This window comes from Quercus robur, chromosome 9 (assembly GCF_932294415.1).
Source record: "Quercus robur chromosome 9, dhQueRobu3.1, whole genome shotgun sequence".
Lineage (NCBI taxonomy): Eukaryota > Viridiplantae > Streptophyta > Magnoliopsida > Fagales > Fagaceae > Quercus > Quercus robur.
Genome location: NC_065542.1, coordinates 12,788,914 through 12,861,002, shown reverse-complemented (window position 1 = coordinate 12,861,002; position 72,089 = coordinate 12,788,914). Strand labels below are relative to the sequence as shown.

At 33.7% G+C, this 72,089-nt stretch overlaps 3 protein-coding genes and 1 long non-coding RNA gene across 6 annotated transcripts in view; 3 read left to right on the top strand and 1 right to left on the bottom strand.

The window, feature by feature from the left end:
• The window catches only part of LOC126700329 (uncharacterized), an 8,326-nt gene extending 1,090 nt beyond the window's left edge, over positions 1–7,236 (bottom strand). The window contains exons 1-3 of one of the 2 annotated variants that reach the window (XR_007647116.1): positions 4,066–7,236; positions 3,893–3,963; positions 2,002–2,078 (exon numbers count right to left, since the gene is read on the bottom strand). This is a non-coding gene — a long non-coding RNA (uncharacterized LOC126700329). Of the gene's footprint in view, positions 1–2,001; positions 2,079–3,892 lie in introns of both variants that reach the window. The other variant, XR_007647115.1, reaches the window with a different exon arrangement.
• A 22,791-nt stretch (positions 7,237–30,027) lies between these two features.
• LOC126700729 (anthocyanidin 5,3-O-glucosyltransferase-like) lies at positions 30,028–31,876 on the top strand (the record flags this gene model as incomplete). The annotated part of the gene is made up of 1 exon (XM_050398923.1): positions 30,028–31,876. A coding segment is annotated over one exon (1,527 nt), but the record flags the coding sequence as incomplete, so codon positions are not given.
• A 6,245-nt stretch (positions 31,877–38,121) lies between these two features.
• Positions 38,122–44,132, top strand: LOC126699381 (uncharacterized). 2 transcript variants are annotated; one of them, XM_050397139.1, is made up of 5 exons: positions 38,122–38,287; positions 39,621–39,871; positions 40,618–40,732; positions 42,144–42,262; positions 43,647–44,132. In XM_050397139.1, the coding sequence occupies exons 2-5, from the start codon at positions 39,648–39,650 to the stop codon at positions 43,696–43,698; spliced, it is 510 nt and encodes a 169-aa protein (XP_050253096.1). In that variant the 5' UTR covers positions 38,122–38,287; positions 39,621–39,647; the 3' UTR covers positions 43,699–44,132. The 2 variants fall into 2 exon arrangements, with proteins under 2 accessions (XP_050253096.1, XP_050253097.1); XM_050397140.1 differs by having other exon boundaries at positions 38,128–38,276.
• A 5,033-nt stretch (positions 44,133–49,165) lies between these two features.
• LOC126700576 (UDP-glycosyltransferase 88A1-like) lies at positions 49,166–71,363 on the top strand. The gene is made up of 2 exons (XM_050398767.1): positions 49,166–49,310; positions 69,757–71,363. The coding sequence occupies exons 1-2, from the start codon at positions 49,269–49,271 to the stop codon at positions 71,134–71,136; spliced, it is 1,422 nt and encodes a 473-aa protein (XP_050254724.1). The 5' UTR covers positions 49,166–49,268; the 3' UTR covers positions 71,137–71,363.
• Positions 71,364–72,089: the final 726 nt, after the last annotated feature.

Genomic DNA, 72,089 nt, shown 5'->3' with positions numbered 1-72,089 from the left:
ACTACCTTTTCAAAAGACATAAGAAAGACGTGGAGAATAACATCCCTTAACTGAGATAATTACTTTCTCAACCTCCAAATATTTGGAAAATGGGTTAATCTGCCAGGCTCACTATTTTGTAAAATAAAACCAAAGACAATCTTTTCTGTCATTGTGTTTTAGGTCTAGTTCAGGCTATGTCTAAGCAATATTCCACCAAAGTACTTGAGTCATACCATCAAATTTTGCAGAACAGAGACATTATCAGCTGCAATAAGTTTTGCTACCTGACATGGACCATTAATTACAAGGGACCCACATGATGTAAGGTCCACTTACGTGGAAGATCCAGGTTCATGCAATCTCCACAGTAATTGTAGAAAAATATGCACTCTGCAAAGCTAATGTTAAACTGAACTGTTGAACAAACTTTACCTATTTTTTACTTCAAACATTTTGAGTACAAATTTAGTTCTGCCAATTTTAAAGCAACTATACCTTTGTAGGCACAGTCATGGTTGCACGTATATATGCATCTTTATGCAGGAATAATAGTAAGATATTCACGTACTCATACATAATATAGTCAAAGAATATCTTGTACAAAGAGACATTCATTTTCTGAAATCAGTACAAATCCCATATTCACCTTAAGGTATTATATTCACTTAACAACAACAACCAAGCCTAAGTCCTAAAATTTTGGCATCAACTATGGATCCTCAACATATTAGTTACGGTCAACCACATGTATTTTTTTTTTTTTTTCATTTCATTAGTGGTTTCCCACACATTCATTTAGATTACCATGTTACTTAGAAATAATTAATTGGTCAAGACAAAAAAATTTACAAAGTTTAAAAATGACCCCAGCTATCTAACAATAGATTAAAATTCAAAATTCGTCAAGGGCATGTTGTACAGCCCCTCATTTGTCCTACTTGTAGGAATGCTATCTATAAAATACAATATCACTCCATTTAAAATCAACACCAATTATCTTTTATAGAATTAAAAAAAAAAAAAATATATATATATATATATATATCATATGTTACAATGGTGTCCATCTAGAAACAAAATATCAAGCACATAGTGAGCATCATATGTCGTTGGAAACACACAGGCACCAACCTAAAGCAAATTAACCACAAACTAAAGCCCTTTTATGTTGGGGTGAATTTTTTTTTTAATAATAAGTTTTGTGTTTATAGAGATAAAACATAGCCTTAACTCACAGCACATACTTTGAAAACAATTTGTTTTTTCACTCTTCAATTTCCAATGAAAATTGCTCTGTTGGTTTCTCATGTTAATATCTCAAACTTACCACACCAATGAGCCAAGCTCATCTAAGTAAAACAACTTCAAATTGTCAACTGCATGCTAGATCCAAACGCAATGGACAGAGTTAGAGCTTAGAATTAATGGAGTCAACGCCAAAAGTGAACTCTAGAACAAATGTAAACTACCTATGCAAATTGAATCAAGATGTAACTAAGCAAATGAATTAATAAGAGAGAAATATGCATACCAATAATATCAATTGGCATACCGATCAAAATGTGCATAACCAAGCATTCTAGCCATAACAACTGGGACAATGCACTTCATCTTCATTTCAGGCCTCATCATACCCATCAACACCACACAAATACCATTATTGATTGTCCCATAAGTAGCTCTTATACCTAAAAGCCCAAAAATCTAACCCAAAACAAACTAAAAAATAACACAATCCCTTCCAAAAACAAAGCAGCTACTTCTTTTATTTCTCCCTAACTCTTGCATTTTTGTGATTCTATTAGTCTAACTTAAACAACCTAAGATTGAAAATTGCATTAAGATTGAAAATAGTATGACACAAAACATAGAAATTAACAAAGATCAAAATACTTGCAGCAAGTAAGCTATTTAATAGAATTTGCAAATTATAAATTTCTCAAATTAACATTAAAACCAAATTATGCTCAAGTAGAAATTGCCCATCAAAAGAATAATGCCTGCTACAAAAAAGCTTACCATAGATATAGGATGGCAAGATGTAGAGAAATAAGTTTCAAAGAACAAAATGCCCATTGTTCCTAATTTACTTATCCCTGCAATACAGGAAAATAGAAGAGATTATCAGCATAAGAAAGAAGTAGATTTCAATGATACTAAGCAAGGAGGTAAAGAAAAAAAAATTGGCAAGAAGATAGGTAAGCACCATGTTACTGGACCATTAAACTTGTTATATCAAGAACTTTATGCTCTTTTCAGATTATATACAGGATAGGGGGGATTAACAAAAACGACGACATACAATAAGTTGTGTAAAGAAGCATCAAATATGGGGGGGGGGGGGGGGGGGGAATTCAAATGGGGTCTACCAAGTACTCCAACCAACCACAAAAATCAGTAACAACTCTCTAGGTGTCTCTTATGAAAGAAGAATTTAATTCTGTTTTAGGGAAAAAAAATACTAATCAAGCACCAAAAAAGAAAAAAAGAAACTTGAGGAATATTAAGAGGAACAAACTACTTTCTATTCTTCTTAAATACTCCCACCGTCCCACTTTGTTTGTTCTGTTTGAAAAGTCAAATTTTTTAAGGGAACATCATTTATTGTCTTGTCTATCTTTTAAAAATATATAAGTTTCCAAAATTACCTTTAAATAAATTTATAAAAAATTTGAATTATTAATAAAATAGGGGTATAATAGGAACATTAGTAAATTAATGACTTTTATTTTTAGAAACAGGACAATATTTTGGGACATCCCAAAATGGAATAGAGGACAAACAAAGTGGGACGGAGGGAGTAGCATTTAAATTTACATATCCATAAATTGAGTTTTATGAAAATACTCCAGAATATGTAAAAAAAAAAAAAAAAACACACACACACACACACAAATTCAATAATTAATTATTTCACTCAAACAGCAGAACGCAACAATACCCATTTGGGACATACTTATACCTGTTGGAGAATAAGTCATGGGAAACCTAGTAAGCATTCCGTTTCTTTATAGTGAAATCCCTTTTTTTTTTTTTTTTTTTTTTTTTTTTTTTAAATTTATTTATATATATATATATATATATATATATATTAATTGTAGTAATCTATAAAACATAACAAAAGCACATATAATTTAATAGGCTTATTGTAAATTAAATCGAGAAAGATAGATTTAGAGAGACGAAAAAATAAAATCAAAACCTAATGTAACCCAAACACCTAAATAAAAATCAATCCAACCAAATTACTCAAAACTAATTCATATTTCATACCCAAATCTAAGAAAGAAAGGGGGAAAAAAAAGAAAAAAGAAAAAACTTTACTTGTGGTAGCTCAGATTCACACTCCCTCTCACTTTGTCATCACACCACAAGCCAACACTCACACCGAAATGAAAACAACACAGCAATGTCAAATTCCAATGTATAAAATGAAAGGTTTTCATAGAAACATACACTGATACACAGCTCTAGGAACTATATTAAATCTTTTGCTCTATGACTAATTATGTATCTTTAATAAGAAAAAGAAAGAAGAGTAGAATTGATTTGTTTTATTTTTTGAATACTCATTTGATTTGTCTTCTTTTGTTCTCATACAGATAAATCTTCTGTTGTGGAGTTTTTAATGCTGTAAACTAATGAAAAAGAATCGCAAGCAGCTTATGCAGTTAGAACAAATCAAAAAACCCAATATGGTTGGTGACAATTATTTTTAAAAGAGAACATAACAGTTTGACAGGTTAGTTGAATACAATATAAGAATCAATTGAATGCAAATATTTATTTTTTTTGAAGAGAAAGCTGGCTAAAATATGCAAATCAAAGCCAATTCAAACACAAATGCACTAATGGACAAAACATAATACAAAGTATGAGATAGACAAAGAGAAAATTAGGTTGTCCTTACCTATCAATTTGTTCCAGCAACTCTTCTTGCAAATTACCCAAGTTTTGTGATTGGCAAAGAACTAGGCAAACCTATATTTCAACAAAATGATAGGGTCAGAAGGTTTTTCAAATTACAGGAGAGAAAGATGAAAGAGAGACTACAAAAGAAGGGTTTGATCCATCAAAAATTACCATAAATTATGTAAACTTGTGAAACTAAAGAGACATTGGAATTTCAAGAGCAGTCTCAAAGAAAAATCTTGCAAGGATCTTAGTTAAAAACTAAGTTTTGAACTTTACTTTAAAAACTCCTTTACAAATTCAATGTCTTGCTTTTAGTAAGTTAGCTCCTTACAAAGCACCATGTACCTCAAGCAGAAGATATAAGTTAGTTACAACTTCACCTTATAAAAATTAAGTATAAGCTTTCCTTCTAAACCAAGCTTGCTAAAGCCATCTATTAGAACCTTTGTCACAATACAGGAAAGAAAGATGATAGAGAGACAACAGAAGAAGCTAAAGAAAATATTGTAAATGGTATGGATATTGTAAATATGTGAAAGTGTGTTTCCATATAAAAGGTAGTGCAACAATTCAACAAAATCTGAATCTACGAATTAAAATGTAAACCATACAGCCATATTTCAGAAATAATCCCTTAATATTCAATAACACAGTATTCTTGGTTATTTATTTGTTTATGTTAGGTTCTAAAGACTTAGGTATTTATGTATTTAGAACTATAATATGTATTGTTGGCAAACCATGATCAAAACAATGTGTTTAGAAGTGTTTTAGTCTTGCTCAAAGTTGTGCATTTTCGTAAAGTTGGAATTGAGCTAATGTAGAAAAGTTTTATGCATTTCGGCCTGGCTCGATCGATTGAAGCTCGGGCAGAATGTTTTTTTCTACAGATTTTCTAACTCAGCCCTAGTTGTTTTAAAACATTTTAGGGTTTTCTAATTTGTCCTAAGTATAAAAGACAAACCCTAGCCACGTTTTAGTGTTGCTCATATTGCGGTTTGTGTAAATCTCTTGTGAGATCTAGAGGAGCTTTCCTTTACACAAACTTAGGGTTTTCAAGAAAAAGATTTATCTACACCTTGATGATCAACTCGGTTGCTGCCATTGAAGCTTAAAGAAAACACAAGCGGGTGTGCTTGTATTTGGTGGTGAATCCAAGAAAGAAGGAGTCCGTGGATTCGGAGCTTGCATGTGGTTGTGTCAGTAAGTTCTACTGGTTGGTAGCAATAAGAAGTCGAGCGTGGGGGCTTGTAAGTCTTATTGTATGAACTTAGATTCTTTCTAGTGGATTTGCCTTTTACCTTGAGGATAGATAGGTTAAATCCTCCCTAGGTTTTTTACCAGTTTGGTTTTCCTGGGTTATCATATCGTTGTGTTATTTATCTTTCCGCTGCTATGCATGATATGATTGTTTGATTGTGATAACCTAGACTTGTAATTTGGACAAAGTAATCACTTGGCTAATTACCTAGGTTAATCTAATTGTGTTTTTAAGGGGTCTAAAAACTAACAGTTTATTTCTATTTAAAAAACACAGCAAATAATCCAAGAAACCATAATTTCACTCTAAAAAAATTATAAATTATCCTTACATTGTAAACTGTGAAATCTAAAAGCAACAAAGGTGAAAGATGACTATTAAAATCAGGAATCAAAATCCCTAGTGTTACCTAAACCAAAATACAGAGACCATAAACTATTAGATTTAAAAGCAGCAAAGGTGAAAGTTAACTATTTAAATCAAGAGCAAAAATCCCTAATTCAAAAACATAGAAAATAATCCAGCAAACCATAATTTCACTTAGAAAAATTTATAAATTATCCTACATTGTAAAGTGTCAGATTTGAAAGCAGTAAAGGTGAAAATCCCTAAAGTTACCCAAGAGCGAAAATCCCTAATGTTACCCAAACCAAAATAAATATACGATAATTTGAGACAAAACATCCAAACAAAGAGAATAAACCAATCTATCCTTCAATAGGAATCAAAGGAAAACCCTAAACAATTCAGCAGGAGGAGAAAAGTTTAAATATAGAAATTCAAATAGGAAAAGCACCAGTGGGAAGTTACAGGAATTGAAAATAGTGGTTGAAGTGGGAAAGAGTGTGCTTACCTTCCAGATATACTACTGCAGAGAAGGGATGGGGGTAGGAATAACGATCAAAGTAGCAAGGATGGGGGCAAAGTACGCATAGAGCATATGGCAATTAGAAGGGAGGCAATAGGGTAGAGAATGAGCAATGACAAATATTAATTCTAGAAGAATTAATGTTAAAAAAATATGCAAATTTCAAGCATAGAGAAATTGATTTTGAAATGTAAAAGGAATAGAGATGCAGATATAAAGGTAAGGAACCAAATTGATTGAAATAAAGAGAGCATGCGTAATTAATTGGGGGGAAAAATGAACTCAACTGACTCATACCTATTCTTTGAATTCATCATCTTATTCTTTATAAGACATAGATAAGGAAAAAGGTCCAATTTACTTTTTTATTCCCACTTGACTTGTAAAACTTATATCTTTGTCTAGAAACTATTCGAAAAAAAACTACGTTTTAACCTAGAAACTGTAGATAAATAAACATGAACAAATTTAACCCAAATAATCAAAACAGAACCACTTATAACTCAAATACCATAATGAGAACCAAATATAACCTAAAGACCAAAACAAATATCAAAGCCTGATAAAAAATGTCAAACTAAAAAGAGAAGAGAAAAACTTAATTTGAATACCAAAATCGAAACCAATCCAAACAAAATATCAAAACCTAATCATAATTAATAAACAAACTTCAATTGAAGATAAAAACTCATCGGTAGTGGTTTTCGGCCTCTCTCTATCTTCCCCTGCATGAGAGTTTTTTTTTCCAAACAGTAAAAAAAAATGGTAGAACGACTGGTTTTGCTTGTTTTTAATGAATCTTAGGCACATCTTTTGATAGTTGTTCTAAACGGTATATGATGGTGGTGGGATGCTGAAGGAGTGAAAGAGTGGCGATGGGCTATGGTTTAGGGGTTTTGAGAATTGAGAGAGGCAGAGAAAACGGCTTCAACACGGAGGAAGTGGCAAAGAAGGAGAAAAGGTTTATCGGGAGAGGGTAGGTTTTGGGTTTTATGTGTAAATCGGGCTTTCAAATGTTGTAATGATCGGGATTTTGGTTGGATTAAACCATAAACGTGGTAGAATCGATGCAGAGTTCATCGCCTTTCTCTGTTTCTTTCTCCGTGTCCTAGCCCTCATCCTCTATTTCAACGCCTCTTTCTTTCTCCGCTTCTTTCCCCGTTTCCTTGTCGCCTCTCTCTCTCTTTCATCACCTCTCTATTTCCATTTCCGTGTATCCTTTAATTTTAATTGGTTATTTTTTTGTTATTTATAATGAGAGACTTTTAAATGGTGTGTAGCATTGCCAAAGAACATAATTCATCACTTTTTAACTTTAATGTGGCAGAATTTTAGATGGACATTTTTCCTACATGGCAGCACCTCTTTTATTACAAGAAAAGACTTTTGCTATTAATTGTAGATGTGGCAGAATTTTAAGTTGTCTTTTTTCCTACATGTCGCAACCACCTTAATTGTAAGAGAAGGCTTCTGCTATTATATATAGTATATGATTATCAAATTCAAGAAATTGATGTAGTATGGTCTAGGCCTGTCCAGCGACCCGTGATATCTGACTCGCCCGACCATATCCGCCCGACCCGAAGGTCCACGGGTGAATCCGAGTGCATATACGGGTCGGTTACGGTTGTTGTTTTAAGAGGAACCGATTATTCGGTTCGGGTTTCGGGTTACACAATAAAAAATCCGAATAACCCGACCCGACCGAATATTTGGTAAAATAAAATAATAAATCACTCTCCACCACAGTCCACTCAGTCTGATATAAGTCATGTCATGAGCTGGTTAGTGGGTAACGTGCTAATTAACCATTTTTGGGCACAACTTCCCAATTTCAAATCCAACCATTTAAATATATATATATATATATATATATATATATATATATATATATATATATATTTTTTTTTTTTTAAAGAAATAGCTGTTTAAAATCAACGGTTATAATACTACTCAGTCTACTCTACAGTAGTACAGCCCCCTAGCACAGCATAGAGAGTCAGAGATATCAAAATCAACGGTTAAAATTAAACTAATATCAAAATCTAACGGTCACAATTAAAGATGAAATATTTGATTAGATATCTCAATCTTAATCTCATATCCCAACTCTCTCTCTCACTCTTCAAAGTTCAGTCTTCACCGAATCAAGATCAAGTGATCAACATGTCATCAACGGCCTCAATCTCTCTTCATTCTTCACCTAATCACTCTCTCACCAAATCCACGGCCTTAGACCTCACTCTCTCTCTCTCTCTCTAATCGCAATCTCATATCTCTCACTCTTAAAGTAACGTTCTCTGTATCTCTCTCTTTCTCTCTCTCTCTCTCTCAATCTCAATCTCAAATCCTCAAAACCTGAAATCTCTTCACCAAATCCTCTAGTCTCACACAAATGCTCTCTGTCTCTCACTCTCTAATCTCTACAGTCCCTTCACCAATTTCATACGAAATCTCAAATCTTCATCAGTCTTCAATCTTCACTCTTTAAAAGCTTTCATCTTCGGTCTTCTCACCAATAAACAGACCACACTCTCAAACTCTCAGCTCTCACTTTGCCTCTCTCTACTCCAAGGTCCAAACCCTAGCTTCTCACTACAAGTTCTTCACACCTAGCCGCCACCGCCACCACCAGCAGCCACTCCTCTCCCTGCCACCGATCATATGGGTTGAACCTAGGGTATGTGTTCTCCTTTTCTCATCTCTCTTTTTTTCAGTCTCTCATGGATTATATATGTTATGAAAATCTACTGTTAAAATCAAATAAACCCTAAGTTTTATAATTTGAAACCCTAACTAGAAATAGTTGAAACCTTAACCATTTACTTTTGTTCTTTGTTCTTTGTTCAGTAACTTCAGTTGTTTGATTAATTTTGTTCCTATTTAAATTTTATTCAGGAATTGAAAGTTGTACATGTGGGGTTTTCAGTCTTCAAACTTGAAATTAACACCCACGGTTTTTCAAGGTATGATTTTTGTTTCCCTTTGTTTTTTGTGTTCAAAGTTGGGATTTTGTTCTTTTTTTGTTAGAGACGTAGAGTTGATGCATGTAACTTAAGCTGTTGTGGATGTGTTCAATGTTTCAACTTTTATTATTTAGTAAAATTTATACTGTTAAAAATCAAATAAACTCCCAAGTTTTTTGTTCTTTGTTTATTTGTTTAATTAATTCTGTTCCTATTTTAATTTTACTCAGGAATTGAAAGTTGTCCAAGTGGGGTTTTCAGTCTTCAAATTCATAACTCCAACACCCCTAGTTTCTTTAAGGTATGATTTTTGTTTCCCTTTGTGTTTTGTGTTAAAAGTTGGGATTTTGTTCTTTTTTTTGTTAGAGTTTTATGTAGAATGCTGTTATCTGGATTCAAGCATCAAAGATTTTCCTTTTTGGTTTGTTTGATTATTATTATTAATTGTTAGTTTGCTAATTTCTATGTTTGATTTTTTAGGTCATGGATTCCTCCACTAATGCTCCCTTTGTTTCTACACAAGCGGATGGTGCTACTGCCACCCAAGCGGATGGTGCTACTGCCACTACCACCCAAGAGGCTGCTACTGCAACCCAAGCTGAAGCTACTGATGGTGAGTTGCCCCTAGTTCCACCTAGTGTAGTGAGTAAGACTGGTACTGGTAGTGGTAGGAAAAAGTCTTTAGCTTGGAATCATTTTGAAAAAGTAAAGGTAGACGAGGGTGTCACTATGGCTGTATGTAATTATTGTAAAAAATCATATCTGGCTGATAGTAAGAGTTGTGGTACTAGTAATTTGTTAGCTCATGTGACAATCTGTCCTAAGAACCCTAATAAAGAAGATAAAGGGCAGAAAACCTTAGCTTTTGAACCCAAAAATGATGGAGATGAAGGGTTCAAACTTGTGTCAACAACTTTTTCTGTTGAGGCTTCTAGAAAAGCACTAGCTGAAATGATAATAATTGATGAGTTGCCTTTTAGGTGTGTTGAGGGTTATGGGTTTAAGAAATATGTAACTACCTTACAACCTAAGCTTTGTCTAAAAGATATTCCATCTCGACAAACTGTGGCTAGAGATGTGATTGGAATTTATAATAGTGAGAGAGAGAAGCTAAGGAAATCCTTGAAGGGTTATAGGGTGTGTTTTACTACGGACACATGGACTTCTCTACAAAATTTGAATTATATGTGTCTCACATGTCACTTTATTGATGATGCTTGGAAGTTGCATAAGAGAATTTTAAATTTTTGTCAAGTTGAAGATCATAAGGGGGAGACTATAGGTAGAAAGATTGAGATGTCTTTGCATGAGTGGGGTATTGATGGCATATTCACTTTGACAGTGGATAATGCTAGTTCCAATTTAACCACAATTAAATTTTTACAAAGGGTAACAAAAGATTGGAATGGGACAGTTTTAGGAAATGAGTTAATGCACATGAGGTGTTGTGCCCATATCCTAAATCTCATTGTTGGGGAGGGTTTGAAAGAAATTGATGCATCTGTTGCTAGGGTGCGTGAAGCTGTGAGATATGTGAAGTCCTCGCCCAATAGAAATCAAACCTTTAGGAATTTTATGGAGAGGTTAGGTATGGAGTCCAAGAGTCTTCTTTGTCTAGATGTACCTACTAGGTGGAACTCAACTTACCTTATGTTAGAAACTGCTGAAAAATTCGAGAAAGTATTCCTTAGGATGGACTTTGAAAATGATGGTTATTCATCATATTTTAGGAGCAAGGAAGATAGTGGTGGTTTGGGATCTCCTTGTATGAGTGATTTCCAAAATTGTAGGGCATTTGTGACTTTCTTGAGACTTTTTTACAATGCAACAAAGAAGTTCTCTGGCTCTTTGTATGTGACCTCAAATGCCTTTTTTGATGAGATCTTTGTTATTCAGGAGAGTATTTCTCATTTAGTTAAATCCCAAAACACCCTCTTGAAAAACACAGCCACAAACATGCAAACTAAATTTGAGAAGTACTAGGGGGAAGGTGATAAAATTAATCCTCTTTTGTATGTGGCTGTTGTTCTTGATCCACGAAAAAAATTGAGGTTTTTGAAGTTCTCTTTTTCTAAAATTTATGGGAATGAAGTGGGGAATGTGATGGTTGATAAGGTGAAAGCTCTTTTGATGAAGTTGTATACTTTTTTTTGTTCTGTTAATTCCCCAAATGTGCAAGAACCAAGTGGGGGTGAGAGGACACCAATGGTAGGTGATGCAAGTGATCCATATGTGATGGTTCACTCTCGATATGAGCTTTTCTTAGAAGCTGAGCAATCTATAGGTTGTAGTAATGAGGTTGACAAGTATTTAGCTGAAAATTGTGATGGTAGAAGGGATGTGAATTTTGAGGTGTTGGGGTGGTGGAAGGACAATTCTAGTAGGTACCCAATGTTGTCCAAAGTGGCTAAGGATGTGCTGGCTGTACCAGTTTCGACTGTTGCATCTGAGTCAGCATTCAGCACCGGAGGCCGCATTGTTGATCCATTTCGAAGTTCTCTCTCTCCTCTCATGGTTCAAAACCTTGTATGTGCACAAAATTGGCTTCAAGCCACAGTACCAATTTCTCATCGCCAATCAAGGGATGAGGTTGAGGCATTGGAGGAGGAATTTCATGATTTAGGTAATATGTTTAAATTCTAGAACCTATAGTCTATGTCTTATGTTCAAACAAAATTTAATATGTTGTATTTATTTCCTTTTCTTTTCTAGTTTTAAATCAACAGTCATCATCAAGTGCATCAACAAGTACCAGCTCCAAATTGGGTTCTAGCTTAGGCAAACGACCCATAATTAGTGTTGAAGATTGATAACTGACTTGGTATGTTACTGCCTTTGGCCTCTTACTGTTATAAGCTTGCTGGCTTGCTGCCCTTTATATTTGGTCTTGTATTTGGTAGTAATGTATTATTTGTTAAATATTTTTTTGTCTTTTGTAGGCGGAATCACTTATTTTGTAAAGGAGGCAGAACCTTTTGGGAACATTTTGGAAGCTTTTTTGTAAATTGCTTTTCTAACAATACTAGTCTTAATGCTTATAGGAAAGAAATCCTAGGAATCATATAGGTTTTCTTTTCTATTAGTTATAAGCTTGAGAATTTGTCATTTAATGTTTGGGAAAAGCTATTTTTTTTGGAAATACCTGTGGTATTTTATAATTTGTAATTAATTATATTGCTGGGAACATTGTATAGCCAGCAAGGTTGCTGCCTTATGATTTACTGCCTTGTGGAAACATTGATTTTACTGCCTTCTTATAATTAATCACTTGTTGTGTGGTTGTTGGAATGGAAATACACGTTTTGTGTATTGTTTTGCTATTTTGTCCAGGTTATTATTGTGGTAATTTTTGGGTAGTCAATGTGGCTGTTTAACAAGTCACAGGTGGTGAAAATTGGATTTTGTGTGTTACTTGTGTTGTGCTCTTTGTTTAGGTTTTACAATATATATTGATGAGTTTAGTTTTTGTGGTCCATGAGTGGATGCTGAACGGATGTTGTAAAAATAGGTTTTTTTTGTGTTGTTGTGGGGTATTTTGTTCAGGATATTTAATGCTTAACAGGTGGTAGAAATTGGCTTATTTTGTGACCTTTGGTGAGGTTATTTTTCCAGGAAGTTTTTGTTCTGAAGGCCCAATATATTTGGAAGTGAAGTTGCTTAATTTAAGTTTAGTTGAAAGCCCCATTTTTTTAAAAAAAATTAGGGAAAACGGAGGCCCAATCTGTTTTATATGGAAAGTTCAAAAATTATGACACCCAAATAATTTTTAAAACTGCCAACTCCTTAATTTGGGCTAAAAGGGCTGATAAAATTTTACCAACAAAAATTTCATAAAAGTTCAAAAACTGGGCCCATATTAATGGCCCAACTCGCCTAACCGACAACTCCGACCCGCCCATCCGGTGACCCGAAGCACCGGATCCGACCCGACTATTCGGTCGAATACGGGTCTAAGATTCATCCACCCGATTCAAACGGGTCGATTTCGGTTCAAGCCCAAACCCGAACCGACCCGACCCGTGGATAGGCCTAGTATGGTCTTTTGTATGGAAAATAATGTGCTGAGACTTCTTCATGTAGTTGGTTCGACTTTGAAATGATAAAGACAATTGTAGAGATTCTAAGAGAGCTTGCTCTTGTCTTCAATTAGGTAAATTTTGTTTGAACTAATGAATGATGAAGATGGATTTGCTTGATAATTTGGATTAACCATTGGAAGTTGTAGACTAACTTGCTTTTTATATGATTGATCTTCCATTTCATTCATATACTGTGCTTATTCGAATAAATCAATTATAAGAAATTCCTAGTTCTAGTTCAACTCAACCCCTATTGCTACATTGGAAAAGAAAAAAAAAAATCATTTAAGTGAAAATCAGAAAGATGTATTAGGTGTCCTCCATGTATATGGACATTGTTGCCGATTGCCTCACACCTTGCAACCTAATGCTTTTGACATCAGGATTCTTGATATGCTTGGAAGATATTTTTAACAGTGGCTGTTTTGAACTTTGTATAAAAGTAATTTCTTAAAGAATCTGTTGTACGTGCTACAATGGCATCATGAATCCTTGTGGAGAATAATTTTTTTATTATATTTAACTTTTTTATTATATTACCCTATTGATGCTTGTTAGGTTTTGAGTTTGTAATGTTGGCAAACCATGACAAAACATGAGAAAAACTAAGTCTCATTGGTTTAGAATGGTCTATATTGAAGTCCAAGACAAAAAACTCAAGTTCGGGATGAAAAAAATGAGTTACAAGCTGTTTGGTTTGATTGGTACTCAATCAATCGAAAATCACATATCAGCAAAAATCAGCAAATGTAAAAAGACCATAACTTGACTGTTTGAAGCCCAAATCGCGAACCGTTTTTTCCAGTATTTAAAGGACATTATAAGCTAACCCTAGGTGGGGTTTTTAGAGTTTTTTAGAGAGATTAGAGTGCATCTTGTGCCTCTTTTGTAGATCTAGGGTTTGTACCCAAAAGCTTTCTCATGTCTTCTATTGGTGTTATTCCTTGAAGAATCTCAAGATCCGGTGTTATAGAAGTTGCTGCATATAAGATCAATATTTAAGGAGATCCAAAACCTTTGAGTGGAGTCTCAAAGTCACAAGCAAGTGAGCTTGTGTTGTTGCAAAGGCCAAGGAAAGAAGTAGTCCATGGACTCGGAGCTATCATGAGGTCGTGATAGTAAGTTTTCTACTCGAGGTAGCAATAGGATGTTAGTGGTCTAAGTCGCTATTGTGTAAACTTCAATTCTTTCATAGTGGATTTGCTTTTTACCTTGAGGATGGCTAGGTTAAATCCTCCACAGGTTTTTTACCGTTTTGGTTTTCCTGGGTCATCATATCATTGTGTTCTTTATATTTCCGCTGCTTTGCATGATATGATTGTTTTGTTTTAACCTAGATTTGAATAATAAACCTAAGTATTCACTTGGTTAATTAATTCGGTTAAACAATCTAGTTTTACAGGTGTCTAACAACGTACAATGCTACATATAAAACTAAATATATAAACAAAATAAGAGTATTGAATTGTATAGCATCATTTTCTTCATGTCTAGAGTGTTTATCATCATGAACACAATGTTCATTTTTTCAATAAAAGTTTTGACAAATGTGTATAGCATCACACATTGTTTTGGCAAATGTGTGTTTTGACTCTCTACTTATGATATTTGAGGCTATCATTTGGTGTTTATTAAGGAAGTTGATGCTGTGCTCCTTCTGATAAAACTTTAGATATGCATTGTGATGCCCTGTATTGTTAGCCTTGACATAGGACAAATTTTGTTGCGGAAACATTCAATGGCATGGTCGTAAAGGCACAAGTGATTTTGAAATTGTGTATGAAGTAATTATTTGTTAGTAATATACTCGATAAACTTAGTTGCTTTCATGAGAACAACGGATTTTCAAACTCATAATTGAGAATAAGTAGGGTTGTTGGTTTCACTTGAGAGTTGAGAAGCAAAAACTAGGACCTATAAACTACGTTCTTTATTGGTTATCTATTATGCTAGCTGATACGATTGGCTATCAGGAAAAGTGTGTACCTACAACCAAATGTGGTATCTTGAATTGAACATTGTAATTGCAAAAATATGTCTATATTCGATCATGTTTTTCATGTTGATAAAGATAATATATAAGAATATAATGTTATTTTATTACATAAAATGATTTGGATAGTTTGGTATTTATTATTGTATTTTTTACTTTTACTTTTTTTTTCTTCTCATATTATTTTTTATAATTTTTTTTATTATTCTCCCTCACATTCTCTCTTGAAAAAGTGGTTATTCTCTTTCTCTTGATTTTTATATTGATGTATCATTGTGATTTTTAAAACTTTATTTTGGGTTCATACGTTTTGGTGCTGTACTTTTCAGTTCTCCATCACAAGTAGTCGCTCTCTCTCTCTCTCTCCCCCAAAAAAAATTAGAGAATAAATTATGCATATTAAGTATTAGTTTGATATGTGTTTTTATTATCATGATAATCTCTTTTAAGAGAATGAAAAATTTATTTAAATAAAAATTATACATAGATACAAACATACATACATATATGTATATATTTATTTATTTATTTTGCTTAAATGTATAATCAATCTTATACAATTCATTTAAAAATAATGACTGCCTTAAAGATTACATTTGTATATTCATAACCTTTATGTTTAGACTTTCACTTAAATTTAGTCATACCGAAGTGGACTGAAATGCTACACTAATGTGGCTCAACAAAAGCGTAGTAATAATAAATACTATGCTTAAGATTTTAGATATTATGAGTTTGAGATTTATATATTTTTTTAGTAGATTCGGTGCTTTCAACCCAAACAAGTCTTTTTTTATTATGTAAGTGCACAAAAATAGATCGAAGTGGACCAAAATGAACCAAAGTGATCTGAATGGACCAAATGGAACAAAGTGGACCAAATGGACAGAATAGGACCAAATAGGAACAAGGTGGACTGAATAAGCAAGAATGTACCGAACGGGATCAAATCGGACCAAGGTGGACAAACTAGATTGAAGTGGACCGAAATGGACTGAATAGAACCAAAGTGGACAAAATGGGCCGAATAGGACCAAAGTAGACCGAATGGCCCAAATTGGACTAAAGTGGATCAAAGTGGAAAAAATTGAAATAGGACCAATGTGGACTGAATAGGACCAATGTGGATTGAATAGGACAAAAGAAAACCAAAGTAGACAGAATAGACCGAATAAGACCAAATTGGATAGAATGGACCGAATAGGACCAAAGTGAATAGAATGGATCGAATTGGGTAGAATAGGACCAATGTGGACCAAATAGAGCCAAGATGGACTGGATGGACTGAATTGGACTGATTAAGACCGAATGGACCAAATTGGACCAAAGAGGGCAAAATGGACCGAATAGAACCAATGCAGACTTAATAGGATTTTTGAATATTTATCATATTTAGGGCTCATGTTTCTAATTTCTAATGTCTATTTTAATATTTTTTTTTTTGTATTTTTTAACTCAAAATTAAAGAATTTAGTCCAAATATAATAAAATTTCATACTTTTCAACCCAAAAATTAAGAAAAAAAATGAATTTTTGAGCTAAACTTGAAAATAAAACCTACAAAAGAATCAATTTAAAACCCAATTAGTCTAAAATGGACTGAAGGGGGACCGAAATTGATCGAGTGGACTGAGTAGACCTAATTGAACCGAATGAGACCGAAGTAGATCCAATTGGACTGAATAGAAATTGCTTAATTTTTAGGGAGAACAGATTATCTTCAAAAAATTTTAGAGAAAAAAATTATATATTATATTACAATACAAAATAATTATTTATTCTCACGTATCGCGTGAGTTTGCGACTAGTGTTTGTAAATTGCGAGTACACTTGTGAGTTCTAGTTAACTCAACTAATAAGGTCCCTTGTTGTTAAACGAGAAATCTATGGATTTGAACCCATGTACACAAAAACAAATTAGTATCTTGGTTTGATAATAAAGAATAATTATCATAGAGTGGACACTATATAAGTTAAAATTCTATCATATCTATAAATTTTTTTTTTTGGCAAGTGCATTGCCTATTCATTTGTGATTTTACTTTTCAGGAGAAAGAAGAAAAGCCTGATGGTGATGCAGCTTTAAACAAATTCTTTCAGTACATATATGTGTTGGTGTGGGTGTGTGTTCCAAACACTTTATTATTATTTATTTTCTAGCCATTGGAAATTTATGAGTAAAATAGCCGTTGGCAATTATGAGAAAAATGGTCGTTGGGCAATAATGGATAATATAGCCGTTGGGCTTTTATGGGTTATTAGTTACTAATAACTATAGGTTATTATTGTCATGAATAGCCTATATAATACCCATCATCACACCCTTCCCAATAATTTTTTTTTTACTACTATATATTTAGATATACACAATCCTATTATATGTCTCTTCCACATATTTTTCTATAATTTATATTTGTTCTAAGGAAAGGCAATAGAGGGTTGTTCTTGAACCTTCATGAGTGGAAGTGCGTCCATCACGAAGGTTGACACTATAGTCTAATCCTGGGGGGTTGTTTGGCTAAGAGAACCAATTGCACCGAGTTTTACTCCGGGTGGCACGAATCAACCTTTAAGGACAACGCTTTCATAGCGTGATTCTATAGCATTGTGAGATTGTTCTAAACTCCTTTTTATTTTATGTTCTTGCTAATTATTTGGGATATTATTTTTGTATCAAAACTTGTTTATTCACTAAAATATTTCCAACAATCTTAAAGGTTGAGCTTCATGTCTCAAAATGGATAAACAAGTTATTGATCATGAAATTTTATATTGTGATATGATATTATGTTTATAAAGAAAAAAAAATGCTAGTAGTTATATTCTTAGATATAATTACTTATATATTTTGTGGAGTTTATTTTGCTATCTGGTTTATCTAGACAATTTGGTGGACTAATATTTTAGAAGAAAAAATAAATGATGTCCATCCATATGTGTTTTTGATTCTTTAATCTAAATCAATATGTGAACAATATTATGTAACGTTGTCTTAAAATGTGAATATCAACTTATTGCAATTTGTGTGTGCTATATGTTTATCATATTTAATGAAATGTTTTGTGTCATTGAAATATGAGAAACATGAGATTAAAGAAAAATGTATTTGTTTTGAGAAATGTTTTTCGGAATTCGAAAAAAAAAAATGTTAGCGATAATTTTTATGAGAAATGAGATAAAATTTTATCAATTCTGAAAGAGAAAAAAAAAAAAAATTGGTGTAGACTTATGGTGAAGGCATTCCTATTGTCAAGTGAGAAAAATGGTGCCATATGAACTTGAATACTCTTTTTGTATGATGAAGATACAATGATACTATAATTTAATTAAATATTATCTTCCTAGCCAAAGTATTCAAGTAATCATTTATGGTTGTGTGAAAAAGAAATTATGAATGATTAAACATTTGTATTATACAATTTTGGTATAATGATGTCAAATTTTACAAAAATATTAAGTGTCTTATTCTTGTAAAATTTTGGACGTTCCTAAGAGTAGTTTTTAGTAGCTAGAGGCTATTGGCTCTATGTACAAGTGCTATCATTCTTACATCTCTTGACACATATATATGAAATGAGAATTATGGAAAATAATTAAAAGTTTATATATATAATAAAAAAAAATTATCCAACTAGTATTTTGGGCTAATGGATAAGATATAGTATTAGGGATTAAATATTCCTTTTATACATCAAGTGCAAGAGTGATATTGATAAAATATATTTACATATTTTATTGGATATATGTGTTGTTTTGAGATGGTGGATAGGTTTTTGTGAATTTGAAATAAATAAAAAACCTTGCAAATCTGTAACAAGAGGAACCAAACTCTTTAGTTTGGTACATAGTAATTTGGATGATTTAAAACACACAATGACTAGAGGTGGTAAAAGATTTTATGTAATCTTTATTGATGACCATTCTATATTTTCTTAGCTTTGTTTATAGGAATCAAAAATGAAGTTTTGCAAATTTTCATAAAATATAAAATAAAGTTGAAAATGGCATAAGCCTAACTTGGTATATCTTGAATTGTGGGGGTGGTTCGCTAAGATGTTACCCATATCTAAAAGGAGAATACCTCAAAGTGTGGGGGTACTTGCCTAAGGTCATGCTACATGAACCTAAAAGGAGGAAACTTGATTCTTAAATATGTGATTGTGTGTTTATTGGATATGTTTAGTATGGTTCATGATATAGAATTATTTTCATTAATAGTGATGTATTTAGAATTTAATACTATTGTTAAATCTTAAAAATACTTTTTTAAGTATGAGTTTCCTTTGAAAAATAAGGAAAATATGTTTCATGAACCTATTGATACTTCTAATGATCTTGTTGTGATGTGCAAGAATTGAGAAGAAGTAAGCGAACTAGGGAGACAAAGAGTTACGGTAACAATTTTCTTACCTATATTGTTGAAGATGAACATGTATGTTATTATGATGCAATTAAATTTGTTGATGCACCATTACAGTTGGAAGTTTTTAACAAATTATTAGATTTTGTCTAATCACACTTGGAATGGGTTAAGCTTCCACCTAAGGTTAAGCCTATTAGTTGTAAGTGGGTGTTTAAAACAATATTGTATGGTTGCAAGTACGTTTCTAAAAGAAAATTATAACTGAATGTGATCATAGAAAAGTATAAGGCATGCTTGGTAACTTAAGGCTATAAGCAAAATATCATGTTTATTATTTGATACTTATTCTTCGTTTATTAGAATTGCATCTATAAGAATGTTGTTTGTCATTGTATCTATTTACAAACCTATTATACATCATATGGATGTTAAAACTGTTTTTCTAATAGGTGAATTGGGAAAAAAAAAAAATTATATGGAGCAACCTAAGGGTTGTGTTGTCCTTGGACAATAACATAAAGTTTGTAAATTGGTTAAATCCTTGTATGGATCAAAACAAGCACCTATACAATGACATGAAATTTTTTTGATATATGATTCTTACACATGGATTTGTGATTTATGGTCGTGAGGATAAATGCATATATAATAAGTTAAATAATAATGAAGGTGTCATTATTTGTTTATATATTGATGACTTACTTATATTTGGAACTAGCCATAATGTTGTGCATGATACTAAATGTTTTCTTGCCTCTAAATTTGATATGAAAATTTTAGTTGGGGCAAATGTTATTTTAGGCATCAAGATCCTTAGGGATAATGATTGCAATGTACTATCACAATCCCATTATGTGGTAAACACTTTGATATGTGACCTATGTTTATTTTGTATGACTTAAAGGTGCACTTGGTCAAAAATTGTGGTGATAATGTTTCACAAGATAAATAAGCACAAATTATTGGTTGTTTAATATTTTTGACAAACTGTAATCGCTCTAATATTGCATATGATGTTGGTAGATTGATTAGATACACTTATAGTCCTAGTGTTGAGCATTGGGATACAATATCTATATTATTGATATATTCAAAGGGGACTTTTTATTTTTGTTTGTCATATTGTGGTTATCCTGTTGTTTTAAAAGGATATTGTGACACTAACTAGATCTTTGATATAGATTATGTAAAACCCACTAATGGATATGTGTTCACACTAGCTGGAAGGGCTATCTCTTGGAAGTCATCCAAGAAGACTTGCATAGTGAGATCTAATTTGGAAATAGAGTTAGTGGCCTTAGAGAAGGCTGGGTCCGGAGCTTTATCGCTTAGGAGTATATTAATTGATATGCCTCCTTTTACTAACTCTATTGTCTCTGTTTGCTTTCCTTGTGATTGCCAGACTGCCATAACACGTGTTAAGAGCAAAGTTTATAATGGGACAAGTCGACATATCCAATTAAGGCTAAGGCAGCTTATTGATAATGATGTTATGTCATTATACTTTGTGAAATGGGGAAAGTCAACATATCCAATTGAGGCTGAGATAGCTTAGGGCTTGTTTGGTAGGGCATTTTAAACAACCATTTTCAATTTTTAAACAACATTACACACATTTTCACACACTTTTTTACCCACACGTATTTCAAAAAATTACAAACAACACTATTCAAACTTCTTTACCAAACGGGCCCTTAGTATCCAAACTAAGGTTTCTCTCTCTCTCTTTTTTTTTTTTTTTTTTTTTTAAGAAGTGTGTTTCTCAAACTTTATGTCACATCAGTGGGTCCCGTGCACTATTTACAAGACCCACAAACCTAATTTTTCAGCAACTTTTTCATTAAAAATGGGTCCCACGGCACTATTCACACATGTAAAATTATTTTGCTACAGCGTTTTCAGTTTTCAATTTTCAGCAGTATCTAAACGGACCCTTATTGATAATGATGTTATGTCATTGAACTTTGTGAGGTTTGAAAGAAACTTGGTCGATCCTTTAACCAAACCACTAGCAAGAAGGCTGGTGAGTGAGACATCTAGGGGGATTGGATTGATACCCAAGGTGCAACACTGTGGCTAATACCCAACCTCTATGATGGGTGATTCCACGCAAGAGGTTAAATGGGTAGAGGTCATTAGTTGTCCATGGGCACTGTCATTTGTTATGTGTTTTCCGCTATCTTGGTAAGGAGATTAGTGATGAGTCCATCCTTATGGTGTGAGACAGTGCTAAGTTGCAGAATTTGGTGAGGTTGAGCTTTAGGCTCTTAATGGATTCATATCCCTACCTGTTGGGATGGGGTGTATCTGCACGCACTCCTGATGGATGCCACCGACTAAGTTGCAGATTATTGGAGGTTAAGTTTTAGGCTCTTAATGGATCCATATCCCTACCTGTTGGGATAGGGTGTTCTGCACGTACTCTTGATGGATGCCACCTATGTGTGAGTGGAAGTTGTGCCGCTTCCTATGAGACTTTTTGGGTAGGTCTCTAGAGCTATCATGAAACCTAGTGGCGTATGGCTTGGATAAGGCGCCAACCCGCTTAAGAACAACCTTGATAAAGAAAGTTATGTGAGTGGTAAGTTTGGTTTACTAAAAGCTTGGTTAAAAGAGTTTTTAACTCCACCAATGTCTTTTAGTTCCTACTTATTTATTCTATGTATGGTTAAAACCTTTTGGTACCAATTTGATGCATGCTTTCTTTAGTTGCTTACCTTTCCTATTTTGTGTTTGTAACATGTGGGGGATTGTTGGTGTGGGTGTGTGTTCCAAACACTTTATTATTATTTATTTTCTAGCCGTTGGCAATTTTATGAGAAAAATAGCCATTGGGCTTTTATGGGTTATTAGTTACTAATAACTATAGGTTATTATTATCATGAATAGCCTATATAATACTTATCATCACACCCTTCCCAATAATTTTTTTGACTATTATATATTTAGATATACACAATCCTATTATATGTCTCTTCCACATATTTTTCTACAATTTATATTTGTTCTAAGGAAAGGCAATAGAGGGTCGTTCTTGAATCTTCGTGAGTGGAAGAGCGTCCATCACGAAGGTTGACGCTATAGTCAAAGCTTGGGGGGTTGCTTGGCTAAGAGAACCGATCGCACTGAGTTTTACTTTGGGTGGTATGAATCAACCTTTAAGGATAACGCTTTCGCAGTGTGATTCTATAGCATTGTGATAGGCCAAGATGTATTGACCCCTTGTGATAAATTAACCAATTAATTAGCCAAGTGAATTAATTAAGTTAATTAACATGCAATACGCATGGTAGCACAAACAAATCACCAACTAAGTTAATATGTAGCGGAAAATAAAGTTGACACGGTGATTTGTTTACGAATAGGGAAAACCTCAAAGACAAAAACCCCATCGAGTGATTTTAAGGTTACCACTCCTGAGAATCCACTATTATCGCAACAAGCGGTTACAAGTAAAGGAATCCCAATACCTTATACCAACTTACAGTTAAACCATTATCCCAATACCTAATTGGACTTGTTCTGTAGTGACAATCTCTCATTTTAATGCACCGGCTCCCAGTATGTGATTAACCAATCAATGCACGGATCCAAGTACGTGACTAACCATCAACTTGAGAAGGATGTTGGTTGCAAAGTTCTTTAGTTCATCAACAGGATGAAGATCACGAAGCTCCTTGGTTACAAAACCCTACGACGTACAAAAGCAGCAGCTTCTTGAAGAGAAAGATGAACTAGGGCAAATTGTCTCTGGTCACAATATGCTTGTGTAAAACCTTTGCATCAAGTTGCACTCACTTGCATCAGCTATGATGGCCCTTAAAATAATCCTTATATATGTTTAGAGTTGTGAGAAAAGAAAGTCCAAACATGTATACATGGATTGGAGTGAAATCAGATCTGAAAAACTGATTTTCTTAAATCTCGATAGATAGGGTATCTATCGAGTAGCTATCGAGCATTAGGCAAAAGCTGCCTTTTAAACCTCGATAGATGCTATTTGTCAAGTTAGCTGTTAAGTTTTAAAATCCAGCACTTCTTCACTTAATTCTTGGACAGACTTACATGGCTTTAACACTTGGAATTGAACTCTTGTTCCTTGAAGCATTAAACACATCCTAAATCTACCCAATTACAAGTAAAGTGTGTTTTGTCAAAGGATTAGTCAATTCTACATTGACATATGTTCCTAACATGATTCACATATGTCCTAACACATTGTGAGATTGTTCTAAACTCCTTTTTATTTTATGTTCTTGCTAATTATTTGGGATATTATTTTTGTATCAAAACTTGTTTATTCACTAAAATATTTCCAACAATGCAGATGCTGATGATGACACTAGAAGAGTCATGAGAAAATCTTTTGTAAGATTTTAATTTAGTCTCATGTTTAATTTTCAATGAATGCACCCTTTATTTTTTTTTTAAATTAATTTTTAAAAAGTGCTTTACTTGATGATGATATTAAAGGTACTATGCAAAATTTTAAAAGAAATATTTCTATTTGGTAACTATTTTTCCCAAGTCATATTGGCTTCTGTGCTACATTGTAATGTATATTTTTATATTACTCAGGTTGAGTCAAATGGGACAATGTTTTCTACGAATTGGAAAGAAGTGGGTTCAAAGAAGGTGGAGGAGCCCTCCATGATGGTATGGAGATGAAGAAATGGAAATAAAAAGGAGTCTTACTACCATTAGATACACATTGTAATTTAGGGTGTGCGACTTTGCTCCATGAGCCTTTTTAGTCATTCCCCTTTCAAGCTTTAATTGGACTAGTTTCTTTTGTTAATGCCATTTTGGTTGGTCATGTATTTTATACTTTGAAAACTGGCACTTTCATATAATTATGGTGTTTGGAACTGTTTTTCTCTTATAGAATCTTGAATTTCTAGTTTTGCCTACCTCGCTGCTTAGACCCATTAGTTCCTAGCTGTGTGATTACTGGAGGCCTACATAGTACATATGGTGGCAATGCTGACTGTTATATGCTCACACCATGAGTGGTGAGAAAAAAGCTGTGAGTTTATGTGAAAGTGATAAGGAATTAGTAATGTACATAAGATAGTTGTGGCATTTGATGACTACAATTTTTCACTTTGTATATACTATATTCATATTATGTACGATAGTCTAAAATAGTACTATAAAAACAATTCAATACACAAATGTAGTACTTTATAACTTTCTGTGTATTATTTGAAGAACATTAATGGGAAGTTAAATTTTAAAATTAGCACACAAAACAATATAGAATTCTCTTACTTATCATCATTTTTTTTAAGAATGAATCACTTATAAACCTAGATATTCAAATTAATTACAACCTATTAAGTAAAATGATCGACATAAAGAATTACAAATAGGTGCCAACGGAGGCTTGGCTCAGTTGGGTATGGTTCGTTCGCTCTACCTAACACGCTCAAGTTTGATTCCCGCTACCAGCAAGAGTCCGTTGGTGGGCATCACATCCCTAAGTGTGTGTGCTCTACCCGGGGGTTTAATATAACCATAAACACCCCTATTTTTTTGTCTCAAAAAAAAAAAAATTACAAATAGGTTGAAGATTATTAAAAATTAGACAACAATTATTAGGTGCATAAAAAATTAAAATAATAAAATAAACCCATCAAACATTACGTTATTTTCTTTATACAATGTATCATATATTTTATTAGTTTAATAATAATTTATTGGGTAAGCTACATATTTGGTCCCTAACATTTATACTATATGTCAATATAGTTTCTAATCTTTCAAATGTGCCAATTTGATCCCTAACTTTTTGATATTGTGTCAAAATAGTCCCTGACGTTAAGTGATGGATAGAAAATACTGACATGGTTAACGATCAAAACAAAAAAAAATTAGTTTATTGCCACATTAACTGCCACATATACTAACATGTCAACATAACCTTAAATTAATTTTTTTAACAATCAGATTAGTGATTAACACAACACGTGATGAAAAATTTGGGATCAAAAAGTTGATTTCTCCATTTATATAATTCATATCTTTCAGCCACACTTGTTTTGTACATGTAGCTAGCCTCACATCTCAACCTACCTACAGATAGAAACTCATGGAGGTTCTTATCTTCTTATTTTTTGCGTTGTTGCAGTTGTACTAATTTATGGCTAGCTTAAATGTGACAGTAAAAACCAGCATCACCACAGACTAATTAGCTCTTCTCGCTCTTAAAGCCCATATTACTGATGACCCTTACAAAACCTTGGCAAGCAATTGGTCTACCTCTACCTTTGATTGCAACTAGATTGAGATCTCTTGCGGTGCCAAACACCTTAGAGTCACTACCTTAACCCTTTCTCACATGGGTCTTACAAGAACCATTGCTCCACAAGCAGGAAACCTATCATTCCTCCCTCATTTATTCTTCACAAGCAGCAATTTTCATGGCTCTCTAACCAACGAGTTGGCTTATTTGGGCCAGTTGGAAGTTGTCTGCTTTGGATTGAACTCATTTTCTGGAGTGTTACCATCATGGCCTGGGTCCTTACCTAAAATCCCTAACGAATTGTTCTACAGTCGTCAGTTAGGGATTTTGATCCAAAATTTTCCTCACGTGCTATGTTACTCACTCATCTAATTGTATAAGAAAAAAAATTAACGTTATGTACTTATGTTGACATGTTAGTATAGGTGGCAGTAATGAAACTATATATATATATATATATTTTTTTTTTTTTTTGGCATTTAGCCATGTCAACATTTCCATCTTCATTACTTAATGGCAGAGACTATTTGACATAATATCAAAAGATTAGAGACCAAATTGACATATAGCGTAAAGGTTAAGGACCAAATATGTAGTTTACCCAAAAAATAATTATCAGAGCCTAGTAATTTTTTAATTGTTAAATGATAGTCTTTTTTTTTTTTTTTTTTAAATAAGTTATTTTATAAACAACATATTTTTTATGGGTTCGGTTAACGGATGGTCAGATACCCTCGTGAGATTTGTTAGCGACTTAGTGGGCTATTTTAAGAATATGGGTCCGAGTTAATTACTTTTTTTTTCTTATATTTTTTTAAAAAAAAAAAGGTCCACTAGAAAATGTATGGGCATCTGCTTACTTTTCTGTTATTTTAGAACAAATTTTATCTCCAAATTAGTTTGGAGATAAATTCTTCAAACTTCTCATATATATATATATATATATATATATATATTTGTAAATTTTGAAAATATAACTGTTAAATTTCATGTTCTTTATATTTTTAACATGCATATCAAATTTAGTTCAAAGAAGATGTTATTTACTATTTGATCAATAAATTTATTTTTTTATAAATTTTAGATCATAAAATCTTGAAATTTTAACATTTGTTTGATGATATACCAATTGATTTTTGATATTCTTGAAATTTTGCAAGCATAAAGGATACAATAAGAATATGTAATCTAACCGTTAGATTTTCAAAATTCCTACTCAATATAAAAATATATGAAAAATTTGTAAGGTTTAAAGAGAAACTTTGTTTGTGCTTTTATACGCAATGGGAAATTATTATAATTTTAAACAAACATAAATAAACAGAAAAGGAGAAGGCATAAAGATGACTAGACGGCAGACATTAGAAAATGCTCCATTTTTTTTTTTTTAATGAAATAAAATGTTCCAATCAATAGTGGCAGTTGGACACCATTTATGGCTTTTACTGAATTCCACTCACAATTCACGATTTATTAGTTATTTTAAACTTCATATTTGGCCTTTATCATTTACACCATATTTTAATTTAGTCTCTAACATTTCAATTGTGTTAATTTGACCCTTCACCTTTTAGTTGTCGTGTCAATTTAGTTTTTACCGTTATCTCTTGGATGGAAGCTGGCATATGACAAATGGTAAAAAAAAAAAAAAAGTTATTGCTACATTGACAGCCATTGGACTAACATGTAAGCATAATCTTAGATTAATTATATATATAAATATATATATATATATATATATATTTATATATATGAGTAATTTTTGGGATCAAAATCCCTCACTCGCAAATAAAATTGTTACACATTTGGGATTGAAATCCCCTAGTCCCATTGAGAGCACCAAGAGGTAGATAATCTCGACACTAACAATGACCCACTTAGTCTACAACGGGCTAGTGACGAACTTAGCATTGCCAAGGAGAAGATTGAGAGGTGGTGATCGGTGAGTTTTGAGAAGACTTTGTAAACTCTCAGATGGTGGGTGCAGATTTCTTCTGGAGCGAGTGAAGCTTGTCAATAGTTTTGAGTCTTAACAGGAGGCGCACTGTCATCGACTCATCGTTCCAAACTTGAAATGTTTATGTTATTCTTGTTAAGATATTTATTTGAATATCTTGACAAAAGAATAACATAAATATTGTGAGATTGGCTCAAGGGTTGGTAGCATAAATCAAGCTTATCCACTAGAGGTGTTAAGTTAGTTTCAGTATTTATATTTTTTTCAATTTGATTTCTATCAGGTCTTTCACTTAGGAGTTTAGTGGGCAACTAAGTCTTTGTTTTATCTTTCAAGCGTTGTGGAGTCCTTTTGATTTTTATCTAGAAATTAGAAGAAAAATTTGGTTGTCAAAAATGGTGAAGCTCTGTTGTGGTTCAAGGCAGGGACGGAACCAGGATTCGAATCTGAGGGGGGCAAAGCTTAAAATAAAATTTTTTTTTTTATGAAAATAAAAACTAACATCTATTTCATATTTAACAAAATACTACATATAAAATAAGTGTTTCTTAAACATTTCAACACATTTATCAAAATGGAACTCGGCACTATTTCAGAGGAGATCCAAAATATATATATATATTTAAGGGCAAATCTTAATTTTTCAAATTACATATATATACCAGTTTTTTTTTTTAATTTAACTGGGGGGTCTATTAGAACCAAAATTTAAAATTTCAACATATATGTATATACACTAGCTTTTTTTTTTTTTTTTTTGGGGGATGGGGGGGGGGGGGGGGCAATGGCCCCCCCCTGCCCCACTGTAGTTCCGCCCCTGGTTCAAGGTCAAAGAAACGAAAAGGCCCAACAAAAAAAGACATAAGTTAGAGAGAGAGGTTTCACCAAAGATTGTGAGCTTGAAACGAAAATGGAGAAAGAAAAATGCTAATGGTATATGATACAGAAATATAAATAGATCTAGTTGGTGATCATCAACGAGTAGTAGCTTGATTCTTTAGAGAGAGAGATTTCCCCAAATTTTTCAAAGCGTAATTTTTTTAATATTTAATGAAGCCCATGTGGTAGGTTATGTGGCAAAAAAAAAAATTTTAATAAGGCCATTAGCTACGTCATATTTTTCTATCCACCACTTAGTGGCAGAGACTTTTTTGATACAATATTAAAAGGTTAGAGACTCAATTAATAAATCTAAAATGTTAGGAGCTAAATATGTAGTTTATTCTATTAGTTATTATATCCACATGCGTGCTGGACCCAAGACTTGACTTACATATATACAAAACGTCCTAGTATCACAATTAAGACTACAAATTCTTGGCCTAACAAGTTGGTGGTAGAGTTGTGATTAACACGACTTGACTTACATATACAAAATGTCCTAGTACCACAATTAAGACTACAAATTCTTGGCCTAACAAGTTGGTGGTAAAGTTGTGAATTCATCACTTTATTATCACTTACAATTTATAATGTAAACAAGTTGTGATAAAAGTTGGTATTTGTATAAATTTGTGCAATTCGTTTTTTTGTATATTTTAATAAGAGAACTTATTTTTTATATTTTACACAACTATTTTATTAAATAACATACAACAAATTATCTATTTTATATTCTATTTCAATATAAAATTCATTCATTATTTTTTTACTATTTCAATAAATGGAGAGAGAGAGAGAGAGAGAGAGAGAGAGAGAGAGAGAGAGAGAGAGGAAAAGGAGAAAAAAATTGATATGTACATGAAAATTTGTTGTGCATATTTAACTAAGGTTATTGTAGCTAAAATATAAAATTGCATAGTTTCACATAAAAAGTGATTTTTGGAGTCAAATATGCAAAATTTATCCCTTAAATGCATGCAAGTGCTCTAAAATGTGTGAAAAAGTTGTATTTAGACTTAAATCGTTACTTGATCTGATACGAGGGATAGTGTAATAAGAGTCATAGTTTAGTATGCAAAACATGCATTCAAAAAGTTTAGCTAAGTGTAATCTAGGTTATATTTTAGGGTGATAAAGTGTAATTTCTTCTTTATTTTTAAGGGATTGAGAAAATTGGCAATTAGGTCTTTTCACATGATGTCATACTTTTTCATCCAAGTTAATAGTAAACTTAACGTCGGGATGCAAAATATAACAAAGGTCATAGTTTATAGTGCACAATTAATGTGCATTAGAAAAGTTTATGATACAAAATTGTAATATGCAGTATAATTTAAGAAATAAAAGAAAACGGAAGCATGAAAATGACAGAAATTAAGAAAACCAGAGAAAAGTTAATGCTATTCTAGTCAAAATTTGTATCATGTTTACCAATTTTTTCATTAATAATATTGTTTGTATTTTTTAGAAATACGTATAAGTGACAAATATTTTAAAATACGTGTAATGTTATTTAAATACGGCTGCTTGTTACCCAAATTTCTATAATAACGTACACAGTCACACATTATTCCCGAGTAGGAAACCCCGCTAAGCCCATTCTTCTCTTCTGTGTGAACATGGAGGATTGCATAGTTTTATACCCTTCTCCAGGCAGAGGCCATCTAATCTCCATGGTAGAGCTTGGCAAACTCATACTCAAACATCACCCATCTTTCTCTATCACAATCCTTATCTTAAGCAAACCAAATACAAATACTGGTTCCACCGCACCCCAATATGTAGCCAGCTCTACCACCCAATACATGGCCACAGTCAATTCCACCGCCCCATCTATCAATTTCCACCACCTCCCTCCCATTTCTGAAGTCGCACATAGTACTCCTTCCCCTGTAGAACTGAACTACTTGATCCCACGCCTCAACAACCCAAATCTCCACCAAACCCTCAAAACTATTTCCCAAACCTCCAAACTCAAAGCCTTTATCATTGATTTCTTCTGTGATGCTGCTTTTGAAGTGGCCTCAAACCTTACCATCCCCACATACTATTTCTTCACCTCTAGCCCAAGTAGTCTAGCCTTGTTTCTTTACCGCCCCACCTTGCATAAAAATAAGGATCAAAGCTTCAAAGATCTCAATAATATGATTCTAGATGATATTCCCGGCTTACCTCCTATCTGGGTTTCAGACTTGCCGAAAGATATGTTCGATCGCACTAGTAAAGTGTACGAATATTTTCTTAATACGGCAGCCCACATGGCCAAATCAAATGGACTTGTTCTAAACACGTTCGACTTGCTCGAAACAAAAGCTACCAAGGCAATCTCTGGTGGACTATGTGTCCCAGATGGACCAACTCCGCCAATTTTCTGTATTGGACCTTTGATATCGAACATCAATCAAGATGGAGAAGTGCACGAGTGTTTGAATTGGCTAAACTCGCAACCGAGTCGAAGCGTTGTGTTTCTATGTTTTGGAAGCTTGGGATCGTTTTCAGAGAAACAGGTGAAAGAAATTGCGGTGGGTTTAGAAAATAGCGGTCAAAGATTTTTGTGGGTTGTGAGAAATCCACCACCGGATAAGGATAAAGATCCAAACTTGGATGAATTGCTACCAAAGGGTTTCTTGGAAAGGACCAAAGATAAGGGATTTGTGGTGAAACAATGGGCTCCACAAGTGGCAGTGCTGAGTCATGAGTCAGTAGGTGGGTTCGTGACTCACTGTGGGTGGAACTCAGTGCTTGAAGCGGTTTGGTGTGGAGTGCCTATGGTTGGTTGGCCTTTGTACGCGGAGCAAAGGTTGAATAGGACGGTCTTGGTGGAGGAAACAAAGTTAGCGTTGGGGCTAAACGATTCGGCAGATGGGTTTGTGAGTGCAACTGAGTTGGAGAAGCGAGTGACTGAGTTAATGCAGTCGGAAGTGGGGACAGAGGTGAGAGAAAGAGTTTCGGATTTGAGAGATGAAGCTGTGGCTGCTGTGAAAGAAGGTGGGTCCTCTCATATTGCATTGGCGAAGTTGGCTGAGTTGTGGAGGCAAAACTAGCACGAGTTCGCTCAGCTAATCTAACTCGGTGAGCTATTCAACTCCACTGTTCTTTCTTTGCCACTGTTTCCATTATTGAATTTTATTTAGCTGTTGGTGTACATCACAATTCACCACACGTGTTTATCATGATTTACTATTTAAGGGCACATTATACATGTATACCACTCCTTATATATTCTTAAAAGCAGTGTGTAAAACAAAATTTCCCCTTATACTATATCCTGTGATACTTATTATCATGTGATTCAATTTATGTAATTTTTAAAATTGAATTTGGTGAAATATAAAAATGTGGCAAGTTCCAACAATTTATTGGAAATAGTAATACTATCATTACAAATTATTTTATAATATTTTTATAAATTGATGTTGTGACCAATTTTTACGGAATTTTATTTGGTTCCACCATTAACATTATTTTTTTACTTATTAATAATTACTCATTACATCAGTAGTTTGTAAAATGAAAGATAAGTTAGATGAAAAATGCTTTGTAAACCACACATGAAATTCAAGTGCCACAAAATAAATAGTATAATTTTATATTTTAAGAATATATCATACAAGTGATATACGTAATTTACTTTACCGTTAATTTATTGCACGATTCTATGGTATGTATACATATGAAAATGATGTGATCTTTGTGATTCATAAACCAACGGCTCTAGCTCTATTTCAAGGTTAATACCTCCTGCCATGAGCTATATTATTCTGTTTTAGATTGGTTTATAGGTATGAAAATTATCTCCTTTCAAATCACTTTTTTAATTATGCATAGACTTATGAATAGTTTTGTAACTCAATTAACATTTTTTTATTGTTTTCAATGAAAATGTCTAGCGTTTAAATTAATAATTATCAAAAAAACAAACTACGTAAAGACTTTAACAAAAGTTTGGAGGCCATCTTACCAGTTACCGGTAAGTTCAAAAATTAATTTGAGGCATAATGTTAGTCCAATTGCAATGCTGTATTGCCATAAGATACATGATTTGACAAACAGTTTGTGTGGGTGGGAAAAGTAGGTGCAAGTTCATTTTTTTGTAATTGCATCCCGCAGGTCAATGTCTCTCAGTTATGGTCATAACAACTTTGCCTATTGAAAAAGAAGGGAAAGAAACCAGGACACATTCGCTAAACATAAATATATTTGGATCTAGCCAAAAAGTGGCAGTCACGTATAAATCAATACAAAGTTTTGGACGCTAGAGATAGACTTAATTTAACTTAACTCGCAACTTGAATATTTGCCAAAGAGTGATGTTAATGGATACAACAAATTAAAAAAAAAAAAAAAAAAAAAAAAAAAAAGTCTTGTAACTCAATTGGTCGTTATATCTAGCGTTTTCAATAAAGATTTTCAGGGTTTTAATCTTCTTATTTCTAACTATCAAATTATAAAAATAAAATAAGTGGATGCAATATATTTTAGATTAAGTTACACTTTTAGTTCTTAAAAGTTTAGAGTTATTTTCAATTTTACCCTTTACTATTTTTTTTTTTTCCTTTTATTTGAATACAATTGATGTGGCCGTAAGTATTTCATTGGAGGGTCAGAAGACTTAAAATAATTTAATTTCTATACAATTTATCCAATGAGATCTTTTTCTCGTTAGTTAGTTCTCCATATCTCATTTCACTATAAAGTGAGAATAATTAAAATAATTGTTGTATCAAACAAGACATTTTTTTTTAGAGATAATTACAATTTGCTGCTAATTTATAGCTTGAATCATTTCCCCCCTAGACCCCATGAAGAGGTGTCAGTTTAGTTACAAGACGCAAATAACACATTACAAGGCGCAAATAAGACTGTTGTATGTGTACGCATATATACTTCAAGTATGTGTGCGCATGTAGAAGCATGGACGCCTATACACACCTATACACGCCTTAAACCCTAATCCAAAAAACAAGAACACAGCAGCACTGAAACCAAATCTAACAACCTAGCATACCTAAAACAATAAAACAAAGCAAACCTAGGCTAAACAAGCATATTAAACATATATAACAAAGAAATCAATCAAGAACAACAAGAACACGAGTTATAAAAACTCTAATCAAGGAAAAGTCATGAAGAGAGACTCACATTGCTTATCAAACATAACTTCATTGATATTTAACTGTCCTCTCAGTGCCTACACAACAAGATTCAATGAGATATCAAAGCAAATCAAATTATTTAATAGTTCATCAATAATCACAACTTAAAATCAAAAAGGTTTTGAAAAGATTTTTAGAAATCCCCTTAAAAAAACAAGTTTCTGCCTTAGTTTTGTGCTAGAAAAAGGTTTTAAATTCTTGTAGAAAACGTAGTGGCTGCTACCCTAGGGTTTTTGAGAGAGGAAATAAGGTTTGGAAAGCAAAGAGACCCTCTTTCTAGCTAGCCCCTTGAGTTTGGAGGCATAAGGTTGTATTAATAAGTTTAAACTAGGGTTTTTAGACTCATTTAGAGAGTTTTTGATGTTCCAAAAGGTCTAGAGGCCAGGCCCCATCAAAGAGGGAGGCTTTGGGCCTTAAAAAAAATGAAGTTCTGGGCTTCTGGAAACTGGCCTGCATATGCAGGTTCGTGCATGCATATGCATGCGTCTCCAAAATCCCTAATTTTGACTACTCAGATGGCCTAGCTTCAAACGGCCATAACTCACTCAATATAAATCCAAATTATCAAATTTTGTGTTCAAATTGAAGCTTAGGAATGAAACAAACCTCACTCAAAAATTCTTTGTGGATCAAAAGTTATGGTTACAACACTGAGCAAAGGTCATTTTTCAGTATCAATTTCAAAGCGATTTAAGCACTTTTGAGTTGTAATTACTTCCAAACTATCAAAATTACTTCAATTACCTTTTGTAGATATGTTAAGCTCATTATTGGGGTTGGGAACCACAATTTATTAATGGGTTCAAAATGCAGTGTTTACAAAGGCTCAATTAGTTTATTATGGACTAAAAGGGACCAAAATTGACCGAGTGGACCAAATTGGATCGAATGGGACAGAAGAAGACTTGGTTGAATTGAATAGAAATTGTTTAATTTTTAGGGAGAATAAATATTTTTAACAAATTTTAAAGAAAAAAATTATACATTATATTACAATACAAAATAAGTATTTATTCTCATGCATCATGTGGGTCTACGACTAATTTATATCAATGTTATGAATATCATTTCAGTGCTTATTTTGGTTTGTCTATTGAAAATGGAATGTTTCAGAATTACCGCATATATATATAATTTCATATCCTATTACTTACAAAAAAATTTCAAAAAAAATTTATTATTTTTAATACATTTATAAAACTTGTTATCTTAGAACTAATTTGATTATTCACTTAAACTACTATTATTTTATTAAAATATACTAATTAATTCTTTTAATGCAAAAAAAAAAAAAAAAAAGAGTAAAATGAAAGTATGAAACTTAGAAAGTCGGCTTGCACACTGCCTAGGGTTGTCCAAGGACCCGCTGGAACTGACCCACCCACTGTTGTCGACCAAACCCGACTTGCCGCCGATCAAACTAACTGCTCTTGTAGTCGGTGATGGATTTCATTCTCCAAAATCTGAGATCAACGGGTCGGAGATTGGATCTCCTCCTCTCAAATCCAAGAAACCCGATTTGACTGACCCATCATTTTTCCAGTGAGAAGGTGTAGATCCAGCGAGTTTTGAGATTTTTTTGGGAAGATTTAAGCTAGATCAGGCGAGATTTCGCTAGATCTAGCCAAGATCTTTCCGAAAATGGCCAAGATCTCGTTGGATCTGGTGAGATCTAGTCAGATTTCTACCGTTTTTCAAAATTTTCTTGTCAGATTTTTGCCGTTTTTCATCTTTTCTTGGTCGGATTCTCGCCGTTTTCCAAATAATCAACCCCGACCAATCCGCCCAACAACTGTGGAAGCTTTGACCCGCCCAATCCGATCAACCACTTCGATCGGTGGCGGGTTGAAATTTTCACCACCCGATCTAGTTGGGTCAGTTCCTAGTTAGGTCGGTTCCAGGTTAGGCACAAACCCAACCTGGATCGACCCATGGACAGGCCTAACACTGCCCAACCAGTTAATATTTCAATATATTTTTTTTTATTACTCCTTTTTTTTTCCTCACCTGCTGCTCACTCTCTTTTCATTTTTAGAATATTTTTCTCTTTGTATTTTCCCATTCACACATGTTTAGTCACACTCCTCAATTTCTACTCTTCTCAATTTTAAATTTCTTTTCTTCTCATCTTTATAGTTTTATGTTGTCTTCATCTTTGTTTTTCCCTTTATGTGCGTCTTCTACTATACGTGGCAAACGGGTAGTTTGGGTTGGGTTCAAGTTGCGGGTCAAACGGGTTGTTGGTAAAAAATGAGTCATCTTAAATAGGTTAAAAATGGGTTCGGGTCAATCGGGTTGTGGGTCGGGGCAGATTGGGTCGGGTTGACCTGTATTTTTCACATGAATTTTTTTTTTTTTTAGAAAACAACATGTATTTGCCACTTGAAAAGTCACGCAACAAATTATTTAATGTAAAATGCAACTTTGAATTCACCACTCATATCAAGAATGAGCTTAGCTAAACAAATTAATACTTGTTCAATAATTTTCAAATTATACAAATCTCAATATTACTAACCAAAACAAAATAGCAAAAAGATAAGTAAAACAAATACATAAGTTTTATTTCTACACAATATCAATATCTCAAAACATAAAAACATAATTACAAATGACTTATTGGATAACTCATTTGACAAAGAATAAAACATATAAGAAATTTACAATCTTGAAAATTAATTTTATAATCTATTACCAATTGTGTTTGACACTCAATTCCAATTTGAAAATATTTATTAAAGTTTGATTTTTTACTTATTTATATATGGTCTCTTTTATGAATATCATATCATTGTTAAGCAACACACAGTCTAAGGAAATAGCATAATTTATTTTGAAAAGCCGTTATTTTGGACATGAATTGCTAAAATATAGGTCTAAACATTCATAATTTATACTAATTTTATTGATACTTGGGCTTCATTATTTTCACACTAATGAATATTTCTCACATATGTTTACAATTTTAAATATATGTTTTTAACTCTATTGTAACTAGATTATCTTAACATGTACTTTATTATTTGATATATAAATTTTTTTACTGATTATAGAATGCCTCGACCATTTATCTTTCAATTTATTTGCATGTAATTATGTAAATGTATCAATTGTTTTCTTAAAGCTTACAACAAATAATTAAACCAATATTGTTTTAATTTGTTTTTTTACCAAAAAAGAAAGTTTTAAAAAATTGTTCGGGCCATAGGTCAAGGGTCAAGTTGACCCGCAAAAAAGGCGGGTCAAGTCATGGTTCAACCTATTTTTACTTCGAGTCAAAAAATTCGGGTTCAAGTCGAGTATTTTTCAAGTCAAGTCAGCAAATTTCAACCCATTTTGCCATGTCTATCTTTAACCCAATGACAATAGACTACTAGTGTCTTATCTCATCTAACTTCTCTACTTCTCATTCAAATTTCTCACCATGGTTTTTTTTTTTTGGAAGGTGCGTTTGTTCATTTCAATCTTTCTTCTTCTATTTTTTATATATTTTTTTTGGTTGAGATTTTAGTTTTACGGTCCAAATCCCATGACAGCCAAATCTTGAATTTCGGCTAGTATTTACTGAAATGAACCAGAATGACTGAAATTTTTTTAGAGGTGGAATAAGAGAGGTTACCATTCTAGTTTGTTTACCAATATGGTATTTTCCAGCCGAAATGGGACGAAATTGATATATATATATATATATATATATATAGAGAGAGAGAGAGAGAGAGAGAGAGAGAGAGAGAGAGAGAGAGAGAGAGAGAGAGAGAGAGAGAGAGAGGTAAATTATAAAGTACATTCTTGAAATTTGGAGTTGTTTGGATTTTATACCACAAAATTTCAGAAATTTGAGGAGTATTTAGTGTATTTTGAACAACAGTTTTCAATATTTAAACAACATTACACGTATTTTCACACATTTTTTTACCTATACGTATTTTCAGAAAATACAAACAACATTACTAGAATAACATTACCAAATAGGTTCTTGATATCATACCTGAAGTTTTATTTCGTTTGCAAGTATTTGGATTTTCTTAAAAAATAACTATAAATCCGAAATTATATAATTAGTTAAGCAACGTTTCAAACTATTTTCGTTTCTAACAATTCAAGTTCAAAAGACTCGATTTTGCCATTTGAAAATGCACTTGGAAATTAAGTGTGAGAAACTCGAGTTTGAAAATCGAGTGTCTGACACTCAATTTCCAAGTGCATTTTCAAATGGCAAGATCGAGTCCTCTAAACTCGAATTGCTAGAAATGAAAATAATTCGAAACGTTGCTTACTAATAAAATAGTTTAAGAAATTTGGTTATTTTTTTAAAAAATCCCAAGTATTTAGATTATACTGTTAGGTGACACCATCAGTGTGACACGTGCTGATTTCTTTTTTTATTTTTTATTTTTTTTTATAACCAAATCAGCCTCAAACGATCCCGTTTCACCCAAAATGAAAACGCAAAACTCAAAGCTTATGATACGGCACCCGTTTCAACAAAACTCAATCACTCCCAAATCACAGAGCACATCCGCCTGAAAATCGCGGAGCCCATCCACCTGAAAACCATCGGCTCATCGTGAACCCATCAGCCCTACCAGATCAGGTCCAAGGCGGCGGCGGCACGGCGGCGGTGAGTTCTCTTTCTCTCCCTCTTTCACATTTGGCTTTTGTCGCTGGTCTTGGATTTTTTTGGGGGGGGTTTGTCGATTGGGTTTGTCGGGAGTGGGCCACGGTGTTTGTTCTAAATTCGTGGGTTTCATTGGTTAATTTTTGTTGGGTTGTGGTTCCAATTTGGGTCAGGGTGGTGGTGGTTCCGATCTGGGTTTGGTTTGTGGCTTGCTTCGTGGTTTGGTTCCTCATTTGTGATTTGGTTTGTGATTTATTGGTGGGTTTGGTCACTGTGATTGTCCCTGGGTTCGTGGCTTGCTTCAGACGTGGTGGTTGATGGGTTTGGGTGTTGTGGATTATAGGATAAATTGGGTAAACCCCAAATAAGCTATACTTTTTCTGATGACTAAAGATATTTTCATTTTTTCTGGTTCTACCAAACACTGAAAAACACAAAAAATTGTCTTTACACAAGGTTTTCCATGGAAACAAATAGTTGTCTGAATAGGTTCAAGTAATTCAGAGAGTTTATGTTTTTCTTATTAACTTTGCTAATGTAAATGTGGATTTACAAGTGAGTATGCCACAGGTTTAGTAACAACAAATTTGCAGCTACTTTTGCACCATATGGTTAAACTTCATTAGTTTTGAGTTCTTCACTTCCTACTCAATAATTAGGATTCCCGAATAATTTTGCTCATGGGCATGAGCATAAACTGTTTAACCTGTCAGGGGTGAATGCCTTTGGATTACCCAGCAACTGTATCTGGCGGGTGGCATCATTTGCCTGTATGTTTTAGTGGCTAGAGGAGCGAGTCCAAACCTGCGTTATCAAAAAAATAAAAAGCATTCCCAAATAATTTGAAAAGATCTCTATTTGACAAATTATTATTAGCAAAAGTATTATGCAAAATCCCCATGTTCTTCCCCTCTTCCTAGTGAATTTCTAGCTTTCCCCTTAACTTGTCTCAATACAAGCATTAGTCTCAGTTGGGTTCAGATACCACTCACTTTAAAAAATAATAATAATAATAATATTAATAATCGATTTCTCGTCATTTCATTTCCTATGCTCTCTCAGCAGTCTCATGGATCACAAATCATTCTGATATTGAATTCTTTTAATTTCTTTGCCAATCAACGCACTGTAAAATAGATTCATTTCTTTATAGCCAAAGAACTGCCAATTCATGTCTTAGTTTTGGGAAGTATTTTTTATTTTTATTTTTTTTATTTTTTTAACCTTGCCGACAATTGAGTTGTTGTAATTGCTTGAATAAGTTCAATTCAGTTCTAATTTATATTTCTATTTTTGTTGTCAATGCTAACATACATATATTGTGGGGTCATGTTAGGGATTGTGATATTAGTAAATTCTTGGAATGCAATTCTTTGGGGGTTCAGAGATCAGTCCATCGCCGCCAGCACCGACGGCATCTGGGAACAATGCGCACATGATGTATGTGTTCAATAGGAATGGGGTGTGCTTGCTTTACAGAGAGTGGAATCGACCACTTCACACCCTCAATGCACAGCAAGATCACAAGCTCATGTTTGGTTTGCTTTTTTCGCTCAAGTCCTTAACTGCCAAGATGGATCCAACTAAGTACATTTATTTCTATATATACTTCATTTTCTCATTTCTTAGAATCTTTGATTTAAATGGATTATCATGCATTTTACATTGCATTGTTTAGAGTCTGGTTAGAAGTGGTAGGAATTTGCTTATTGCCAAAGGAGATTGGGAAAAGAGAATTATATTAGTGCTTATTTATTTAGTTTTTGTTTTGGGGGGGGGGGGGGGGGGAGACACAAGATGGGACATCAGAATGTGATGTGATAACTAAATAATGATGGGGCTTTGTTTTCTAAATTTGATAAAACAGTCATAAGCTGGAAGGACTCACTTAAAATAATTTATGCATTAGTGACGTTTATGATATATACACATGAATGGTTTCTCCAGAGGAAGGTTTGAATGTCTTCCATTTTATAATTTTTGATTACTGGTAACTTAGATGAAGTTGACAAGTGTTTGATAGGTTACTGTTTTGGTTCTTAACTATAATGATGATACCAATTGCCAATGAGCTCTAGCTGAACTGGTACCTCCTCCCCTTATAAGTGCCAGGTGGAGGGTGGGATACCTATTGGGTGCGTGTGTAACTTGCCAATAAAAAAATAATGATACTGATTGTTTGGATTGCAAGCTAATCATAAAGTTATGTATCTTGCAAGCTAAGGATGGTTATATGGATCTTGTATTTTTTGTTGATGTGTAAAGTTATCTATTGTACTTATTATTATTATTGTTATAATTTTGGTATTCATTCACTTTCATTAATTGTGCAGTGCAGAGAGAGGAAACCTTGGGGTGCCTCAATTACCCGGCCAAGGTTGCTCATTTCACAGCTTTCGTACTAACACATACAAACTTAGTTTCATGGAAAGTCCTTCTGGGATAAAGGTCAGCTAAAATGGTCCTCTTTTTAATTGTATTTATAATTGAAATCACTTAAAGTCTATGTGATTGCTAATTGTGACATTCTTGACAATTCCAAAATGTTGGGCTTGCTTGCCATAATATATGTATTTTTTTTATCAGAGCTTGCCATAAAAATTTGAAATCTATAAATTATAGTGATTGGTTTTAACGTTTTAAGAATTCTCAAATTCAAGAAATTGATGCAGTATGGTCTTCTGTATGGAAAATAATGTGTTGAGACTACTTCATGTAGTTTGTTTGACTTCGGAATGATAAATTCAATTGTAGAGATTCTGAGAGAGCTTGATCTTGTCTTCAATTAGGTATGACTAGCATGTAACCCATGCAAACGCATGGATGCATTTAAAATCAAACACGTTTTTTATCATAAAAATATAAATAATTAGTCAAAATATATATTTTTTAAAAAGTAAACGTGGTCACATATTAAAATTCTTACATAAATTTAATACTACGTATGATCCTTTTTTTTCTTCTAATTTTTAATAAGATAGAACATATGGTGATCTTTGTTGTGTGGTGATTTTTATTGAGTATATGTGATTGGTTTTTTTTATAAAAATTTTATAGTTCATTAATGTTAGATTCTTAGTATTTTGCTGTCATTAATTTACTTGGCACAAAGATTAAAAAACTTAAAGTAGATAATTATGTTGTAGTTCCCACATAAATTTAGACACATGGCGCAAAATTAGATTATAATTTCAAATTCTAATTGAATTTTCTCTAAGTTTTACCTATTAATATATATATATATATATATATATATATAGATTTGTTTGAACTAATGAATTATTGAAGACGGACTTGCTTGATGACTTGGATTGGAAGTTGTAGACTAACTTGCCTATTTAATTGATCTTCCATTTCATTCATATAATTGTGCTTACTCGAATAAATCAATTATCAGAAATTCATAGTTCTAATTGAACTCAACTCCTATTGCCTACTTTTCAAGAAGTGAAAACCAGAAAGTTCTATTAGGTGTCCTCCAGATATATGGACATTATTTGCTGCCGATTGCCTCACACCTTGCAACCTAATGCTTTTGACATCAGGATTTTTGAATCTTGATATGCTTGGAAGCTAATTTTAACAATGTCTGTTTGAACTTTGTATAAAAGTAATTTCTTAAAGAATCTGTTGTGCTACAATAGCATCATGAATCCCTGTGAAGAATCATTTTTTATTATATTACTATATTGAACATTCAATTTTATGCTACAGATAATTTGTCTAGCATCACAATGTTTTGGCCAAATATGTGTTTTGACTCTGTCCTTGTGATATTTGAAGTTACTAATAGAATCATTGTGAATACTCTTTTGTTAGTCTTTGCTACATTATTCTGAATGCACCATGTTTTGTGCAGATTATTTTGGTTACTCATCCTAGGACAGGTGATTTGCGGGAATCCCTGAAGTACATTTACAACTTGTATGTTGATTATGTTGCCAAAAACCCATTGTATACTCCAGGAACTCCAATCAGGTGACCAATTGATTTTTTTAAACAAGTAAAAATTTTACCCAGTTAGGATTTTGGTTTCTTTTTTTCCATCAATGGCCACAAAAATTGGTGAATTTCCTTTTTTAAGATATTTATCTTTTTTAGCTGTCACATGAAGTTGGTGCAGCCTATCATTTGGTTTATTTTATTTATTTATTTATTTTTTTATATTTTTTTATTAAGGAAATTGATGTTGTGATCCTACTGATAAAACTTTAGAAATGCATTGTGTTGCCCTGTATTGTTACCCTTGACATCAGACAAATTTTGATGTGGAAACATTCAATGGCATGGTCTTAAAAGCACGACTGATTTTAAAGTTCTGTGTATAAAGTAATTATTTGTAATTTATACTTGACAAACTTAATTGTTTTCATGAGAACAACGGATTTCCAAACTCATAATTGGGAGCAGGCACACAATTTAAGTGTGAAATGAGTGACTAATGGTCAGAGGATAAGTAGGTTGTTGGTTTCACTTGAGAAGCAAAACCTAGGAGTCATAAACTGCGTGCTTAGATCTGTGATGTATTATGCTGAGCCAAGGTTGAATCATGGTTTTTCTTCTCTTTTACTTCCGGCTTCTTTCCCCTTGTCTTTTTTCTTAGAAAAAGGAGAAAAAAGGGGAAGAAAAATCGTGATGCAGTAATGTGGAGAGCCTTAGTATTTATAAAAAATAATAAAATAAAATGTAGGGAGCCTTTGAAACTTATGTCTAGAACATGGATTTGTTAGACAAAAACCAATATATAGTTAGGGTGGGGCATAGTTTTGTCACTTTGTGAGTTTGATACATGATAAAGGCTTAGCTTAAGCTCTGGCTTCTTTGAGGTTCGAGCTCTAATTCAGCCCAAGCCAGCTCACTGGCCTTGCCTGGCTCATTTGCAACCGTAACAAGGACACTCTGTTTTCTATTCTTGTTGGATATAGATGATATGACATATCAATTGAGGAGGTTACAGAGAGTATAACCTTGGATAACGTAGAATGGTAGAAAAGAATACATATGGCCAACCCTGACTAGTCTGTTGGGGATTCATAGCCAACTCCAAAAATACATAAATTTGATATATTCATAATACAATAAATATCATTCGTTTGTTGTTTTCATCTCCTTGTAACCCAAGTTTGATACATGATATGTGTATATGGTTCCAAGGCAGTACCCTTACTTATGTTACATATGCTTCACTAGGATTATTTTCTGCTGTAGTTTTTGTTGCAACTTCATTCCTGAATTGTAATTAATAGTTACTGTTTTTTGAGTCTTGTGATTGCTTTATGTAATTTTTTGAGTTTCTGAGTGTTTTTGTAATTTCCCTCCGAGTTCTATTCTTACCAGAGAATCTTGTGATTGCTATATGTAGGTGTGAACTATTCAATACAAATCTTGACCAATACGTAAGGAGCATTGCTTAGAACAATCCCCATCTGTCCATACCTGGGTGCAGATGGAGAAGGTTTCTCTTCATATAGATGCTCTTCTACTTCATTTTCGGCCTACGTGCTCAGCCTGGCCCCAAGGATTCTCAATTATTTATCGGATGTTTTGTGCCAACTTTATATATAGATTGTCACTATGGCCTATGGGAGACGATCTGTCATTCTAATAGGTGAACTTTGGGCTTATTCTTTACCTAGGTTTTATCCATTAAAGATTCATGTTCATTATGGAAGATGTTGGATGCAAACATAATTTAGTTGGGGTTTAGACTATTTCTATACCATTTGATTGTGGTACAAATTCTTTTAAATGCCTTTAGGATGTGTTGTGTTGTGTTTGTTACGCAGGAATTCATGATGAGAATTGATAATTTCTGAGATTCATAAGAAAATGGTTTTTATCTATTTAATTATTCTCGAGAAGTACAAATTTACAATACCTATCAACAATTTAAAATTTCAATTTCAATGAAATACTTGAATCTTAACTCTCACGTTCTAGTTAATAAATGTCAATTCTCACCTATATTTATTCAGTTTTTAGAATTCTTAATATGACACTTGGAATAAGTTTTTCATTGCATTTTCCCCCCTAAACTAACTACATGATTTATAGAGTTATTTTTTTTAATGAAGTTTACTTTTCACTCAATAGGATGTTTATCAATGTTTACTATATAATCTGTAACTATTAGTTTAGGGGGAAAAAGTGGAAAAATAATCAAAGTATTACATTAGTAATTCTCATAAATACAAGGTCACTTGAATTAAATATAAGTGTTAAATAATTAATTTAATAAAGACTAAATTAGTCTATAAAATTATCGATACCCTCTTCTCTTTGTCTAAAGAAAATCTCCTCTTTAATCTTTAGTTTGCAATTTTTGAAATGTATATTTGCAACTAGTTGCTTGTTATTTTTATATAAACTAGTATGGGTTGCACGTGCAAGGCATGTGTTGGTCTTTTAGTAAGAAAATTAATATAGATTTTTGGCAAAAATGTAAAACTGATCCTCTAACTTTCAACTTTGTTATTTCAATTCTCTAACTTTCAGCTTTGTCATTTTTGTCCTCTAAATTTCAATTTTTTTCAATGTAGACTTCTGTTAGAACTTAGTTATCTTTTTCTGTTAAGTGACCCTCTTAACTTTTAGCTTTTTTTTTTTTTTTTTTAATAATAATTTTCATAATTAAAAAAAAAAAAAAAAAAAAAGGCAAGTAAGGGGAACGACATTGTTCCCCTTACCTAAGAAATCAAAACCTTGAACATGTCGAAGAAGTCCAATCTATGAACCTGAATATGAGTCCCAAATGAAACGTAGCCAACAAGGGCATTCTTGGGCAACAAACCAATGGCACATCACACACCTCAAAGCTGATTTGACATAGCCTATCTCCTCCTCGATCGTGAAGTATCGAGCATGAAAATGAAAACCGGGGAGGGTGTATTGATCGGTGGTGTGTTGAGCGTAGAGTTCATCGGGGAGATTTGTATCGGAGATCATGGAATAGTGAGGAGGGAAATGGTTGCGCTGGTAACAAAAGGGGCAAATCCAAATCTTGGCGGTGAAGGCAACGCAAGCGTAAGGGTTGAGAACAGAGACACAGGTTTTTCAACGAAGCGGAGTGTGAGGATGTCAGGGTGAGGGCGGATTGGAGAAATGGAGGCAACGAGTGGGATTACGCACTTGCTCGCTTCAACCTTCGTTCGTGGCCACATGTTCCAACTCATCTGAACTCCGTCTTATTCCTTCTGGATTTGCGTTCGCCATTTCTGAAATGTGTTTTTTTTTTTTTTTTAGTTTTCTTTTAACTATGAAAATTATTATATATAAAAAAAAAGTCAAAACGGTGTAGTTTTGATCACTTAACAGAAAAAAGATAATTGAGTTCTAACGGAAGACTACATTGACAAAAATTGATACTTAGAGGACTAAAATGACAAAATTGAAAGTTAGAGGACTGAAATAACAAAAATTGAAAGATAGAGGGTCAGTTTTGCATTTTTGCCTAGATTTTTTTTTTTTTTAAAGAAGTATGAACTATGAAGTCATGTACTTAAATTTAAAATAGCTATTTGAATATCTATGTACTATGAAAATTTCTTAAAACTTATTTACTAAATATATTATCTACTCGCCCAAAAATGCTACAAAGAATGATAATGAATGTTATCATCTTTCTACAATATTTAAATTTTCGCAGTGAATGATAATATATGCTACAATTTTTTTGAAGATCTTCGTTAAATTAAATATTTGCAATCATCTACAACAAAGATTTTGTTATTCATATTTCATTCTTTATTATCTTATTTTATGAGTCTAACTACGATGTTTAACTTACTTATTTTTAATGAATACCCTTTTAAGCAGGAAAATAAATTTAGAAAAGAACAAAATAACAAAAGACATATGTCATCAAAGTTTATATTAGATAAAATTATAAGTGTAGAAGATTTAAACATAATAAATTAGTGTTCTTTAGGTAACATAGTACACCATATATTATTATTCTAACTTTCCAAGCATGACTACTAGTCTACCACATAAAATTCAAAATACACAGAAATTTTTTGGGACATTAAAATTTAGTAGGAGTATATTAGACATTGCACAATGGAATATTTTAGGAATTATAAGATTTTGTTAGGGTTTAACTAAGAGAGAAACAATAGGGGTATATGCTCATTTACAAAATATAAATGATGAAATTATTCAACTTTAGTTTAAGGGGGGAAAGTAACTACCCCGAACATAAAGGAGGAAAATGTTACTTCGTCAATTTGTGTGTGTGTAGAACAATATGCGTGTGTGTGTTTTTATTTTTATTTTTTAAAAAAAACTTGAAACAATGTGTAAAAAAAAAAAAATTCAACCTAAAAAAATTATGCATTAAACAATGAATTTTAGTTCAACAAATTGAATAAACCAAAAAAGAAGTCTAAAAACACAACAAAAAGTCATGATATTTTTACAATACCTTTATTTTTAGCTATGGTGGGGTCCTAGTATGATATTTTATTATTTTATTTTAGAGTAATATTATGTCCACAATATTTTCATAATGAATCTTAGGTGGTAAATTACTACTGGTTTTAAATTAGGCTAACCACTTTTAATCGTGCATTTAAAAATAAAATAAAAAGCTAATGGAAGAAAATTATGCCTAAAAAAATGAGTTTTGGCTTACTAAATTTGACTAAAAAAAAGAAGAAGCATAAGAACACAACAAAATGTCACACAAAAAAGAAGTTTAGGAATATAACAAAATGTCACAACATTTTCGTAATATTTTCTATTTCCAGTTGTGGTAGGTCCCAATTTAATATTTTATTATTTAATTTTTACGTTCACAATATTTTTACAACAAATCTTAGGTAAAAAATTATTATTGGTATTAAAATTATGCATTAAAAAAAAAACAAAAAGACAATACAAGAAAATTGTGCGTGAAACGTACAATGAATTTTGGCACACCTAATTTGACTATATATACTAAAAAAGGAGTCTAAGAATACAACAAAATATTAAAACATTTTCACAATATTTTTCTTTATAGGACCCGAATAGATATATTTTTATTCTATTTGAGAGAAATGCTACATTCATAATATTTTTAGAACAAATTATAAATGACAAGTTATTGGTTTTAAATTAAATCCACTACTAATATCACTTTTTTATCCTTTAAAAATACCTTGCCACATAAAATTTGTTACAAAATTATTGTGAAAATGTTGTGAACATAGTATTTATTTTTATTTTATTTTGATCTATAAGGAATTGAGATCTTGCGATTGTGAAAATATTGTGACAAGGAGAAGATGTTATAACATTTTCATAAGACATTTATTTTTAGTTGTGATTGGTCTCAGTCTTTTATTTTATTATTTTAATTTGACATTTAAAAAATTGACACCTCAATAATGATGAAAATATAGTAAGAATTTGTTGCGTTAGTGTAATTGTATATGCACATATAATATTTAAAAGCACAAGCAAAATTAGCGTATTGTGAAAAAAAAGAGGCTAACGAACAATGCAAATTGTCAATAATTATGAAAATATTGTAAAAATTTGTTAAATCAGTGTAACTGTACATACACAAATATTTAAAAGAAAAGACAAAAACAACACAAAACTGGTGTACTGTGGTTTGTGGGAAAAAAAATAAAAAAGAGCTTAATGAATAATTTTGTGAAAGTGTTGGGAAAAATGTTGTGGATGTAACATTTCTTTTTTCATAATACCTTTAGTTTTAGTTGTGGAGGATTTTAGTATGATATTTTATTTTAACCTATAAAGAATTAACATATCAACAATTACAAAAATATTATGAAAATTTATTGTGTTAACTAACTGTTATATATATATATATATATATATATATATATAAAGTGGACAAGACGATATTACGCCCAAAAAAAAAGCAGCGGGGAAAAGAAAAATAAAAAAAAAAGAAGGAAAAAAAGTAGCAACAGTGTAGAGGTTGAAATCAAAGCATTGTAGTTACAGTGCCAATTAAACAAACCTAATTGACACCGTAACAACTGTTAAAGAAAAAAAAAAAAAAACCCTCAACAAACCAAATGTGTACTATAAGAGCAATGATTATAGAAATCCACTATGTTTTTTTTACACCAACCACAATCAGTTGCGTAAAGAAGTTGTTCATTTGTTTTCTAACATTTTCCCTTTTTGTTGGAATTATTGTGCGTAAAAGAGCTACTGCTGACTTCATATCTGACGTTACAGGCAACCTTTTTTTTGGTAGAAAATATGAATTATGCTTGTATTATATAATTAGATATAATTTTGTATCATAATTTATCATATAATAAGTTATAATTTGTAACAATGGGTCAATGGATCATAATGTGTCAATGGGCCATTGTAGAGACATACCATATAATTATGCCTAATTACACGGTGCCAGCATAATTCAGAAAATATTCGTGCACAACTTTAATTGTGCAACCTTTGTCCCGACGCTCTTATTATAGTTATTAAATTTAAAATTTGCTTTTGTCTAGTCACGAGTCACAAGTCACAACTGTCAATCATGAGCAGCTGTCCCTGTCCAATCATGTATAGTAAATGCCATTGAAAAGAAACTTAAATCATTCTCAACCATATACTAAGGATAGACATAGCGTCGGTTTGAAATTCGTTATTTATTTATTTTTTAAAATAAAAATAAGTTGAAATAATCCAATAAAACATATAAATATTATTAAAGAGTACCACATAACTTATAAATTATAGTAAAAATAAATTAATTTTAAAATAATTTTGACCAAATCAACTTAAACCTATTATAAATGAATGGATCCATGCTCGCTCGACGACAAAAAAGAAAAAGAAAAAAAAGGACTTCATTGATTTCATGGATCCATGAATAGATACCAATGTGCATATACCTTCCCACAAGCGTACAAACTTTGACATCTTGAAGTCGCAGTCCCAATAGTAAAGCTTCAAAGGACACCAATCTTATCTTTTAAATTGAATAGACACACACACACACAATACTCAATCAGCCATGGAAGCGATAGTTCTGTACCCAACACCAGCCATAGGCCACCTGATTTCCATGGTAGAGCTAGGCAAACTAATACTCACACACCACCCTTCACTCACCATTCACATACTCATCGCCCCTGCACCTTACAACGCTGGTTCCACAGCTCCATACATAGCCTCTGTCTCTTCCACCACCCCTTCCATCACTTTTCACAATCTGCCCAGTGTTACCCTCCCTCCCACCACTTCTCCTCACCATGAAACTCTCACCTTTGAACTCATTCGCCTCAACAATCCCAATGTCCACCAATCTCTCCTATCTATCTCCAAAACCCACAACGTCAAAGCTCTCATCATGGACTACTTTTGCTCCTATGCTCTCTCTGTTGCTTCCAATCTCAACCTCCCTGGCTATTTCTTTTTCACTTCAGGCGCTGCTGCTCTAAATTATTTTCTATACCACCCCACCATTCACAAAAACACCACAAAAAGTTTGAAAGACCTTAACACCCTCCTTATCGTTCCTGGAGTATCCCCAATACCATCTTCAGATATGCCAAAACCATTACTTGACCGTAACGATAAGGCCTACGGGTTCTTTTTAGACAGCTCAATCGCCATGGCTAAGTCTGCAGGAATAATTACCAACACCTTTGAATCATTGGAACCAAAAGCTATTCAAGCACTATCAGAGGGGCTATGCGTACCAGACGGTCCAACCCCACCTGTTTACTGCATAGGACCATTGATAGCAAAAAACAACGAAAGAAGTGGGACTCAAAATGAAGGTGAAGCCGTGCCCGAGTGTTTGTCCTGGCTTGACTCGCAACCGAGTCAAAGTGTTGTGTTTTTATGCTTTGGAAGCTTGGGTTTGTTCTCTATAGAACAACTAAAGGAGATAGCTTTAGGATTGGAAAAGAGTCACCAAAGGTTCTTATGGGTGGTAAGAAATCCACCGAGTGAGAAACATGGCTTGGCTGTGTCAGCTCAACCTGACCCAGATTTAGATTCTTTGCTTCCAGAAGGTTTTTTGGACCGTACCAAAGAGAGAGGGTTAGTAGTGAAGTCATGGGCACCACAACTGGCTGTGTTGAATCACGGCTCGGTGGGTGGGTTTGTGACTCATTGTGGTTGGAACTCGGTGTTGGAAGCTGTGTGTGCGGGCGTGCCAATGGTGGCGTGGCCTCTTTACGCAGAGCAAAGGTTCAACAGGGTGGTGTTGGTGGAAGATGTGAAGATTGCTTTGTCGATGAAGGAGTCAGAGGATGGGTTTGTGAGTGCAACAGAGGTGGAGAAGCGAGTTAGAGAGTTGATGGACTCGGAAAGTGGTAACTCGATAAGGGAACGAACACTTGCCATGAAAGATGGAGCTAAGGCAGCACTGAGTGAGGGCGGGTCATCTCGTGTGGCACTGACCAAACTCGTTGAGTCGTGGAAGTGACAGACAGTGAGTTCAAATCCAACCTCGTTCATGTCGTGGCACTTGATCTAGCCTTTTACCGCGTGTAATAAAAGAACAAGGAAAAAAAGCACATAATTTTTTTAATCTTTTTTCTATTTCTTTCTTTTGGAATGGTCCAGGTTTGTTGAACTTGAATGTTGTCTTTTACTTCAATTGCACCCGCACATGATTAGCAATATACGGTGAATACGAAACCTTGTACAATGATTAATTAAAGCTATGTTTTTTACAATTACAAGAAATTATAAATTATTGGTCCCACTGTTTTTCTTTTCTTTTTTTAATAATTTTTTTTAACGTTTGAATTTTGAGTGGCTGTCTGCCACTTGCAACGCCTAGATATTTGCTAGTAAACACAATTTTCTTTATATAACTTATGTTTCGTTGACAAATGGGTTGAGCTTAGCCGTGACAAGTATGAGTTTAAACTTTACGCATGGTTGAGAGAAGAGCTTGTTAAATCCAAAATCAAGCCATAAGATTGCACAGGTTATCTATATATGGGGTAAACGTATATTTTTCCCGCCGGTAATTTTAGAATGAACTTTCCCTTATTTCCATCTCTAATAAGAGACTAAGAGCAACCACATCAGCTCGTGGAAAAGATTCCGTCTATTTTACACAAAAAAATCTACTTTTTCTATTTTACACCGTTACTTTTACAAAACACTCATATCAGTTTATCTATTTTACAAGAATATTCAATAAAATATTCATTATTCATCAATTTTTTATTATTTTCTCTAATGGTTATACTTTTTTAATTTAAACTTATATTTTAAGTAAACTACCAACACCGGTGGCTTGGCCAATAGAGCCGCTTGTGGTGGAGGTCCGATGGCCCACCGGATTGGTGTCTCCGACCATTGTTCCGCCATCACCGGTGGACCGATTGTTGTAATAGTGTCTCCGACGACCGCCGTCGAATCGATGTCTCCGACGACCGCCGTCGAATCGATGTCTCCGACGACCGCCACCGAATTGATGTCTTCGACCACCGTATTACTAGAATCGGTGACCGAATTGATGCTGTTGAATCGATGTCTTCGTTCAACGGTCATTTTTTTTTTGACCCAACGGTCATAATTTTTATTGTTATATCCACCGGTCATAATTTTGAAATTCAAACGGTAAATTCAAACCTAACTTTAAACCCAATGGTAAATTCAAACATAAATGTCATATTTTTTTAACTTTAAATCCAATGGTAAATTCAAACCTAAATGTCATATTTTTTTTTTAAACTTTAAACCCAATGGTAAATTCAAAGGATAAGATCATATTTTTTATATTTTTTTTTAACTTTAAACCCAATGATACTATGCAGAAAAATGACAGTATGCAGAAAAATAACACTGCAGAAAAATGACATTATCCAGAAAAATGACACTATCCAGAAAAATGACACTATGCAGAAAAACAACACTTTGCAGAAAAATAATTATACAGAAAAAAAACATTATGCAGAAAAATGATACTATGCAGAAAAATAACAGTATGCAGAAAAATAAACTGCAGAACAATAACACTATGCAGAACAATAACACTATGCAGAACAATAACACTGCAGAAAAATAACATTATGCAGAATAATAACACTATGCAGAAAAAATAACACTATGCAGAAAAATAACATTATGCAGAAAAATGATACTATGCAGAAAAATAACAGTATGCAGAACAATAACACTATGCAGAATAATGACACTATGTAGAACAATGACAGTATGCAGAAAAATAACAGTATGCAGAAAAATAACACTGCAGAAAAATAATTATGCAGAAAAATAACATTATGCAGAAAAATGACACTATGCAGAAAAATCACACTATGCAGAAAAATAATTATGCAGAAAAATAACATTATGCAGAAAAATAACATTATGCAGAAAAATGATACTATGCAGAAAAATAACACTGCAGAACAATAACACTATGCAGAACAATGACACTATGCAGAAAAATGACACTATGCAGAAAAATGACACTGCAGAAAAATAACACTATGTAGAAAAATAACATTATGTAGAACGATAACACTATGCAGAAAAATAATTATGCAGAAAAATAACATTATGCAGAAAATTGACACTATGCAGAAAAATAACAGTATGCAGAAAAATAACACTGCAGAAAAAATAACATTATGCAGAACAATAACAGTATGCAGAAAAATAACACTGTAGAACAATAACACTATGCAGAACAATAACATTATGCAGAAAAATGACACTATGCAGAAAAATAATTATGCAGAAAATTGACACAATGCAAGTACAGCCACCTGTTGAGAAAGTGCAGAAAAATAACATATACAACTAATAAAATCAACAACCAATAAAATAGCATATTTACATTCAAATAACATTTACAACCAATAAAATCAGCAAGTACAACCACCTTCAACAGAGACATTGCTTCACCCAAAATAGAATGACAAGAACAGAATCACAAATTAAATTGAATAATCAAGTGCTATTGTTCGTGCACAATACAAAATTTACAACATTGCATCTATTTTCTTGCACAAGTAAAGACTACAAAAATATATCTAACATGATTAGAGATTGAATAATCATATTCCTTGCACAAGTAAATACTACAAAAGAGATGTCTAACATCAAATCATCTATGTCAACTATGTGCTAGTATCTTTGCACTATACAAAAAATTACTTGATTAGATATTGTCAATAATAATATTCCATTATGATGCATATTTAGACCTTAACCTCTTCAAGATTTCCAAACGACGTAGATGAATGTATTCTTTTTGCTTAGGATCCATAGTTCTTGTATCTTTCATAATAAGTTCATCTTCCATTTTCCTCTTTTCTACTTCATTCTTCTCTTCCTTGATACGAATCAACTCTCTTCGTTCTTTGGATGCAATGCGCATTGCCTCTCTTCGTTCTTCTAATGCAATGCGCATACTTTCCTTTTTCTCCTCATGCATTCTTCTCTTTTCTTCCTTGATTTCGTCCAATTGGGAAGAAAGTGTTGGGATCACGTCATCACAATTCTTTCTTTTCTTTAATTTCTCCTTTTCGGCCTTCTTGCCTATAGGTCTCTCCAAGGTTTCGCCGGAGTTCATCTCTTCATTATCTTCATCTACATTTATTGAGCTTGCAAAGGATTGTATGGCTGGTTGTGTGGCTGGTTGTGTGGCTGGTCGTGTGGCTGGTTGTCTTGTGAGGGCCTTCAAACTATCTCTTAGAATCAACCACTTAGCTTCATTCCTCAAAATTCTCCAACAATGCTCCAATTGAAATGCATTTTTGCAATTAATTTGATACATAGTTTTTACATCTTCAATCTATATTTCCACTAGAGATGTCTAAGTTTGAATGTTCTCACTCTCAACTATTAAATTATCAACAAAAAGCTATCTACTTAACAAAATCCAATGGGTTGCCCTAATGTACTGAATAAGATCCACAAGGTTCTGAATTTAAAAACTCTCATCAACATTTTAGGATCATCTCAAGAAATTAGTCCATGTTATCTGTGTGGGACAAAGAAGTTACATACTTGGGCGATAGTAAGGTGCTCAACGAACTCTAGACACTCTCATTAAAAAAATCATGTTATGAGTTCGTTGTTTCTTTCTTCTAATTTTTCAAAGTATAATGCAAGAATGGATGTTCGGTGTAAAGTAAATATTTTTCAAAAATGGTTATGGTTGGCGTTAAAACTCTCTCTCTCTCTCTCTCTCTCTCTCTCTCTCTCTCTCTATATATATATATATATATATATATAAAATTCAATTCATTATTTACTTTATTTGTTAATATATATATATATATATATATAACTTTTACAAATTGAACTAACTAAAATCAACAAAACTTAATTACCTAAATCTTAAATAAAAATAGTTTTTTGTTTTTTAGTGACGTGTCTTAAGTGTTTTGTTTGTTAGCAAAAATGACTTTTACTAAAATTTGTACAAATAACATCTTTTGAAAAAACATCATCCTTCTTTTTTTCCAAAAATGCGCTTTTTAATTTAACTTTGTGCAAAAAATAAAATAAATTTACCAACAGAATCCAAAAATACACATTTTAACTTGAAAGAGCATTTGTTGGTCACAATAAAGGGAATCGAAAAGAAATAAATAAAGGGAATCAAATGGGGCCTTAAGTTGTCAACTCTATATATCAAAAAAGACATTCTAGATTTGCTATATAAAGTAATGATGAGTTTGATACACCAAATGAAGCACGTAATGCATGGTGGCTAACTGGCTATCAAATAACGTGCTAAAAATTATACTCCTCTTCTATATTTTTATTGTTAATATGTAATTTTATTTGTAAGTTAAGTACATGTTTGAATGATGCACATATGATTTGTTTGTTGAAAGTCTCAAGCTCATGTGTCGGCCCAAACAAAAAACCATTTTTATAGCTTTTATTAGTGCTAATACTGATTCTATTAAGGGTTAGTCTTCTTTGTCCTGTTCCACAGCATTTATATGGCTTTCTTTTTGGTTGGGGAAAATGAGTAATTTAGGCTATATGTTGAAGATTTCTAATCTAAGAAATGTTAGTGGAAATGGAAAATGACTAGTTTACGCTGCCCAGACAAGACCCAATACACCCGCCCGATAATCTAGTGACTTTTGCTAAGCAACAAAACCAGCCACAACAGCCAAAGGCTACAATACAGGGCAAGCTACCCCAAACAACAACTTGACAAAACCAGCTAAACTACACAACCAAGTCCAATTATACATACACACTGACCAGGCACAAAATCTCAGCAGCTAACTAACCAAATACAAAGTAATCATGGCAATAAAGCTAACAACCAAATATCCACACAGTAAATCAGCTAGAACTTTGTAACTATGAACATCAAACAGAGCAAAGTTCATAAATTAAAACATACATTGAAACTTTTTTGACCTATCAAGAAGAAAGTTCATAAATTAAAACTCGTTTATGTAGAACTATCCCATGGAGGTACTAAAACAGCACACCAGCTCTCAAAAATAACTTCGGGTGTGCTCCGAAGAATCCATAAAAAAAACCCCAAACCAGAAAAAATTTGAAACAAGAAACCCCCAAAAAAATTAGTTTAAAGAAACTCCCAAGAATCTTGATTGAAACCAAAAAACTCTAAAATCTCAATGAGAAAAACCCATACCTTTTTTAGAGAAATCAGCCCGAACGTCTGTCAATAGAGAAGATTCCGTCAACCCAATGATCCACCCTCCTCACCGGAATTGCAAAACTCCTAAACCGATCACATTTTATTTCCCGTGGTGATGAGAATGAGCAAAAGAATATGAGAGGAAGAACTCAAGAGGGAGAGGGAAGCTGAGAGTGAGAGAGGCGTTGGTGTGCTCAGTGAGATGAGAGAGAAAAAAAAGAGCGAAAATGAGGTTTTGTTTATTGTACATATAATATTATTTTAAGTTATAAACGGGCTACAGTGCCCGTGTAAATTTACACGGGTACTGTAGCTCGTTGAAAATTATACATGGGTTTACACGATTTTACAAAGACTGATGTAGTGTGTTTTTTGCTTCAAAATGTGTAAAAATGGTCAAAATGTGTATTTTACACATTTATACACAATTATCCAAGAGCTGATGTGAATGCTCTTATATTACTTTAACTAATCTATTATTCAGTTTTCAAAAAAAAAGAAAAAAGAAAAGAAAAAACTAATCTATCATTCACACACAACTACGTCAGCTTCAACCAAAAGCTCTGCAACCTGATCTTTTATCTCTAGATCTGATCCATGATCTCCATATGTTTAAAAAAACGAATTTTAGTTCGATTTCTGATTAACTCAGTCGAATTGTTCGGACTGGTTCGGATCTGACGACCTTGCTACAACCACATGAATAACAATATAGCACAAAAGATTATTTAAAGCCATGCGAGTCAATACAATCATTCGCACCATCACATTAGTGTTTCATTAACTTTAAATTTCATTTTGGAATATTACCTAAAAGTAATTAACTGAGAAACCAACCATATACCATTGGCATGTTTTGTATCTCTAGTTTCTAACGCAACAAATATTGTACAAATTGGAGAATTCTAGAGGGAGCTATGATCATTTATTTCAAACTCATTTGGGTAAAATCAAAATGTACCTGGAAAACAAAGGATATTGAATTCTCTTCTAGTTGTGTCTACTTGCTTTCTGAACGCTCTGTATGTTTCTGCGATGATATTTTCTAGAAAATGTCAGTCATTTTTCAAAAAAAAAAACATTTTCTATAAAACTATCTCATTTTCTTATGTTTGGTATTAACCTTAAATGAGTTGAAAAAAATCTCTTAAATTCCCTTATTTAGCTTGATGTGAAATAGAATTGTTTTTTAAAAAAATAATAGAAAAAAACCTCTAAAAATAATTCATAGACTAAAAATAGTTTTCCATTGACTCATTTTTTCTGATCATACCAAATACTGAAAAAATATGGAAAACTATTTTTACACAAGGTATTCCAATGAAATAAATGGAGTGGAATTGTCTTTTCCAACTTATAAGTCTTGGGGTCTTGAGTCTTGACACTTCTGTTTTGAATAATTGGTCAAGTTTTTTCCTTTTATTAAATATTTTGGTCTTGGAAATGTAAGTTGTAACTACTCATGCTTAGAGGGTTAAGTTGACTCCTCCTATTCCTATATAGATCTTAACTCACATATGGATGAAAATTAAAGAGAACTGAGAGTGTTATTTTTAGCATTTGGCCTTTTAAGAAATAATGTTTTTATTTTTTATGTTAAACTCTTATTGTTTGTAGATTCCAATGGGTGGCAAGTTTTTTGGTCTCTATTTCTTTATTGGATTTCTTAGAGTGGTAAGCATTCTTATCTTAGGCTTCATTTGGTTGGAGGATAGAAGATATATAAGTTTTTCCTCGTGGTTTTTGGTTGAGGAGTAGAAAAATGATTGTTAGTTCTAAAGATGGAGTAATAATTCATTAGTACTTCGATAGTTTTTTGTTTGTTTGTATGTGTTGATCCACTATTTATTCGAGGTAATGAAATATTGCTCCTAGAGTTAATTCCAAAATTAATTTGGGGAGCAATATTTTCCCTTGAGAATGGTAAGTGGGGGAAGGTAGGAGGCGAGCTTAGAATTTCAAAATTAATTATGAAATTTCTTAAAACTAATTAGCTAACAAACCATATACCATTGGCAAGCTTTAAACATTCACATCTAGAATCTTCAAACTATTTTATTTTACTATCTCAAAACTACTTTATCAATTATACCATACCATTTTACAATACACCCAACATTCCATTTTTTATTTACCTTATCTATTCATTAAAATATTAATTTCACCAACTCTTTCTCTCTCTTCCTCTTCCTAAAAAAATAATTAAAAATACCCACCCACCATCACTAGTTGCTACAATGCCATCATAAAAATAGGATAGCACTGTAGCACAATTGCAAATTTTTTTGCAATTGTAAGACTTTGCAAGATTGGGTAATGGGGGATTTTGAGGCATTGATGCTAAATATTACCAACATATGGCATATTCAATACCCAATGTGAATGCTTATGCCTTTAGTTTTCAACGTAGGCGTGCCGTTTGGGGTTTTCCAAAGGAAGTTATGACCATTTTATTACAAATTGTTTGGGCTAACAAAATGTACTTGAAACAACGGAATTTGAATTCTCTTCTTCTAGTTATGCCTACTTGTACTAAGAAGACAACGAATACTTGCTATGAAAGATGAAGCCAAAACTGCAGGAAAGAGGGTGGGTTGTATGGTGTTGCATTAACCAAACTCGTTGGGTTGTGGAAGCAGCAATGAGTTGAGTTTGACCTTGACCAATGACCATGGCGTGGCACGGAAACTAGTGTTTTACCACATGCAATAAAAGAACAAAAGAAGAACATCATCTTATCAGACTGCAAGAATTGAATGATAGTGTAAGTCAGCCTGAATTTTCCTCATCTCCTTTACCGTTTGTTTTGTCTCCATAAGAAACAAAATTTTGGGAGCTTTTTCCCTCACTAGATTAGAGAGAACAGTTCCTACACAGAGGTTCCCAAGCCTCCAACAGTTCCAACTTAAGATATTCATTGTGCTTGGCGGGGCTGGATGACAACCTTTGCTGTTTTACAATTAGAATCCTCAGCAGCAAGGACCCTTGAACGTTTTTGACCACCATGAATCTGACTAGACTTCACTATCGTGCTGGTTCCTCTCTTTTGTCCCACTTTATTAGAAGCTTGTTGTGTTTTAATCTGGGATGTGGCCTTTAGGTTTTTTATTTTTCTCCACTTACCTATTTTGTTTGTTCCACATGCTTGGTAATGTGACAAAGAACTTATCACCAAGTCAGGTAGAGGTTTACTTGAAATAGGCAAAGTATTATCCACCAAATTTTCCTCATACATAATTGGTATGCTGATCCAACTGTCATCATTTTTTTCGGTATTTTGCTCTATCCCAATAGCATCAGTGTGTACCATGATTTCAGGATTTCTTTCATTAATCTCTGAAGTACACGGAAGCTGAGAATCATACCCATCCAGTCTCGGAATAATAGCAAGTTTGTTATCCACAATTTCTGTAACCGTGACAGCAGTTGAAGAATTACCGTTAGAGGTCCCAGGTTCAATAACTGTAGTAGTAGTTAAAGAATTGCCGTGTAAAACTCCAGGTTTTGAATTTGATTGTGGCGGATTTTTATCCCAGCGAATATGCTCCTCCTGGGTGGGCTAGGTGTCCTTCGTCCCCTTACTTCCTTCTGCCAACGAAAATCAGCTCTCAGCCAATCACCATATGGACTTTCCTTGCGCTCACCAATTCTGGACACAGTACAAACCTTTGCTTCATGCCCTAAAAAGCTACAATTGAAATAGAGTCCAAGAAGACGTTCATACTGAAAAGCTACCCATACTCTATCCCCCTTTGGACTAATAACAGGAGCCCTTCTTCGAATAGGTTTATCTATTGGCATCTCAACTTGTATTCGAAGAAAACAGGCTTGTTCAGATGAAATAGCTTTACAGCCTATGTCAACAACACGGCCAATACTGCTACCAATATCCCTACCTGCCTTTACATTAATTAAATCAAAAGGTAGTCCCCATACCTGAACCCATATAAGGATGTGCAGAAATTGGACTAAAAATGCCGTCATCCCTTTTTCCCAGTGTCTAAGAAGCAGTATGTGATTATCAAAACTCCATGGCCCATTGTTGACAACCCATAATAATTGGCTTTCCATAGCAAACTTAAATTGAATAAGCCTATCTCCAACATCAGTAACCAAACATTCAAACAGACCTTAAAAGGTTCTTTGCCGCACGAAGATTAATGGGTTTTACTGTAAAGAAACGGCCAATAAGACTGAGGTTGCACTCCTCTAGAATCTTTTCATGGTGATCTGAATGAATTGTAATAACCTCTCCCTCCTCAGATGTTAAATTGATGTGTTGTAATCTCTTAATGAAATCCAAGTCCATGATGGACAAGGAAAACTCTAAGGACAAAGACACAATGAAAGCACTAGGGACAAGAAAAACTTTGAGACAAATAGGCAGAGTAAGAGAAAATAACAAAGTCTAAACAAAGTTATGGCCTCACACTTCACTAAATTTTCACTAAGTAGATCTACTGACACAAAAGTAGAGGAAAATCTCACCCTAGTTGAGAAAAAGCGCTTCTATCAAAAGGGGAAGAAAAAGTACCAAAAGATTGCTATTAATGTAATTGTAATTGTAGTAGAAGACAACATTCAATGAATCTTATTCCAAAGAGAAGAAAAAGAAAGTGATAAGATGATGCGCTTTTTTTTCTTTCTTTTATTACATGTGGTAAAACACTAGATTCCGTGCCACGCCATTTTTAAGGTCAAATTCAACTCATTGCTGCTTCGTCGACCCAATGAGTTTGGTTAATGCAACACCAAACAACCCACTCTCTTTCCTACAGCTTTGGCTTCATCTTTCATAGCAAGTTTTCGTTGTCTTCTTAGTACAAGTAGGCATAACTAGAAGAAGTTGATTTACATATTCGAACTTACTCTCTCAATCACATAGATATACATATTATGAATGATTCAAATCTGCCATGGAGACTTACTGGTTTTTATGGCTGACTGGAGGAACACCGAAAACATGAATCTTGGGAATACTTGCGATATCTGCAATTAAGAGGGTCTCTCCCATGGGTATGTATTGGGGATTATAATGCAATACTAAATTCTGATGAGAAGCAAGGTCGAATCCCTAAACCCAATCGTTGCATGGAAGAATTTCAGAGTGTTCTACTCTATTGTGGTTTAGTTGATCTCGGATTTCAAGGAAATAATTTCACATGGAGGAATGGACGACATGGAGATGCTTTTATTCAAGAAAGATTGGATCGAGCTTGTGCTACAATTGAATGGAGGGAGCTATTTCCACGTAGTAGAGTAGTCCATCTTCAAGCTTCATACTCAAATCATGACCCTATAATGCTCACAACTTAGGTTGATGTACATGCAGCTTGCAGGAAAAAGATCCCTAAACGGTTTGAAGAAAAATGGGCATCTCACTTGGATTGTGAAGCAGTTATTTTGGAAAGTTGGAATGGTGAAATATCCATGGATAGTCCAATGTACAGATTGTTCGAAAAAATTAAGAAGTACAAGATGGCATTGGTGGGGCGGAGTAGAAACATGGGCAATTCAAAGACAAAACTTGATGAGAAAAAAACAGAATTAGAGAGACTCAGCATTAAATAGTGCTGAAAATATTGATGCCATCAAGAATGTAAAGGAAGAGATTAATGCCTTACTATTTCACGAAGAGGTCTTTTGGAGGCAGAGGTCTAGATCAATTTGGTTACCTCTTGGGGATAAGAATACCAAGTATTTTCATCAGAGAGCAAGTTAGAGGTATGGATGAATTTGGCCGGTGGTGCACTTTTGAAAGTGATATTGTACGGGAGGCTGAGAATTATTTTCAGAATCTATTCACCTCTGCTAGTTCGAATGCTATGGAACCTGTATTGGACACGGTAGATAAAGTGGTCACCCTTGACATGAACAACACGCTTCTTCTACCTTACACATCAAATGAGGTCAAACAGGCTTTATTCCACATGCATCCTTCCAAATCACCTGGACTTGATGGTATGCCCCCTTTCTTTTTCCAAAAATATTGGCATATAATTGGTAGAGATGTAACTGATGCAGTGTTATTTGTTCTTAATTTTGGCCACATGCTACATAAGATGAACTATACCCATATTGTTTTTATACCAAAAAAAAATGACCCTAAAAATGTCTGATTATCGCCCTATTAGCCTTAGCAATGTTGTATCTAGAATTGTTTCCAAAGTTTTAGCCAATTGGCTTAAAACTATTTTGCCTAATGTTATATATGATTCACAGAGTGCTTTTGTTTCAAATCGGTTAATTATTGATAACACTACTGTAGCGTTTGAAGTATTACACAAAAGAATGGGAAAGAAAGGGCAAATGGATGTTAGATTGGATATCAGTAAGGCTTATGATCGTGTTGAATGGGATTTCCTTCGACAAATTATGCTGAAATTGGGCATTGATGCTAGATGGGTCAACCTAGCAATGGAGACAGTTTGTACTACATCATACTCTGTGCTTATAAATGGAGAACCTCAAGGGTACATCTCTCCATCTCGAGGTGTTAGACAAGGAGATACATTATCTCCATGCCTGTTTCTTTTATGTGCAGAAGGTCTCTCTTCATTGATTATAAAGGTAATGTAATCACAAAGCTTGCATGGTGTTTTATCATGTGCAAATGGAGTATGTATCTCTCACCTTTTATTTGCTAATGATAGATTTATTTTCTGCTAAGCAACTAGGGAGGAATGTCAACATATCATGAATCTGCTTGGGTGTTATGAATTGGCTTTAGGCCAAGCCATAAATAGACAGAAAACATCTATCTTTTTCAGTAGAAACACAAAAGCTAAAGTTAAGTAGGATATACAGAATTTGTTGGGTGGAAGAATTATGGAGAATTGTGAGAAATATCTAGGGTTACCTATGATTGGGGGGAAATCAAAAGTAAACACCTTTAAGGATCTTAGAGAGAAGATTACAAAAAGAGTGTTAGGATGGAAGGAAAAATATATTTCCAAAGTAGAATGTGAAGTCCTAATCAAAACAGTTGCACAAGCTATTCCCACATACTCCATGAGTATTTTCAAAATCCCAAAGGCTCTTTGTGATTCTATAAATTCTATTTTGGCAAAATATTGGTGGGGTCAGACCAAAGATGAGAAGAAAATTCACTGGATCAATTGGAAGAAATTATGTACTCCAAAGGATAAAGGAGGTGTGGGATTTAGAGATATTCAAGCTTTTAATTTAGTCATGCTCACTAAACAAGCTTGGAGGTTGGTTCACGATACCCACTCTTTATTCTATCGAGTGTATAAATCAAGATATTTCCCAAAATTTTCTTTTATGGATGCAGAGGTGGGTAGCAACTCATTTTATGTTTGGCGAAGCCTATTGGCAGCAAGGGATGTCATCTTTGAAGGTTCAAAATGGAAGGTGGGAGATGGGAGCCGTATAAAAGTTTCCACTCACAAATGGTTGTCGCATAAACCAATTTTCCCAGGGGAAGATCGACCAAATTTGTATGTGAAGGAATTGATTGATAGTGTCTCTGGGCAGTGGGATAGGGAGAAAATTTTTGATCTTTTTGCTCACAAGACACGTATAGAGATTCTGCAAATTCCTTTGTCAAGTGTATCGGTACGTGATAAGTTGGTTTGGACGGAGAATCAGTCCCAAACTTTCACTGTCAAATCTGTATTTCAGATTGCCCAGCGGTTAAAGAATCAGTCACGGGTTGAATATTCGAGAGTGGGATCTCAGCGTAAAATTTGGAAAAAATCTGGTCTTTGAATGTACCCCCAAAGGTCCAACATTTATTTGGTGAGCATGTTCAAATATCCTTCCTACTAGAGCCAATTTACATCATCGACAGATACATATCGATCTGCGGTGTGAATGTTGCTGCCAGAAAACTGAGTCAGTTGCTCATATTTTGTGGGAATGCCCATTTGCAAGGAATGTGTGGGCTTTATGTAGAGGAAGGATCCAAAAACTGTCTAACAATGTTCAGGATTTTTTTTGGTTGTTCTGCTACTTGATAGATAAACTTCCACAATTGGATCTAGAAAAATGGGCTGTCATTGTGTGGGCTATATGGAATGCTAGAAACAAATTTTATTTTGAAAGGTTCCAAGTACAGCCCAAGTATATACATGATGGAGCTATCAGTTTATTGGAGGAGTATCAGAGGCTGACTGCTGCACAGAGGCTGGCTGCTGTAAGTATGCTCTTTAGGGTTGTTGCATAAATATGCTACTAATGAAAAGAGGTTACAGGTACATCCTAAGTCTATACATGATGGAGCTACCTGGTCTATTGGAGGAGTATCAGAGGCTGGCTGCTGCACAAAAGATGCCTACTGCACAGACATGCTGTTCATGGGTGCTGCATAAATATACTACTAATGCTTGCTGCATAAATATGCTATTCATGATGTTTTTCTTTTAATTGTTTTTCAGCACATGACTATTTATAACCTTGGATGACTTCTCTTTCCTTGTCTTTGTAATTGCAATTTCCCTGGATTGTGTCAGGATACTGTTTTCTGTTTTGTTTGTATACTTCTATATTAATAAAGTTCTATCTTTTATCTCCAAAAAAAAAAAAAAAAAAAAAAATAGCAATCTTTTGTGAACCATCGCGCCTTTGAGTCTTAGGATGTGTTTGTTTAGGGTAAAAACAAGGTGGATAGTAAATAGAGAAAAGAAAATGAGTAACGGGTGTGTTTGATTAGGAAGTGAGAAGGGAGAGAAAATTGGTGGGATTTGGAAGTTTTTTCTCTGGCCCACAAAAATTTAATCCTCCCAATTCGGGAGGAAAACTGGAAAGAAAATGCTTGCTCATACTTTGGACAAAATTGCCCCATCTAGTGTTCATATATTATGAATTTTTTTTTTTTTTTTTTTTTTTTTTTTTTTTTTTTTTTTCGGTAAAACAAGCTTAATCATTACTTAAGAATTCACAAGTCTATTACAACGTAAATTAGCCTTATCAAAAGCTAATATATCATCCACCACAGACGGTGGGCTACAAAAAGTTACAAAGCTAGACAAAAATTGCGCTCCTAATTTAGCCAATGCATCAGCGCATTGATTTGCTTCCCGGAAGGCATGGATCACGCGCTTGCTTGGAATTTCCTTCAAGAGGCTCCTGCAATCAGATAGAAGAGGCTCCATGAAGAGATTTTCAGTTTCATTGTTCATTAGAATAACAATGCTCAAAGCATCAAGTTCAACTATAAGATGCTGAATGCCCATTTCCTTAGCTAGCAGCAGCCTGTCTCTAAGTGCCCAAAGCTCAGCCAAGACACTATTAGTGAACCCAAGACCTCTAGCAAACCCCTTCAGCCAGGCCCCATCAATGAATTTTTCTATCCTTTCCTCTTTGGTCTTTGGTCTTTGCTTTTGTCTTTTTCTATTTCTAAGTTCATTCGTTTTTATTTTTATTTTTATTTATTTTTTTTTATTTTTATTTTTTATGCTTATCTTCCTTTGGTATTTATTTATTTATTATTTATTTATCTTTTCTTTTCTTACATGCTTTTATTATTTTTATTTTTATTTTCCTCAATGCTTAGTTGGTTTATTTTTATTTATTTTTATTTTTTTTTTAATAAAAAAGTTTTAGGTTCTTCGACTTTAAAAAAAAAGTGGAAGTACAATATACCATACAAATTTTTAATTAAAAAAATGAGTATTTTTTTTTGTTTTATTTAATAAGGACATAATTGTAAATTTATACAAATTTTATTTTCCATCCTCTCATTTTTCTTCTCAACCAAATAAAAGAGTTTTCCATTTTTCCACTTTTCCATCCTGCAAACTAAACACGCATGAGGGAAAATTAAACATTTTCTATATTCCTATTTTTCTACCCCTCTAACCAAATGGATCCTTAGAGTTGTGGGCTAAATCAGTAGTGATAAGTTACATTATTGCTCTGGTGTGTAGTGGCAAGTCCAACTACTGCTGGGGCAGTCACACACCATGCACAAGTAGGATTTAAATAGGTGGGGCACAATGACAACATGCACGAGCCTTCCTTTTATGAATTGCAATATAGCACAAAAACTAATTAAATTTGTGTAATCATTTTACAAATTGATGAATATAGGGAGTACCACACTCAATCAATATTGTGAAAATATTATGCTTAGACTTATAAATTAACTAATGTTTGAAGTGGTAAAAAAATTTAAATTAACCAATATTTGAAGTGGTAGAAAATTTAAACATGGTATATTGGATTTGGTGAAACATAAATTCGAACTTTGAGAGTGGGATAAAAGATTTTTAAATAAATCATGGTAACAGTCCCTTAAAAGTTAAACCCACAATACTCGCCAATCAACCCATCAAACCTACAAGGGGATTTAAAAAAAAAAAAAAAAAAAAAAAAGAGAAAAAAAAAAACTTTTTTGGGTAAAATACAAAGGGGATGTTAATGTTTGCTACACACCGTGTCTTACTTTTCCCTTATTACAAACCACCTAACTATCTAAGCGACATAAATGATAAATCGTACCAATTCATAATACTATAAATATCATTCATTTGGTGGTTTCATCTCCTTATAACCCAAGTATGATACATGATATGCGTATATGGTTCCGAGGCCAACTTTATATCTAGATTGTCACTATGGCCTATGGGAGACAGTCTATCATTCTAATAGGTGAACTTTGGGCTTATTTTGTACGTAAGTTTTGTCCATTAAAAACTCATGTTCATTATGGAAGACGTTCGATGGAAAAATATTTTAGTTGGGGTTTGGACTATTTCTATGAGTCATTTGGACATAGATACCATTTGATTGTGGTACAAATTCTTTTCAATGCCTTTAGGATGTTTTGTGTTGTGTTTGTTACGCAGGAATTCATGATGAGAATTGATAATTGTGGGGCCCAATAATTTGTGGCCCTGGCCCACTTTTACATTGGGATTTAAGGCCTGAGCCGAGGAGGGATATAGCCGAAGACATATAATAAAAGTCCAAGTAACCTTGAGACATAGCCGAGGATGACTCTGTCCTCGGCATCCCCAAGGCCCTCCTGAAAGAAAGGGCAAGAACGGTATAGGAACAGTTTTGGGAAAAACCTAAAATATTTGCGTTGATAGAAAAAGGGCCCCTGGACAGTATGGCGACAAAGGACAAAGGGAAAGCTGCCATTACTGCCATTGAATACTTTGCACCTGACAGGACCATGCTCTTCAGCTTTTACAACCACCCCCAACCACTTTGAGTATGGACTGATGGGACAAGTATCAGTCCTGGAAAGTCGAACCTACATGTGGACGTTGAATGAGGGGTACAGGCTAATATAAAAGGAGAAGTAAGTAATCCAAAGAAAGGGGCTGAGAAAAAAGGCTAAGAACCAAAGCCTCCCAAGTCGTACCGAGGAGAGAGACTTCTCGAGCGATCATAGTTTATTTCCGTATGAACACCACGACCAACTATCGTCCGGTGATTAAGGCCTAACCTTTCAAACCCACGCTCTACAAATTATATTGTTTAGGTCTTTTAACGTACAAACCCAACATCATTTTGGGATCGTTACGAATTGAGTCCTTACAATAATTTATGAGAATTCATAAAAAATGGTTTTTATTTATTTAATTATTCTCGAGAATTACAAATTTACAATACCTATCAACAATTCAAAAATACCTATCAACAATTTAAAATTTCAATTTCAATGAAACACTTGAATTTTAACTCGCTCCCACGTTCTAGTTAATAAATGTCAATTCTCACTTATATTTATTCAGATTTTAGAATTCTTGATATGACACTTGGAATAAGTTTTTCATTGCATTTTTTTTCCTAAACTAATTACATTTATCAAGTTATTATTATTTTTAATGAAGTTTACTTTTCACTCAATAAGATGTTTATCAATGTTTACTATAATCTATAACTATTAATTTAGGGAGAAAATGTGGAAAAATAATCTAAGTGTTATTAGTAATTCTTATTTTTTTTTTTTTTTTTTTTTTTTTTTTTATTTTTTTTTTTTATACAAGATAGAATTCTACTCTAGCCTAATCTAAGTGTATATGTGTGTGAAGCTCCCTCCTGGAGACTTGAACCCCGGCCCTTGCCCCCCACACCCCATAAGCACTTATACTTGTGAAGTGACCATCGCACCAAGGGTGTGCGGTAAAATTATATAAGTGTTATATAATTAATTCATTAAAGACTAAATTAGTTTATAAAATTATCAATATATATCCTCTTTTTTATTTTTATTATATATATATATATATATCAGAAAACAGAATAATAACCTCTTCTTTTTGTTTAAAAGAAAATCTCTTCTCTTTAGTTCACAAATTTTGAAAAGTGTACAAGGAATTGGTTGCTCATTACTTTTATATAAATTTACTTTTTTTTTTTTTACATCAATCACAGTCAATTGTATGAAAATGTTGTGTTTTTTATTTTTTATTTTATTTTTTATTTTTATTTTTAACATTTATCTTTTTTTGTTAGAATTATTGTCCGGCAAATGGCTGATGCCGCGCGACTTCATATCTGACGTTACAAACACAATCCAGGGCAAATATTTTTGGTAGAAAATATACGTGCACAACTTTTTGTGGTGCAACCAACTTTTGTCACAAATGACGCTCATTTGTTATTAAAACTTTTGTTTAGTCACAACTCACAATCATGTGCAGCTGGCCCTGTCCAATTACGTACGTAGTAAATGTCGTTGAAAAGAACCTTAAATCACTCTCACTCAGTAATATACTAACACAGCCTACCGCTTTGGTCAATGAACAAATGAAGCATGCCTACCGCTTTGGTCAATGAACAAATAAAGCATGTAATTACCGTTTGGAAAGAGCTTAAGTAGTTTAAGTACTGATTCTTCGACCAATGGAAAATAATGGAGAGAAAATTGTAGAGTGCCAACCATGTGCACGTGTGTGGTGTCTCAATTGCTTTTTCTTTTGTTTCTTCACAACTACAATCACATGAAACAATCAAACAACATGTGGAGCTCCAGTTTTGGAGTTGGTATCTCTTACGCTAGGCGCATGAGACCATCCTCTCACAAGCAGGTGGGCCCCACACGTGTGGGGTCTACTTGCCTGTGAGAGGTAGGTCTCATGTGTCTCGCATGAGAGATTTTTCCCCAATTTTGTTCTTTCTTTGCAAGTTTTTTTTTTTTTTTTTCGATCCACTAATATATCATATATAATAGTATATTATATTATATATAATAATAAAGGAAAATACTATGATGGGTAAATATAATAATAATTAATATATTATGTTATATATAATGTTATTTTATTAATTTCAATTATTAATAGTTAATATTTTCTTCTTTTTTAATGAGTACAAAGGAATTATATTTTATATATTATGTACTAAGGACATAATAGTAAATTTATATAAACTACATTTTCTATCCTTTTACTTTTTTTTTTTACAACCAAATAAATTTTCATCTCCCTACTTTTCCATCCCTCCAACCAAACACACATTGAGGAAAAGCTAAATCTTCCATATTTTAATACTTTTCTACCATTCCACCTTTTTGGCTTTTTCTACCATTCTACTTTTCAGTACTCCCAATCAAATTTACCCTAATGATATATGTAGTATTAGGTAGTTTACTTGCTATCGTTGCACGTACTATGAAATTGATTAGTCCACATACGATAAAAGAAAAGAAAAAAGTCAAGCATGAACTTTATTGGTTATTCTAACTCAGCTACCAGTCTAGGAATCTTTGATCCAGACCTTTGGTAATATAAATACCACTTTATAAGATATACTTTTCCCCTACTCTATAAGATAGGCCTCAAAGATCAGCAATCTTTCATTTTAATTGAATAGACACACATTGTCACACGCGCGCGCGCGCGCACACACACACAATACTCAAACAGCCATGGAAGCAATAGTTCTGTACCCAATACCAGCCATAGGCCACTTGATTTCCATGGTAGAGCTAGGCAAACTAATACTCACACACCACCCTTCACTCACCATTCACATACTCATCTGCCCTGCACCTTACAACGCTGGCTCCACAGCTCCATACATATCCTCTGTCTCTTCCACCACTCCTTCCATCACTTTTCACAATCTTCCCAGTGTTACTCTCCCTCCCACCGCTTCTTCTCACCATGAAACTCTCATCTTTGAGCTCATTCGCCTCAACAATCCCAATGTCCACCAATCTCTCCTATCTATCTCCAAAACCCACAACGTCAAAGCTCTCATCATGGACTTCTTTTGCTCCTATACTCTCTCTGTTGCTTCCAATCTCAACCTCCCTGGCTATTTCTTTTTCACTTCAGGCGCTGCTGCTCTCAGCTATTTTCTATACCACCCCATCATTCACAAAAACACCACAAAAAGTTTGAAAGACCTTAACACCCTCCTTTTCATTCCTGGAGTAGCCCCAATACCATCTTCAGATATGCCAAAACCATTTCTTGACCGTAACGATAAGGCCTATGAGTTCGTTTTAGACTGCACAATCACCATGGCTAAGTCTGCAGGAATAATTTCCAACACCTTTGAATCATTGGAACCAAAAGCTATTCAAGCAGTATCAGAGGGGCTATGCGTACCAGACGGTCCAACCCCACCTATTTACTGCATAGGACCATTGATAGCAAAAAATAACGAAAGAAGTGGGACTCAAAATGAAGGTGAAGCCGTGCCCGAGTGTTTGTCCTGGCTTGACACGCAACCGAGTCAAAGTGTTGTGTTTTTATGCTTCGGAAGCTTGGGTTTGTTCTCTATAGAACAACTAAAGGAGATAGCTTTAGGATTGGAAAATAGTGACCAAAGGTTCTTATGGGTGGTACGAAATCCTCCGAGTGAGAAACATGGCTTGGCTGTGTCAGCTCAACGTGACCCAGATTTAGATTCTTTGCTTCCAGAAGGTTTTTTGGACCGTACCAAAGAGAGAGGCTTCGTAGTGAAGTCATGGGCACCACAAATGGCTGTGTTGAATCACGACTCGGTGGGTGGGTTTGTGACTCATTGTGGATGGAACTCGGTGTTGGAAGCTGTGTGTGCGGGGGTGCCAATGGTGGCGTGGCCTCTTTACGCTGAGCAAAGGTTCAACAGGGTGGTGTTGGTGGAAGATTTGAAGATTGCTTTGTCGATGGACGAGTCAGAGGATGGGTTTGTGAGTGCAACAGAGGTGGAGAAGCGAGTTAGAGAGTTGATGGACTCGGAAAGTGGTAACTGGATAAGGGAACGAACACTTGCAATGAAAGATGGAGCTGAGGCTGCACTGAGTGAGGGCGGGTCATCTAGCGTTGCATTGACCAAACTCGTTGAGTCGTGGAAGTGACAGACAGTGAGTTCAAATCCAACCTCGTTCATGTCGTGGGAAATGATCTAGCCTTTTACTACGTGTAATAAAACTATAATGCCGTGTAAATATTTTTTGGAAATGCTATTTTTGGGAAAGGAAAATATTTCCAAGTGTTTAGTTGCATTCCAAAAAATGTTTTGGAAAATATTTTCTGGTGTTTAGTTGTGTTGCTGAAAATAATATAGAAAACACATTTTCTTCTTGTTCCTCACATTTTCTCAGCTTTCAAACAAATATATAATACCATTTCTCAATAGATAAACACAGAAACAAAACCCAACTAAAAAAAATTCATCAAATCCGGTCAAATTCATCAAAACCCAACCATTTCTCAATTGCGATCTCAGTGCGATCGGTGTGATTGGTGCCGTCTCAGTGTGATCCTGGGTGCGATCTCGGCGAAGTCGAATGCGTGATTTGGGCTCTGGGTTCGCCGGCGAAGTCGAAGGGTGCGATCTAGATGCGATTCGAAGTCGAAGTCGAAGTCGAATGGCGAAGTCGAAGGGTGTGAAGTCGAAGGGCGAAGTCGAAGGGTGTGAAGTCGAAGGGCTTTGGGTTTGCTGGCGAAGTCGAAGGTTGCGATCTGGGTGCGATTCGAAGTCGAAGTTGAACGGCGAAGTCGAAGGTTGCGATTCAAAGTTGAAGTCAAAGGGCTTTGGGCTCTGGTTCAATCTCTCTGGCCAGAGCTTGGTTGGCCGGAGGGGTGTGCTCTCTCCCTCTCTCTTCTTCCTCTCTCTCTCTCTCTCTGCGCGTGGGCGCGATCTCACTCTCACTCAGCTCTCTCTTTGTTTTTTGGAAAATGATATTTGAAGGTAAAATAAAAACGGAAATCATTTTACACCCCAACACACGGTCAACTGAAAAGCATTTCCAGAAAATTTATTTTCCATGCACAACCAAACACCCACATTTATGGAAAAGTATTTCCA

What these genes read in the sequence shown, in the direction of transcription:
- LOC126699381 (XM_050397139.1), top strand. Translation starts at nt 39,648, where the DNA reads ATGCAATTCTTTGGGGGTTCAGAGATCAGTCCATCGCCGCCAGCACCG. An exon ending in GCCAAGATGGATCCAACTAA is followed by an intron (nt 39,872 to 40,617) that starts GTACATTTATTT and finishes TTAATTGTGCAG; the next exon opens with TGCAGAGAGAGGAAACCTTG. An exon ending in AAAGTCCTTCTGGGATAAAG is followed by an intron (nt 40,733 to 42,143) that starts GTCAGCTAAAAT and finishes TGTTTTGTGCAG; the next exon opens with ATTATTTTGGTTACTCATCC.
- LOC126700576 (XM_050398767.1), top strand. Translation starts at nt 49,269, where the DNA reads ATGGAAGCGATAGTTCTGTACCCAACACCAGCCATAGGCCAC. An exon ending in CAACACCAGCCATAGGCCAC is followed by an intron (nt 49,311 to 69,756) that starts CTGATTTCCATG and finishes GCCATAGGCCAC; the next exon opens with TTGATTTCCATGGTAGAGCT.